The sequence below is a fragment of the Pristiophorus japonicus genome, chromosome 8 (assembly GCF_044704955.1).
Source record: "Pristiophorus japonicus isolate sPriJap1 chromosome 8, sPriJap1.hap1, whole genome shotgun sequence".
Lineage (NCBI taxonomy): Eukaryota > Metazoa > Chordata > Chondrichthyes > Pristiophoridae > Pristiophorus > Pristiophorus japonicus.
The window spans coordinates 183,556,193-183,628,281 of NC_091984.1; the positions used below are offsets into that span (position 1 = coordinate 183,556,193).

Consider the following 72,089-nt stretch of genomic DNA (forward strand, 5'->3'; position numbering starts at 1 on the left):
AGAGGACAGGGGATCGGACTGGGGAGGGGGGAGAGAGGACAGGGGATCGGACTGCGGCGGGGAGAGAGGACAGGGGATCGGACTTGGGGGGGGGGGGGAGAGAGGACAGGGGATGGGGGGAGAGAGGACAGGGGATCGGACTGGGGAGGGGGGAGAGAGGACAGGGGATTGGACTGCGGCGGGGAGAGAGGACAGGGGGTCGGACTGTGGGGGGGGGAGAGAGGACAGGGGATGGGGGGGAGAGAGGACAGGGGATCGGACGAGAAGCGGAGAGAGGACAGGGGATCGACGGGGGGGGGAAGAGAGGACAGGGAATCAGACGGGGGGGGAAGAGAGGACAGGGGATTGGGGGGGGAAAGAGAGGACAGGGGATCAGACGGGGGGGGGCGGAGAGAGGACAGGGGATCAGGGGGAGGAGAGGACAGGGTGAACCTGTGGAATTCTCTACCACAGAAAGTTGTTGAGGCCAATTCACTAAATATATTCAAAACGGAGTTAGATGAAGTCCTTACTACTCGGGGGATCAAGGGGTATGGTGAGAAAGCAGGAATGGGGTACTGAAGTTGCATGTTCAGCCATGAACTCATTGAATGGCGGTGCAGGCTCGAAGGGCCGAATGGCCTACACCTGCACCTATTTTCTATGTTTCTATGTTTCTATTTGCGACAGGCGCTAAATTAGCAAAATTTCAAAAGTTAGCACTCCAAACCAAATGTTTCCATCGGAGTCTCCTCAATGAGCTTCAGGTTATACAAGTTCTTTGTGCCAACACCTAGCACCTGGAATGTGCACTTAGCAGAACCAGGACGTTATCGAAACCTTCCATGATTAGCATGTGGAAAATAAATCAAAAGGAAATAAACTTCGCAAATTCACATATACTCAGTCCCTGTTTCGGACTAACTAGAATCACAGTGAGCTACATAATCCTCTTGAGAAGTGACTGAGTTACGCTAGTAACATCCGGAACATTCTTTAGAAAAAGGTTTGCTGATTTAATTAAAAACATTGTGCTAATTTACTCTTTGAACTGAAGAAAAAGACATCCTCTCACCAGCTTGCTCAGCATCTGTGCTATCGGAGTCTTCAACCCGTCAGTTACTGCAGTGGTCAGTGATACTGGCCAATCTGGTTATTCAGTGATGTTTTAAATGTTACACATCTACGCAAAAATCCCAGCTCAATGACGGCTTAATCCTCTATTCAGCATTTCACGGACGGTTGGCTATGAATTATTTTTCACTGGTTAGCTCATCTGTGCAGTAACACTGAAAGTTATCGTTTACAAATAGCCATACGACCGCCACTGGGGTAACACTGGAAGATTGCCTGTGAATCACTCACAGCTGGTTCTCTCCTTGCACCGCCACTACCAGAAAATATCAAAATGACAACACTCAAACGTGGCAGGACGTATTTAAGCACAATACAAAGGGTGGAAATACATCATCTGACATATTTCCTGTCATTTGCTCGTTGATGGCGTCCAGAGTTGCTATGGACCTTTAAATTTTATATGGATAGAAAGCCAATGTAACCAATCACAGATGGGCAATTTATTCGAATTTTAAAAATGAATGTAAAGCAGCAGCAGATCCCTGGCAAGTTAGGCTGTGATATATAGGCCTCCATGACCTGTTGCTCGTGGGGTGGATCTACCTGGAAAATTCAAATGACCCTCAGGGTTGATGGCACGTCCTTGTGGTGAACCAGTGTAATAGCTGAATGGAAGGTTTTGGTTAGTTCCTTTCATTGACTGAAGAATGCAATATAGGAACAGCAGTGGGCCATTCAGCCCCTCTAGCCTGTCCTGCCATTCAATGAGATCATGGCTGAACTGTGACCAAACGCCATATACCCGCCTTTGGCCCATATCGCTTAATGGCCTCCCCGGATCCGTACGAAGTTTCTACGGACCCGGGAAGACATCAGAAAAGACGGTTTTCCGCGCACAATGCGCATGCACTGAAAACCAGCTTTTCCGATCTGTCAGGAGCGAGGATATTTGCTTGGGCAAGATTGCGGTATTTACCCATATCTTGCCCAGCAAATATCCTCAAAATTCTTGTGCCTGAAAAAGCAGGCACAAAGCCTACTTTTAGAGGCATAAGTATTTAAAAATATACACAAATATAATTAAATTAAATAAACACATTTTATTGTTAAAAACTAAACTAAGTTTATTTTTAACCCGAATTACAAAATTATTTTAAAAATCAGCAAAATATTGTTTTTTTTCTAAGGCATTTATTAACTTTAATGTAAATTAATTTTAATTATGTGAGGTCTGGTTTTTTTTATTTTTTATTAGTGTGTTTGTTTCTTTTCCCAATTAATAGCAATGTGAACTCGTAAATACGGAGTTCTCATTGCTATTAATGGGAAAGCTGTGGAATACAGTACCTGATTGGCTGAGCAGTCACACGTGGCGGCATCTTCTGCGTGGGAACCCTCCGGACGGGAGCACGCTTCGCAGCATAGGAAGAGAAGGCTTCCCCACCGGAATCGCAGGCTCCTTCCAGACCACCAGGTAATTTCGTAGAAATGTTTCAGGTCGGAGGCAATTGCCCGCGGGAAGCCTCCGACCACAATTTCAGCCCCAACACCTTAGATTAACAAAAGCTATCAATCTCAGATTTAAAATGAACAAGTGATCTAGCATCAATTGCCATTTGCGGAAGAGAGTTCCAAACTTCTACCACCCTTTGTGTTTAAAAGTGTTTCCTAATTTCACTGCTGAAAGGTTTGGCTTTAATTATTATCTATGCCCCCTTGTTCTAGAATCCCCAACCAGCAGAAATAGTTTCTCTCTATCTACCCTGTCTGTTCCCCTTAGCATCTTGAAAACTTTGATCAGATCACCCCTTAACCTTCTAAATTCGAGGGAATACAACCCTAGTTTGTGTAATCTCTCCTCGTAACTTAACCCTTGAAGTCCCGGTATCAATTTGGTAAATCTATGCTGCACTCCCTCCAAGGCCAATATATCTTTCCTAAGATATGATGCCCAGAACTGCTCACAGTACCCCAGGTGTGGTCTAACCAAGGTTTTGTCTAGCTGCAGCATAACTTCTACCCATTTGTACTCTAGTCCTCTAGATATAAAGGCCAGCATTCCATTAGTCTTTTTGATTATTTTCTGTACCTGTTCATGACATTTTAATGATTTCTGTACCTAGACCCCGAAGTCTCTTTGGCCCTCCACTGTTTTTAGCTTTTCACCATTTAGAAAGTACCTTGTTCTATCCTTTTTAGGTCCAAAGTGGATGACCTCACATTTGCTTACATTGCCACAGTTTTGCCCATTGACTTAGGGGGCAAAATTCCCTATCACCCCAGTTGGGGTCGGTAACCTCTCCGTGGCCAGACTTTCTGCGGCTGATGCAGAAGTCCCACCCTGGAAGTGAAATTGGGGTTTCAACACGCCTCCCCTTCCATTAAAGGAGAGGGACACTTTGAGCTCTGCAGGCCCTTTGATGGCCTCCACAGGGACACCAGGGATGCGTGGTGCTGTGGCCACGGTCCGGCACTGAAGCGGAGTGCCGGGCTACACGATTGCGGCCTGGGCCCCGCGACATCGTTCAACAGCGGCCCAACTGGTGAGTTGGGGGAAAGAAATGGCAGCGCGTGACACAGCGCACCTCCCCTTTAACTTTCGCACCGACTGTGGCGGCCTCAGGGGCACTGGCCAATTTCCGCAATGGGATGAAAAGGGGTCGCTGCGCATGGTGATGATGGGCGCAGTGACCTGGAGCACTACAAGCAGTGCGTTGCTAATGCATCCGCGCCTCCACTAACTCCCGAACAATTTCGCAGATGCCGGTAGTTCCGCCATCCTCCCCCCCCGGGCAAAAACACTTTTACACTCTATTAGCGCCCCAAGAGGTACTAATGGGAGGTGCAAAACAGGGGAATTTCAGCACCTTAATCTCTCATTATCCCTTTTATCATTTTATGTTTACATCTACAATGCCACCTATCTGGATGCATCGGCAAATTTGGATATTTGACTTTCATGCCATCTTCAAAGTCGTAATATTGTGAATAGTTGAGGCCCCAACACAGATCCCTGTGGGACACTTGTGGAACACCCTACCAATTTGAGTACCTGCCCATTAACCCCACTCTCTGTCTTCTGCCATTCAGCCAATTTCCTAACCAGGTCAATAATGTGTCCTCAATTCCATGGCACTTTCCTGACAACAGACATTGGACTAACTGGTCTCTAATTTCCTGCTTTCCCTCTCTTACCATTCTTAAATAATGGAGTGACATAGGCAATTTTCCAATCTAAAGGAACAGTTCCTAAATTGAGGGAACTTTGGAAGATTATAGTTCAGTCATTTGCAATGTGCTCACCTACTTCCTTTAAAACCCTGGGATGCAAACCATCTGCTCCTGGGGATTTGTCACTCTATAGTGTCATTATTTTCTTCATTAGTGTTATTTTACTTGTGTTAATTTCACCGCTGTCAGTTTTCAAGGGGCCAAAATTGCTCCTGACTACACGCTCTTTCCTAATGTAACAATTCTTTGTGTTGATTTTGATATTCCTTGCAAGTTTCTTTTTATTCCCTTTTTGCAGCTCTTACTATCTGTTTTGTGACCCTTTGCTGATCTTTGTATCTTTCCCATTCACCAGGATCTGTGCTAGTTTTTGCATTTTTGTATGCCCTTTCCTTTAATTTTATGCTGTCCCTTACCTCTTTAGTTATCCGTGGCTGTTTTTTTTGACAAGTAGAGCTCTTGTCCCTCAAGGGTATAAACTGATTCTGTATCATCTTAAATTATTTTTTGAACACCTCCCACTGATCTTCTGTCGTTTTACCCATTAACAGATTTGCCCAGTTTACTGTGGACAGTCTCTACCTCATCCTGTTGAAGTCTGCATTACCCAAGTCTAGAATCTTAGTTGCTGCTTTGCATTTCTTCCTTTCAAATGCTATGTTAAACTTGATCATGTTATAATCGCTATTGGATAAATATTTATGCACAGTTAGGCTGTTAACCAAATCTGGCTCATTACTCATTACTAAATCTTATATAACTTTCCCCCTTGTTGTTTCTAGGACATAGTGTAGAAAACTATCCCAGACACACTCAAGAAATTTACTACTTTCCTGACAGGTGTTAATCTGCTTATCCCAATCTATATGAAAATTAAAATCCCACATTAAAACTGCTCTGCCTTTACTACACGCTTGTCTAATCTCTGCAGTTATACGATCTAGCACTTCAGAGCTGCTATCAGGGTGCCTCTACACAACTTCCACTACAGTCTTAAACCCTTTCCTATTTCTTAATTCCACTCATAAAGTCTCTACTGCAGCTTACCTCTCTTCATATCCTTTCTTATCTTTGAAGTGATTTCAACCTTAATTACTAAAGCTACTCCTCCCACTCTGCCATTTCCCCTATCTGTCCTGTAGATCTTCTAACCTGGTATATTTAGTTCCCAGTCCTGACCGTCATGCATTCATGTCTCAGTAATGGCTACTATGTCATACCCTCCAATTTGAATTTGCGCCTGCAGTTCATTCAATTTATTCTTTATACTCCGTGCATTTGTATAAAGAACGCTTAGTTGGACCACATATCCTAGCCTGTCCTTCAGCTCTAATATTTTACTCACTTGTTTCTTATTTCTCTCTCTTAGTTTAAGCGCTTTACATCTTTTAGTTTTCCCATTGCCTGTAGTGCCTAAAGCACAATCTCTGAATATTACTCTACTCACTTCCTTTTTGTTTGTTTTTGAACTACAATTTTTACTACACCTGAGCCCTCTTTCACCACTGCCTCCCCCCCCCCCCCATTTACTAGATTAAAGTCCTTGTGACCACCCTACTTATCCTTTCCACTAGGACCCTGGTCCCAGACCAGTTCAGGTGGAGTCTGTCCCCACAGTACAGTTCCTTCCTGTCCCAATATTGGTGCCAGTGCTCCATGAAATGGAACCCCTCTTTCCCACACCACTCCTTTAGCCACGTGTTCACTTCCCTAATCATCTTACCCTATGCCAATTTGCACGTGTCTCAGGTAATAATCCAGAGATTATAACCCTTGAGGTCCTGTTCTTTAATTTAGCTCCTAGTTCCTGGTACTCCCCAAACAGGACCTCTTGCCTACTCTTCCCTATGCTGTTGGTCCCAACATAGACCACAATGATTGGATCCTTCCCCTCCCTCTCCAATATCCTTTCAAACCGGTTTGAGATGTCCCTCACCCTGGCACCAAGTAGGCAACATACCATGTGGGACTCTCGATTTTTGCTTACAGCAACAACAACTTGTACTTATATAGCGCCTTTAAAAAAGGCACTTCACAGGAGTAGTATGAGACAAAAATTTGACACTGAGCCGCATAAGTAGAAATTAGCATAGGTAACCAAAAGCTTGGTCAAAGAGGCATGTTTTAAGGAGCGTCTTGAAGGAGGAAAGAGAGGTAGAGAGGCGGAGAGGTTTAGGCGGCGTTCCAGAGCTTGGGGCCGAGGCAACAGAAAGCACGGTCACCAATCGTTGAATGATATAATCATCATCATCATCATAGGCAGTCCGTCGGAATCGAGGAAGACTTGCTTCCACTCCCAAAGTGAGTTATTTGATGGCTGAACAGTCCGATACGAGAGCCACAGACCCTGTTAGAGGTGGGACAGACATTCGTCGGGGGAAGCGGTCGGTAGGGCTGGTTTACCGCGCGCTCCTTCCGCTGCCTGCACCTGGCTTCTTCATGCTCCTTGTGTCGAGACTCAAAGAGCTCAACGCCGTTCCGGATAGACTTTCTCCACCTCGGGAGGTATGCGGCCAGGGTCTCCCAGGTGTCAGTGGTGATGTCGCACTTTACATAATAAGAACATAAGAATTAGGAACAGGAGTAGGCCATCTAGCCCCTTGAGCCTGCTCCGCCATTCAACAAGATCATGGCTGATCTGGCCGTGGACTCAGCTCCACTTACCCGCCGCTCCCCGTAACCCTTAATTCCCTTATTGGTTAAAAATGTATCTATCTGTGACTTGAATACATTCAATGAGCTAGCCTCAACTGCTTCCTTGGGCAGAGAATTCCACAGATTCACAACCCTCTGGGAGAAAAAATTCCTTCTCAACTCGGTTTTAAATTGGCTCCCCTGTATTTTGAGGCTGTACCCCCTAGTTCTAGTCTCCCCTATCAGTGGAAACAACCTCTCTGCCTCTATCTTGTCTATCCCTTTCATTATTTTAAATGTTTCTATAAGATCACCCCTCATCCTTCTGAACTCCAACGAGTAAAGACCCAGTCTACTCAATGTATCATCATAAGGTAACCCCCTCATCTCCGGAATCAGCCGAGTGAATCGTCTCTGTACCCCCTCCAAAGCTAGTATATCCTTCCTTAAGTAAGGTGACCAAAACTGCACGCAGTACTCCAGGTGCGGCCTCACCAATACCCTATACAGTTGCAGAAGGACCTCCCTGCTTTTGTACTCCATCCCTCTCGCAATGAAGGCCAACATTCCATTCGCCTTCCTGATTACCTGCTGCACCTGCAAACTAACTTTTTGGGATTCATGCACAAGGACCCCCAGGTCCCTCTGCACCACAGCATGTTGTAATTTCTCCCCATTCAAATAATATTCCCTTTTACTGTTTTTTTTCCCAAGGTGGATGACCTCACACTTTCCGACATTGTATTCCATCTGCCAAACCTTAGCCCATTCGCTTAACCTATTTAAATCTCTTTGCAGCCTTTCTGTGTCCTCTACACAACCCGCTTTCCCACTAATCTTTGTGTCATCTGCAAATTTTGTTACACTACACTCTGTCCCCTCTTCCAGGTCTTCTATGTATATTGTAAACAGTTGTGGTCCCAGCACCGATCCCTGTGGCACACCACTAACCACTGATTTCCAACCCGAAAAGGACCCATTTATCCCGACTCTCTGCTTTCTGTTAGCCAGCTAATTCTCTATCCATGCTAATACATTTCCTCTGACTCCACGTACCTTTATATTCTGCAGTAACCTTTTGTGTGGCACCTTATCGAATGCCTTTTGAAAATCTAAATACACCACATCCATCGGTACACCTCTATCCACCATGCTCGTTATATCCTCAAAGAATTCCAGCAAATTAGTTAAACATGATTTCCCCTTCATGAATCCATGCTGTGTCTGCTTGATTGCACTATTCCTATCTAGATGTCCCGCTATTTCTTCCTTAATGATAGTTTCAAGCATTTTCCTCATTACAGATGTTAAACTAACCAGCCTATAGTTACCTGCCTTTTGTCTGCCCCCTTTTTTAAACAGAGGCGTTACATTAGCTGCTTTCCAATCCAATGGTACCTCCCCAGAGTCCAGAGAATTTTGGTAGATTATAACAAATGCATCTGCTATAACTTCCGCCATCTCTTTTAATACCCTGGGATGCATTTCATCAGGACCAGGGGACTTGTCTACCTTGAGTCCCATTAGCCTGTCCAGCACTACCCCCCTAGTGATAGTGATTGTCTCATGGTCCTCCCTTCCCACATTCCCATGACCAGCAATTTTTGGCATGGTTTTTGTGTCTTCCACTGTGAAGACCGAAGCAAAATAATTGTTTAAGGTCTCAGCCATTTCCACATTTTCCATTATTAAATCCCCCTTCTCATCTTCTAAGGGACCAACATTTACTTTAGTCACTCTTTTCTGTTTTATATATCTGTAAAAGCTTTTACTATCCGTTTTTATGTTTTGCGCAAGTTTACCTTCGTAATCTATCTTTCCTTTCTTTATTGCTTTCTTAGTCATTCTTTGCTGTCGTTTAAAATTTTCCCAATCTTCTATTTTCCCACTAACCTTGGCCACCTTATACGCATTGGTTTTTAATTTGATACTCTCCTTTATTTCCTTGGTTATCCACGGCTGGTTATCCCTTCTCTTACCGCCCTTCCTTTTCACTGGGATATATTTTTGTTGTGTACTATGAAAGAGCTCCTTAAAAGTCCTCCACTGTTCCTCAATTGTGCCACTGTTTAGTCTGTGTTTCCAGTCTACTTTAGCCAACTCTGCCCTCATCCCATTATAGTCCCCTTTGTTTAAGCATAGTACGCTCGTTTGAGACACTACTTCCCCTCCCTCAATCTGTATTACAAATTCAACCATACTGTGATCACTCATTCCGAGAGGATCTTTTACTAGGAGATCGTTTATTATTCCTGTCTCATTACACGTGACCAGATCTAAGATAGCTTGCTCCCTTGTAGGTTCTGTCACATACTGTTCTAAGAAACAATCCCTTATGCATTCTATGAATTCCTCCTCCAGGCTACCCCATGCGATTTGATTTGACCAATCGATATTGGTCCCACACAAGAGATTAATGTGCAAAGTTAAAGCACATGGGATTGGGGGTAGTGTGCTGACGTGGATTGAGAACTGGTTGGCAGACAGGAAACAAAGAGTAGGAGTAAATGGGTACTTTTCATAATTGGCAGGCAGTGACTAGTGGGGTACCGCAAGGTTCTGTGCTGGGGCCCCAGCTGTTTACATTGTACATTAATGATTTAGATGAAGGGATTCAATATAGTATCTCCAAATTTGCAGATGACATGAAGTTGGGTGGCAGTGTGAGCTGCGAGGAGGATGCTATGAGGCTGCAGAGTGACTTGGATAGGTTAGGTGAGTGGGTAAATGCATGGCAGATGAAGTATAATGTGGATAAATGTGAGGTTATCCACTTTGGTGGTAAAAACAGGGAAACAGACTATTATCTGAATGGTGACAGATTAGGAAAAAGGGAGGTGCAACGAGACCTGGGTGTCATGGTACATCAGTCATTGAAGGTTGGCATGCAGGTACAGCAAGCGGTTAAGAAAGCAAATGGCATGTTGGCCTTCATAGCGAGGGGATTTGAGTACAGGGGCAGGGAGGTGTTACTACAGTTGTACAGGGCCTTGGTGAGGCCACACCTGGAGTATTGTGTACAGTTTTGGTCTCCTAACTTGAGGAAGGACATTCTTGCTATTGAGGGAATGCAGCAAAGGTTCACCAGACTGATTCCCGGGATGGCGGGACTGACATATCAAGATAGACTGGATCAACTGGGCTTGTATTCACTGGAGTTCAGAAGAATGAGAGGGGATCACATAGAAACGTTTAAAATTCAGATGGGTTTAGACAGGTTCGATGGAGGAAGAATGTTCACAATGTTGGGGAAGTCCAGAACCAGGGGTCACAGTCTAAGGATAAGGGGTAAGCCATTTAGGACCGAGATGAGGAGAAACTTCTTCACCCAGAGAGTGGTGAACCTGTGGAATTCTCTACCACAGAAAGTTGTTGAGGCCAATTCATTAAATATATTCAAAAAGGAGTTAGATATAGTCCTTACTACTAGGGGGATCAAGGGGTATGGCGAGAAAGCAGGAATGGGGTACTGAAGTTGCATGTTCAGCCATGAACTCATTGAATGGCGGTGCAGGCTCGAAGGGCCGAATGGCCTACTCCTGCACCTATTTTCTATGTTTCTATGTTTCTATGATATGTAGGTTAAAATCCCCCATGATTACTGCCGTTCCTTTTTCACATGCCTCCATTATTCCCTTGATTATTGCCCGCCCCGCCGTGAAGTTATTATTTGGGGGCCTATAAACTACACCCACCAGTGACCTTTCCCCCTTACTATCTCTAATCTCTACCCACAATGATTCAACATTTTGTTCATTGGAGCCAATATCATCTCTCACAACTGCCCTGATATCATCCTTTATTAACAGAGCTACCCCACCTCCTTTCCCTTCTTGTCTATCTTTCTGAATCGTCAGATACCCCTGTATGTTTAATTCCCAGTCTTGGCCACCCTGCAACCATGTTTCTGTAATGGCCACCAAATCATATCCATTTGTTATGATTTGTGCCGTCAACTCATTTACTTTATTTCGAATGCTGCGCACATTTAGGTAGAGTGTTTTAATACTAGTTTTTAAACCATGATTTTTAGTTTTGACCCCTCCTGCAGCCCCTTTATATTCAGTGGCCCTTTTTGTTTTTTGCCTTGGGTTTCTCTGCCCTCCACTTTTACTCATCTCCTTTCTGTCTTTTGCTTTTGTCTCCTTTTTGTTTCCCTCTGTCTCCCTGCATTGGTTCCCATCCCCCTGCCATATTAGTTTAACTCCTCCCCAACAGCACAAGCAAACACTCCCCCTAGGACATTGGTTCTGGTCCTGCCCAGGTGCAGACCATCCGGTTTGTACTGGTCCCACCTTCCCCAGAACCGGTTCCAATGCCCCAGGAATTTGAATCCCTCCCTGCTGCACCACTGCTCAAGCCACGTATTCATCTGAGCTATCCTGCGATTCCTACTCTGACTCGCATGTGGCACTGGGAGCAATCCTGAGATTACTACTTTTGAGGTCCTACGTTTTAATTTGGCTCCTAGCTCCTTAAATTCGTCTCGTAGGACCTCATCCCATTTTTTACCTATATCGTTGGTACCAATGTGCACCACGATAACTGGCTGTTCACCCTCCCTTTTCAGAATGTCCTGCACCCGCTCCGAGACATCCTTGACCCTTGCACCAGGGAGGCAACATACCATCCTGGAGTCTCGGTTGCGGCCGCAGAAACGCCTATCTATTCCCCTTACATTCAAATCCCCTATCAATATCGCTCTCCCATTCTTTTTCCTGCCCTCCTGTGCAGCAGAGCCAGCCACGGTGCCATGAACTTGGCTGCTGCTGCCCTCCCCTGATGAGTCATCCCCCTCAACAGTACTCAAAATGATGTATCTGTTTTGCAGGGGGATGACCGCAGGAGAGCCCTGCACTACCTTCCTTGCACTGCTCTTCCTGCTGGTCTTCCATTCCCTAGCTGGCTGTGGACCCTTCACCTGCGGTAAGACCAACTCGCTACACGTGCTACTCACGTCATTCTCAGCATCGTGGATGCTCCAGAGTGAATCCGCCCTCAGCTCCAATTCCGCAACGCGGTCTGTCAGGAGCTGGAGGCGGATACACTTCCCGCACACGTAGTCGTCAGGGAAGTGTCCCTGAGTTCCCACATGGTACAGGAGGAGCATATCAAGTGACCGAGCTCTCCTGCCATGACTTAACCCTTAGATCCACTTAAACTGGCAACAACAATGTTAAAGTTTACTCACTGTTATAGAAGAGAAAAAAGAGAAACTACTCACCAATCACCAGCCAATCACTTACCCCCTTGGCTGTGACGTCACCTTTCTGTTTCTTTCTACTTCTTTTTTGCCTTCTCCCTGTAGCTGCACAAGCTGGGCCTCTTCTCGCACCTCCTCGATGCTGCTCCTGGTCTCACTGGCCTTTTGTAGAGCAGCGTCGGCGAGAAGTGCGTCGGAGAGGCGTGAGTTCCGGGGTCGGCGAGAGGCCTATAAAGGCCCAACGCGGCGGCAGTCGGGAGCAGCGCGGCGAGAGGTGCGTGGTGAGGCGTGAGTTCCGGGGTCGGCGTGAGGCCTATAAAGGCCCAACGCGGCGGCAGTCGGGAGCAGCGTCGGCGAGAGTTGCGTGGTTAGGCAGCTTTAAGGGTGTCCTTATAATGTTTCCGCTGTCCTCCTTTGGTTCGTTTACCATGAAGGAGCTCCGCATAACGCATTTGCTTAGGGAGTCTCGTATCTGGCATACGTACTATGTGGCCTGCCCAGCGAAGCTGATCGAGTGTGGTCAGTGCTTCAATACTGGGGATGTTAACCTGGTCGAGGACACTGATGTTGGTGCGCCTGTCCTCCCAGGAGATTTGCAGGATCTTGCGGAGACATCGTTGGTGATATATCTCCAGCGACTTGAGGTGCCTTCTGTAATTCGTCAATGTCTCAGACCCATACAGGAGGGCGGGTATTACTACAGCCCTGTAGACCATGAGTTTGGTGGTAGATTTGAGGGCCTGGTCTTCAAACACTCTTTTCCTCAGGCGGCCGAAGGCTGCGCTGGCGCACTGGAGGCGATGCTGAATCTCCGCATCAATGTCTGCCTTTGTTGATAAGAGGCTCCCGAGATATGGGAAATGGTCCACGTTGTCCAGGGCCACGCCGTGGATCTTGATGATTGGAGGGCAGTGCTGTGCGGCGCTGACAGGCTGATGAAGGACCTTTGTCTTACGGATGTTAAGCGTAAGGCCCATGCTTTCATATGCCTCAGTGAATACATTGACTATATCCTGGAGTTCAGCCTCTGAATGTGCACAGACGCAGGCGTCGTCCGCATACTGCAGCTCAATGACAGAGGTTGGGGTGATCTTGGACCTGGCCTGGAGGCGGCGTAGGTTAAACAGCTTTCCACTGGTTCTGTAGTTTAATTCCACTCCAGCGGGGAGCTTGTTGATTGTGAGGTGGAGCATGGCGGTGAGGAAGATTGAGAAGAGGATTGGAGCGATAATGCAGCCCTGTTTGACCCCGGTCCGGACATGGATTGGGTCTGTAATGGATCCGTTGGTAAGGATCATGACCTGCATGTCATCGTGAAGCAGGCGAAGGATGTTGACAAATTTTGGGGGGCATCCGAAACGGAGGAGGACGCTCCATAGGCCCTCATGGTTGACAGTGTCAAAGGCCTTTGTAAGATCGAAAAAGGCCATGTATAAGGGCTGGTGCTGCTCCCTGCATTATTCCTGCAACTGAAGCGCTGCAAAGATCATGTCTTTTGTGCTCCGTAGGGGACGAAATCAGCATTGTGATTCCAGGAGGAGCTCCTCGGCCACAGGGAGAAGACGATTGAGGAGAACTCGAGCGACAACTTTCCCAGTGGCTGATAGCAGGGAGATTCCCCTGTAGTTGCCGCAGTCGAACTTGTCCTCCTTTTTAAAAATGGTCACAATCACTGCATCTCTAAGATTTCCCGGCATGCTCTCCTCCCTCTAGATGAGAGAGATGAGGTCATGAATCCGCGCCAACATCGCCTCTCCGCCATATTTTAGCACCTCAGCAGGGATTCCATCCGCACCTGTAGCCTTGTTTTTCTTAAGCTGTTTTATGGCTTTGCCAACCTTGTGCAGCGTTGGAGTTTCACTGAGGTGGTGGCGTGTGGCATGCTGCAGGATGGAATCGAGAACACTCGAGTCAAAGGCAGAGTCTTGATTGAGGAGATCTTCAAAGTGCTCCTTCCATCGGGCCCTGACAGCCTCGGTGTCCTTGATGAATGTTTCCCCATTCTTGGCCAGGAGTGGGGTGTTTGGACCGTAGATGGCCTTGACTGCAGTGAAGAATCCTCGCATATCGTGGCTGTCGACCAGTTGTTGTATTCCTGTGCTTTCTCCATCCACCACCTGTTCTTTAGGGCCTGAGTTTTTTGTTGGACCTGAACCTTGAGCCGTCTGTAATGTTGTTTTGCAGCTCCCGAGTTGGGCTGTTGCTTGAGGCGCAGAAATGCTTTGCGCTTGTGATCTATTAGTTCTTCAATCTCTTGATCATTTTCATCAAACCAGTCCTGATGTTTTCTGGTTGAATGACCAAGTGTCTCTTCACAGCCACTGGGTATAGAGGCCTGGAGGGCAGACCAAACGCTATGGGGATTCAGCATTTCAGGGTCATCAAGGCACGCCAGATTGGCTGTGAGGCGCTGGCTGTATAGGGCTCTCTTAACTGGGTCTCTCAGTGCCCGGCATTAACTTTTTTTGCGGCACAGCTTCTGCTGTCCCTTCTGCTTTGGGGCAATGTTAATGTTGATGATGGATCGGATTAGGCGGCGGTCCATCCAGCAGTCGTCAGCTCCTGTCATAGCACGATCCCTGGCTCAGACAATGACATAGTCAAGCAGGTGCCAGTGTTTGGAGCGAGGGTGTTGCCACGATGCCTTGTATTTGTCCCTCTGGTGGAACAGGGTGTTGGTGATGAGGAGTTCATGTTCTAGACATTTTGTCAGGAGTAGGGTACCACTGGAGTTGGCTTTCCCTACCCCCTCTCTGCCAATCACGCCTCCCCAGTGGGCTGTGTCTTTGCCAACCCTGGCATTAAAATCACCCAGGAGGATCAATTTGTCGCCCGTGGGGACACGGGACAGGATGTGTCTCGAGGTTGGAATAAAAACGCTCTTTAGCCTCATCCGTTGCATCGAGTGTGGGGGCGTACGCACTGATGACTGTGGCACATTGGTTCCGAGATAGGGTGATACGGAGAGTCATGAGGCATTCGTTGACCCCACAGGGGGAGTCTTTGAGGCGGTCGACCAGCTCATTCTTGACGGCAAAGCCGACTCCATGAAAGTGGCGTTCTGCCTCTGGTTTCCCCTTCCAGAAGAAGGTGTAACCTCCGCCATGTTCCTTCAACTGGCCTTCCCCTGCTTGCCGGGTCTCGCTTAGGGCGGCGATGTCAATGTTAAAACGATATAATCAGGGATGCTTAAGAGGGCAGAATTAGAGGAGCGCAGATATCTAGGCAGATTGTGGGGCTGGTGGAGATTACAGAGATAGGGAGGGGGCGAGGCCATCGAGGGATTTGAAAATAAGGATGAGAATTTTGAAATTGAGGCATTGCTCAACCGGAAGCCAATGTAGGTCAGCGAGCACAGGAGTGATGGGTGAGAGGGACATGGTGCGAGTTAGGACATAGGCAGCTGAGTTTTGGATCGCCTCTAGTTTACGTAGGGTAGAATGTGGGAGGCCAGCCATGAGTGCGTTGGAACAGTCAAGTCTAGAGGTAACAAAGGCATGAATGAGGGTTTCAGCAGCAGATAAGCTGAGGCAATGGCGGAGACGGGCGATGTTACGGAGGTGGAAAAAGGTGGTCTTAGTTATGCTGTGGATATGTGGTTGATAGCTCATTTCACAGCCAAATATGACCCCAAGGTTGCGAACAGTCTGGTTCAGCCTCAGACAGAGGTTGGGGAGAGGGATGGAGTCGGTGGCTAGGGAACAGAGTTTATGGCGGGGACCGAAAACAATGGCTTCGGTCTTCCTAATATTCAATTGGAGAAAATTTCTGCTCAGTCGGACAAGCAGTCTTGACAATTTAGAGACCGTGGAGGGGTCGAGAGAAGTGGTAGTGAGTTGAGGTGGGTGTCATCAGCATACATGTAGATGCTACAAAGGATGCCATCTATCCCCCTAATTATAGAATCCCCTGCGCCTACCGGATTACACTTTCTCTCCTCCTCCTCCGCCCCCCCCCCCCTTCGGATGGGCAAAGCTCCTGGACCCCTCAGCAAGAGCTTGTAAAACCCACAGCAGAAAAATCTGAAGTCTGTAATGATTTGAAATGTTTTCAGTAACTTATGCTCCAAATCAACTTTCTGCGTACTTCTCATTTCTTCCACAAATGTGAAAACCTTGTTATTTTAATGTCATTTATTGATATTAACCTCAACACTTTTACCATCTTCACTGTCAGTTATTTACACAAAGCTCCATCAGTAACCGTGTGCAAATAGCTTACTAGCTCCATCTATAAACATTTTTAGTGAGAAAGTTAGGTGGAAGGTCAAGATCCAATGACAGGACAGCATCAAGATTGGAAAGAGTAGGAGAGAATATGAGGTAAAGCAAGTTTCCTTACTCAAGCAAGAGCTGAATGACCTGTTCCGTAAAGACAAAACAAGAAATGGTCACTTTGCAATAATCTGTGTGTCTTTGTCCAGCTACAAAAATATTGGTAGGGGAAAAAAACAGAAAATATAAATTTACTAGCTGGTAAAACCAACTAAGTCATGGAGCAAAATTCAACAAACTGTAATTGAAAATGCAGAAAACAATTCAATCATTTTTACCAGTAAGTTAAACTGTTATTTCTTTTACCATCTTCCGTTTCAACCCTCCATACTTCCAGCCCATCATCCAATCAGTGCTGGGAACGCTGCATAATTGTGTGAATGAGGAGGACTCAGAAAATAGTAAGGTGGAGAAGTATTTTTTGCTTTCTGTTAGATATCCCTGTGATGGGCACATGACTCCACACTGCTTAATATGGAGCATTGTTGGAGGTACCATCCTTCAAAAGAGATGTTGAACAGAGGTCCCACTGGCTCAGGTGGACATTAAAGATCCCATGACATTTCTCAATGAAGAACAATATTGTCAACTTTCGCTATTCCATCACAAGAGACACTCTCCACTTGCCTGGATGAGTGCAGTTCCAACAACACTCAAGAAGCTCAAGACCATCCAGGACAAAGCAGCCCGCTTGATTGGCATCCCATCCACCACCTTAAACATTAACTTTCTCCACCACCAGTGCACTGTGGCTGCAGTGTGTTGCATTGTAGCAATTCGCCAAGGCCTCTTCGACAGCACCTCCCAAACCCATGACTCTACTGCCTAGAAGGGCAAGGGCAGCAGGCGCATGGGAACACCATCATCTCCAAGTTCCCCTCCAAGTCACACACCATCCTGACTTGGAAATATATCACTGTTTCTTCATCGTTGCTGAAGATGAAGACCTGGATGGGATGTGGGCATCGCTGGCAAGGCCGGCATTTATTGCCCCTTCCTAATTGCCCTTGAGAAGGTGGTGGTGAGCCGCCTTCTTGAACCGCTGCTGTTCGTGAGGTGAAGGTGCTCCCACAGTGCTGTTAGGGAGGAGTGCCAGGACTTTGACTCAGCAACGATGAAGAAACAGTGATATATTTCCAAGTCAAGATGGTGTGTGACTTGGAGGGGAACTTGGAGATGATGGTGTTCCCATGCGCCTGCTGCCCTTGTCCTTCTAGGCAGTAGAGGTCATGGGTTTGGGAGATGCTGTCGAAGAGGCCTTGGCGAGTTGCTGCAATGCAACACACTGTAGCCACGGTTCACTGGTGGTGGAGAAAGTTAATGTTTAAGGTGGTGGATGGGGTGCCAATCAAGCGGGCTGCTTTGTCCTGGATGGTGTTGAGCTTCTTGAGTGTTGTTGGAGCTGCACTCATCCAGGCAAGTGGAGAGTATTCCCTCACACTCCTGACTTGTGCCTTGTAGATGGTGGAAAGGCTTTGGGGAGTCAGGAGGTGAGGCAGTTGCCACAAAATACCCAGCCTCTGATCTGTTCTTGTTGCAACAGTATTTATGTGGCTGGTTCCCGCTTCAATATGCTTCTGACAAATCTCCATTTACACCCTGCTTTCTTGACATGTTTTCAAGTGATCCTCAATGACTATCTCCAGCAAGAGAATCTAACCCCTCGACATACAACGGCACTACCATCGCCGAAATCCCCATCAACATCCTGGGGGTCACCATTGACCAGAAACCTAACTGGACCAGCCACATCAATACTGTTGCAACAAGAGCAGGTCAGAGGCTGGGTATTCTGCGGCAAGTGCCTCACCTCCTGACTCCCCAAAGCCTTTCCACCATCTACAAGGCACAAGTCAGGAGTGTGAGGGAATACTCTCCACTTGCCTGGATGAGTGCAGCTCCAACAACACTCAAGAAGCTCAACACCATCCAGGACAAAGCAGCCCGCTTGATTGGCATCCCATCCACCACCTTAAACATTAACTTTCTCCACCACCAGTGCACTGTGGCTGCAGTGTGTTGCATTGTAGCAACTCGCCAAGGCCTCTTCGACAGCACCTCCCAAACCCATGACCTCTACTGCCTAGAAGGACAAGGGCAGCAGGCGCATGGGAATACCATCATCTCCAAGTTCCCCTCCAAGTCACACACCATCCTGACTTGGAAATATATCATTGTTTCTTCATCGTTGCTGAGTCAAAGTCCTGGCACTCCCTCCCTAACAGCACTGTGGGAGCACCTTCACCTCACGAACAGCAGCGGTTCAAGAAGGCGGCTCACCACCACCTTCTCAAGGGCAATTATGAAAGGGGCAATAAATGCTGGCCTTGCCAGCGATGCCCACATCCCATGAATGATTAAAATGAAAGACTCCCCTGTCAAGAGGAGGCTCCACTGACACGTCTTCTGAGATGAGCAGAAGGGGCTGTTTCCTTAAAAACAGAACTTTACAGAACCGGGAGTAACCTACATTCATTGGGCGATGCCCAAGGTCCCAGACCGCATACCTCAAATTTGATTTTTTTTTTCCCAGTCTATGGCCAGGAATTCCCTCAGAAATGCTCCCACTCCTCCGCCATAACTTTGTCGTAACTGCAACAGACACCTTGTTTGTGCATGTAAGGGGGTTTCTGCTGCACCTCCCGCTGAAGTTATGGCTGTGGAGTGGGAATTCCCGGCCTGTGATTTTCATCCTTTGATTGATTTGTCTTTGTGGGATAATTGCAGTGTGACTCAAGAAGTGTGACACCAGACGGGTGAGGCATGCTCCCAGACCATTTTTAATATATTATAGGAGATACACTTGATCCATTTCAGTAATTACTGTTAACAGCATTATAGGCAAAGCTATTGACAATGGCCATTGAGAGTAGTCAACACAGGATTTAGAAGCAATAAATCATGGCATTAATTAGAAGAAATTCTGTGAAGAACTAACTACATTTATGATGAAGGCCATCCAATGGCTCTAATTCATTTGGAATTGAACAAGACATTTTTTTTAATTGCACATGTGAGACTTTAAAGAAAGCTGAGACTTATGGAATGAAAGCCATATTTGTTAGTATGATTTAAAACTGGCTTGTCACTAGAAAGCACAAGTTGATGGCAAATTAATGTTTTGGAGAGGACTTAAAGAAAATTGACAAGAATGATTCCAGATTTAGGTTTCGAAAGTTATCAAGAGAGACTCAGAAACATGAACTGGCTTTCATTGAAAAGAAGATTGAAGGGAACGTGATCCAGGTCTTTGGATTGCCGAGAGGCACAGATAATGTTAGGTATAATCACAATATTGGGCTAAAACTTTGAATACTGGACTAGGGTCTTGGATTTAAATTAGATTACAGATTATATTAACATGGCGAATATGGGGATCAAAGATGTTTAGAGCTCTTGAAATAAACTGCACGGGCACAATATGGAAGGAAAATATATTTCATACAAAATCAAGGTAACACATAACAGCACATGCAGTTCCTAGTTACAGAAGCGAGTCTGATCCAGGTTCTTATTCTGATCGTTGTATGCTGCTGTAGAGAAGCAAATGGCTGCCTTTCGATCACATTCGCAGATAAACATCTCACAGGGGTTATTTTTACCTGAAAGAAATAGGTGGGAAAATATCAAACCATCGAGCTGGAGGATGTATCGGTCAGGAGCTGAGACATGGAGGGGATTCTTCGTGCCAACCAATGATGGATGTTTGCCCACGGGAGAGAACACCTCCCTGAGGCACTCCTGTGCATTAGCTGCCGGGTGGCAGTGACAGAGAACTGACAGAATAATAAGCCTCTGACTTATTCCTTCTGCATGATCCAAGTGCCCCCCCCCCCCCCAACCACCCTCACCACCTGTCCATCCTGTCAAGGAGGTGCACTTGAGGGGGACCAAAACTAGACGCTATGAATATAAGATAGTCACTAATAAATCCAATAGGGAATTCAGGAGAAATGTTTTAAACCCAGCCATTCGCGCTGCTGTCCCAAGACTTTTCCGTTGAAGTTACAGCGAACAGCAGAAGAACCAGCCTACCCGCCGAACTTCACCCCCCTCAGTCTGTGTGGGGTCCTTCACGGCTGAGCCCCATACTAGGTTCACTCAACACCGATCCGTGTGCAATTCCCAACAGAGATCACTGGATATTAATGGGGAGTGGGAATGTCAGCTGGTTTCCGGGCCTGGGGCGTTGAGGCATCGGTTCCACTGCCAGCTCAGATTATCTCAGCCTGGGCAGGGGTCGGAGCTACAATGTGTGTCTCAGTAACACACAGGGTTCTGCGCCTGTACCCACTAAGGGCCGAAATTCGTTACCGCCTGCACTGAGGTGGTGACACCGCCTGGTTGCTAACTTTAGCGCCGAGTGATGTTTACCGCCTACAATTGGGATATTCAATTTTAGCGCCCCAAGAGGGGAGTGGAGCGCTAAGGGAAGCATTACACACCCCTCTTAGGGCGCTATCCCTGATTTCTGGGGCGCTATCGTGGGAGCGCTGCTGAAGTTCTGGCACTAGAAAACCGGCAACCCAGCGCCTAAAGGGGAGATCAGCTGCACCACCCGAAAAGCCAAGGCTGCTAAACACCAATGTCCAGCATATAGGAGAGATACATTAATGAGGAAAAAAAGCTAATTTAACTGCCCACTTGCTCCCCCTCGGACATATCGCCCTGGCAGCTTCTCCGTGATGCTTGCTTTCCCTGTCAGAAGTAACGGCAAGTGCTACGGCAGGCGAAAGCAGTCAAGCTCGTGACCGCGCCGCTACGGGGGCGTTGCACACTCGTGATGTCACCCAGTAGGCGGCGCTAGTGAGCGCAGTGCAAACTGTCAGCGCCACCAATAAACCTTCACTGAAGTTCGCGGCAGGCGCTGGCAACACGGTGCTCGGGCAGGGAGGGTGAGCACCCCTCTGGGGCACTAACAGATGGTTCTAACCAACCGAATTTCACCCCCTAAGACTTTGCAGGAGCTGTACCATGCAACTGGTGATGCAACACACATTCTACAATGTTGTACAATTCAATACAAAAAGGAATTAAAGAAGATTATCTTTTTTTTGAACAGTAACAGATTTAATTCAGTGACAAGACTAAATATAAATAACAGGGATGTTAAACTGGAATAAAAATATCTGGGCTTTTAAAACACTTCATTTAAAAAATGAAGACTCACTTGTGGCTCAGTGGGTAGCACACTTGCCTCTGAGTCAGAAGGTTTAGGTTTATAAGAACATAAAAGAAATAGGAGCAGGAGTAGGCCATTTGCTCCTCGAGCCTGCTCCGCCATTCAATATGATCATGGCTGATCTGATCATGGACTCAGCTCCACTTCCCTGCCCACTCCTACCCTTTACTCTCTTATCGCTCTAAATCTGTCTATCTCCGGCTTAAATATATTCAATGACCCAGCCTCCAGAGCTCTCTGGGGCAGAGAATTCCATAGATTTACAACCCTCAGAGAAGAAATTTCTCATCATCTCAGTTTTAAATGGGCGGCCCCTTATTCTGAGACTATGTCCCCTAGTTTTAGCTTCCCCTATGACTGGAAATATCCTCTCTGCATCTACCTTGTTGAGCCCCCTCATTACCTTATAAGTTTCAATAAGATCACCTCTCATTCTTCTGAACTCCAATGTGTATAGGCCCAACCTACTCAACCTATCTTCATAAGTTAACCTCCTCATCTCCGGAATCAACCTAGTGAACCTTCTCTGAACAGCCTCCAATGCAAGTACATCCTTCTTTAAATACGGAGATCAAAACTGTACGTAGTACTCCAGGTGTGGCCTCAACAATACCCTGTACAGTTTTAGCAGGACTTCCCTGCTTTTATACTCTATCCCCCTTGCAATAAAGACCAACATTCCATTTGCCTTCCTGATTACTTGCTGCACCTGCATACAAACTTTTTTGTTTCATACACAGGGACCCCCAGGTCCCTCTGTACTGCAGCACTTTGCAATTTTTCTCCATTTAAATTATAATTTGCTTTTCTATTATTTCTGCCAAAGTGGATAACCTCACGTTTTCCCACATTGTACTCCATCTGCCAAATTTTTGCCCACTCACTTAGCCTGTATATATCCCGTTGCAGGTTTTGTGTGTCCTCCTCACAATTTTCTTTCCCACCCATCTTTGTATCATCAACAAACTTGGCTACATTACACTCGGTCCCTTCATCCAAGTCATCAATATAGACTGTAAATAGTTGAGGACCCAGCACCGATCCCTGCGGCACCCCACTAGTCACTGTTTGCCAACCAGAAAATGACCCATTTATCCCGACTCTCTGTTTTCTGTTAGTTAGCCAATCCTCTATCTATGCCAATATATTACCCCCAACCCCGTGAACTTTTACCTTGTGCAGGAACCTCTTATGTGGCACTTTATCGAATGCCTTCTGGAAATGCAAATACACCACATCCACTGGTTCCCCGTTATCCACCCTGCTCATTACATCCTCAAAGAACTCCAGCAAATTTTTCAAACACGTTTTCCCTTTTATAAATTAGCAAATTGGCCAGGATGGCCTTGAGGAGGAGTTAATAGAGTGTATCCGGGATAGTTTCCTTGAACAGTATGTTGCGGAACCAACCAGGGAGCAGGCTATCTTAGATCTAGTACTGTGTAATGAGGCAGGATTAATAAATGATCTCATAGTGAAAGATCCTCTAGGAATGAGTGACCATAACATGGTTGAATTTCAAATTCAATTGGAGGGTGAGAAAGTTGGTTCTCAAACCAGGGTCCTAAGCTTAAATAAAGGAGACTACAAAGGTATGAGGGCAGAGTTGGCTAAAGTGGACTGGGAAAATAGATTAAAGAATGGGACAGTTGATGAGCAGTGACAGACATTTAAGGAGATATTTCATAACTCGCAACAAAAATATATCCCAATGAGATGGAAAGACTGTAAGAGAAGGGATAACCATCCATGGCTAACTAAGAAAATAAGGGAGGGTATTAATTTGAATACAAAGGCATACAATGAGGCCAAGACTAGTGGGAGACCAGAGGATTGGGAAATGTTTTTAAGCCAGCAGAAAACGACAAAAAAATGATAAAGAGGGAAGATAGATTATGAAAGAAAACTAGCACAAAATATAAAAACAGATTGTAAAAGTTTCTACAGGTACATAAAAAGGAAAAGAGTGGCAAAAGTAAATGTTGGTCCCCTGGAGGATGAGACTGGGGAATTAATGATGGAGAACAGGGAAATGGCAGCAACGTTGAAGAAATATTTTGTATCGGTCTTCATGGTAGTAGACATTAAAACATCCCAATAGTGGATAATCAAGGGTGTATAGGTAGCAAGGAACTTAATACAATCACTATCACGAATGAAGTAATACTAGGTAAAGTAATGGGACTAAAAGCGGACAAGTCCCCTGGACCTGATGGTTTACGTCCTAGGGTCTTAAGAGAAGTGGCTGCAGAGATAGTGGATGCATTGGTTGTAATCTATCAAAATTTCCTGGATTCTGGGGCGGTCCCAGCAGATTGGAAAACCGCAAATGTAATACCCCTATTTAAAAAAGGAGGCAGACAAAAAGCAGGAAACTATAGACCAATTAGCCTAACATCTGTTGTTGGGAAAATGCTGGAGTGCATTCATCATCATCATAGGTGGTCCCTCGAACGAGGACGAGAGTTGACAGATGTTTCAATGAAGGACCCGATGTTCCAGTCCTGAACTCCAATTGAGGGGCTAGAAGATGCCTGTGCGTGGATTTTTTTAACGTGTGGTGACCGTTGCACATCATCCACCATACGGGCTCCACAGAGGGTTGAACCAGGACGACTGGAGACCTGCTCTGCTGCACAGACCTAGTGCGCACACATATCGCAGTGTGGGCTGGCCCGTGCTGCCCCTGGGCCCTCGGCTCTTCTGGGTCCCGTACTCTCATTCGCTGCACCTTCGCCCACGGCATTCCAGGGCCCGGTGCTCCAGCTCTATTTATAGCCCCAACCTGCGGTGGTGTTCTCTCACAGGTCGGGGTGGCCACTACCCTTTGTGTGAAGATCTTGATTTCACTCCTAAATGACTTAGTTCTAATTTTTAGATTATGCCCTGTTGTTCTGCATTTTTCCATCAGAGGAAAATTCCTCTGTATTTTTTAAATGTTAATTCTCAGGATGTGGGAAACAGGATCAAACAGAATATACCTTCCTCAAACATAATATAGGCTCCCAGCCACACGCAGTCTCTAAAGCTATAGATATTCTGCACACATTTCAAAGTTGCAATCTCATTCCAGGTTTTAGAAAAAGAAATAGCTTGAGTTATGCTGCCATGATTTATATTACAGCCCTGAGGAGCAGGAGCACAGAACCCCATCCTCCACCAAACTAAAATGTTATACTTTCCCTGGTAATGAGCTATAAAGGCCTCCCAATAATAACGACACAGAATTACCTTCGAAAGAACAAGTCTGCAGATCCCCAGTGATTAGTTCTTCCTCCTCCTCCACCATAATAGGCCTATAGAGCTTAGCATACATTAAAAGGCAATATACTACTGTCTTTGTGATATATTTAATTATTTTAGCTGTATTCTACTCTCTTTTTCACTTTTTAATCTATGTCTTACTGGAACCCAGTAACAGCAGGTGTAACTGGGAGCTGACATCATCAAATTATAGCATGTAGAAAGCTGCAGATAGCAGGTGTGTCAGAAAACAAATCAGTTCCCTTCAAAATTAAGAAGTGGTTTGGGGGATTTCAGCAAGGTCCACTCTTGATTCTGAGCTGTGTCATTCTTCTTCCACACCAGGTTGACACAACTTAAGGTTTGGTGGAGATAAGGAATAATAAAGGGAAAAAGTCGCTGGTGGGCATAGTCTATATGACCCCTAACAGTAGCTACGCGGTTGGACGGAGTATAAATCAAGAAATAAGGGAGGCTTGTAATAAAGGAACAGCAATAATAATGGATGATTTTAACCTTCATATTGATTGGACAAAGCAAATTGGCCAAGGTAGCCTTGAGGAAGAGTTCATAGAGTGTATCCAGGATAGTTTCCTTGAACAGTACATTGCGGAACCAACGAGGGAGCAGACTATCTTAGATCTGGTACTAAGATTAATAAATGATCTCGTAGTTAAAGATCCTCTAGGAATGAGTGACCATAATATGGTTGCATTTCAAATTCAGTTGGAGGGTGAGAAAGTTGGTTCTCAAACCAGTGTCCTAAGCTTAAATAAAGGAGACTACTATTACTATTACTGGAGTGCATTATTAAGGAAGCAGTAGTGGGACATTTGGAGAAGCATGATTCAATCAAGCAGAGTCAGCATGGTTTTATGAAAGGGAAATCATGTTTGACAAATTTGCTGGAGTTCTTTGAGGATGTAATGAGCAGAGTGGATAAGGGGGAACCAGTGGATGTTGTGTATTTGCATTGGAGGCTGTTCAGAGAAGGTTCACTAGGTTGATTCCGGAGATGAGGGGGTTGACTTATGAGGATAGGTTGAGCCTATACTCTTTGGAGAGAAGAATGAGAGGTGATAATGAGAGGGCTAGACAAGGTGCATGCAGAGAGGATATTTCCAGTCATAGGGGAAACTAAAACTAGGGGACATAGTCTCAGAATAAGGGGCCGCATATTTAAAACTGAGATGAGGAGAAATTTCTTCTCTCAGAGGGTTGTAACTCTATGCAATTCTCTACCCCAGAGAGCTGTGGAGGCTGAGTCATTGAATATATTTAAGGCAGAGATAGACAGATTTTTGAGCGAGAAGGGTGTCATGTATCTCACACTACTGCACATAACTGTATCTTACCATGCTATACATGACTGTAACTAGAGATGAACTGTAACCACTAGCTTACCTTACCACCAGGGGTGCACTTGCAGGAGATACTGGATACCTGTCCCAGCAGGTATATAAGGACAGGTCTCAGGCAAGTGTGGCATTCGAGAGCTGTGTAATAAAGGTGCAGGTCCTGAGTGACCTTGACTTCAGTATGTGCCTCGTGTGAATCTGTGCTGCAGGGATGGGATGATGTTCACGCCATGTCGTCAGAGGAACGGACCTCCTCCTCAACATTCTAAGTTGATTTGAACATCTCTTTCTGCCAGGTGTGGGCACCTTCAAAGGGGCTAAAGTCAAAATCAACATCACATAGGATGCCAGACCAGTCCATCACAAGGCCAGAGCTGTGCCCTATGTGATGAGGGAAAAGATTGAACATGGACTGGACAGGCTTCTGCTGGAAGGCATTATATCACCCGTGGCATTTAGCGACTGGGCAAGTCCCATCGTCCCAGTCATGAAGCCTGATGGATCCATACGAATATGTGGGGACTACAAATCTACCATAAACAGAGTCGCCCTACAGGACCAATACCCACTGCCCAGAGCGGAGGACTTATTTGCCACATTGGCTGGAGGTAAACTTTTCTCAAAACCAAATCTCACATCTGCGTATATGACGCAAGAATTGACCGAGGAATCCAAGCTACTCACCACCATCAACACACATCAAGGCCTTTTCATGTACAATCGATACCCATTCGGCATCAGGTCGGCAGCTGCTATATTCCAGCGCAACATGGAGAGTCTGCTCAAGTCCATCCCGGGGACGGTTGTATTTCAAGACGACATCACGGGCAGGGACACCGACTCCCATCTCCGCAATTTGGAGGAAGTACTAAAGTGATTGGATCAGGTAGGCCCAAGAGTTAAGAAATCCAAGTGCCTGTTTCTCGCGCCCGAGGTTGAATTTTTGGGCAGAAGGATTGCCGCTGATGGAATCCACCCAACAGAGTCCAAAACCGAAGCAGTTCGCCTGGCACCCAGGCCCTGGAATGTCTCAGAACTGCGCGCCTTTCTCGGGCTGCTCAATTACTTTGGGAACTTTATGCAGAACTTAAGCACGCTGCTGGAGCCTCTCCGCGTGCTTCTCAGAAAGGGGTGCGATTGGTTTTGGGGGGACGCCCAGAAACGCGCCTTCAATAAGGCACGCAACCTTCTGTGTTTCAACAGTGTTTTGGCTTTCTTTTATCCAGGTAAAAAGCTAGTCCTTACATGTCATGCGTCAGCGTATGGGGTCGGGTGTATTTTACAACCTGTCAATAGTGCGGGTAAATTACAACCCATAGCTTATGCCTCCAGGTCACATTCACGGGCGGTGCGCGGGTACGGAATGGTGGAGAAGGAGGCGCTCGCGTGCGTGTACGATGTCAAAAAGATGCACCAATACCTTTTTCGGGCCAGGTTCGCGTTAGAAACCGACCACAAGCCCCTCACGTTCCTATTATCCGAGAGCAAGGCAATAAGCGCCAACGCCTCAGCGCGCATTCAACGGTGGGCACTCATGCTGGCCTCTTACGATTATACCATAAGGCACAGACCAGGCACAGACAACTGTGCCGACGCGCTTAGCAGGCTACCCCTGGCGACCAGGAAGGGTCTGACGAACAGGACTGTGAGATAGTCATGGCAATCAATGCCTTTGAGTCCACAGGTTCGCCCATGACGGCTAGCCAAATCAGAGCCTGGACGACCAGCGTTATCCCTAGTAAAAAGATGTATCTTAACTGGTGACTGGGCAGAGGCTCGCGATGCCTGCCCCGACGAGATCAAACCTTTCCATAGGCGCATGCATGAGCTGTCACTACGAGCAGACTGCCTGATGTGGGGCAGCCGAGTAGTTATGCCTCTGCGAGGCAGAGAGGCATTTGTCCGGGAGCTCCACCGCAAGCACCCGGAGATCGTTCTCATGAACGCCATAGCCAGATCCCACGTCTGGTGGCCTGGCATTGACGCGGACTTGGAGCTCTGCGTCCGGCGGTGCACCATTTGTGCTCAACTCAGTAATGCCCCCAGGGAGGCCCCCCTGTGCCCCTGGCCCTGGCCCACCAAACCGTGGTCACGGGTGCACGTAGACTATGCGGGCCCATTCATGGGCAAAATGTTCCTCGTAGTTGTAGATGCATTTTCAAAATGGATCGAATGCACCATTTTAAACTCGAGCACCACCTCCACCACTGTGGAGAGCCTTGGAACCATGTTCGCAACGCACAGCATTCCTGACATATTGGTCACTGATAATGGTCTGTGCTTCACCAGCGCAGAATTCCAAGATTTTATGAGTGACCACGGCATAAATCACGTTAGGACGACACCATTCAAGTCGGCCTCCAACGGCCAGGCAGAGCGAGCAGTGTAGATCATTAATCAAGGCATGCTCAAAATCCAAGGTCCCACGTTGCAGGGCCACCTGTCGCGACTGCTGCTGGCATACAGATCTCGTCCGCATCCATTGACTGGGGTTCCCCCCGCACAACTATTGATGAAACGGACCTTAAAGACAAGGCTCTCATTAATCCTCCCAGACATGCATGAAATCGTTGAGGCAAAGCGCCGTAAGCTAACCGAGTACCATGACCGAAATTCGAGTGGGAGGTGGAATGAGATAGGGGACAAAGTGTTTGTGCTAAACTATGGCAGGGGTCCCAAATGGCTTGCAGGGACAGTAACAGGCAAGGAAGGAAACAGGCTACTGGTAGTACAAATGGACAATGGACAAATGTGCCGGAGGCATGTAGACCAAGTCAAAAGTAGATTTACCAACAACACTGCTGAACCAGAAGCAGACTACAATGTGGAACTCACACCACATCTGGTGGACAGACAGAGGGAACAGCCTAAGGAAAGGGCAATCCCAACAGACAGCCCAGGCGAGACACCAACAATCATACTGAACGAAACAGACAGCCCAGGCGAGATACCAGCAATCACACCGAAAGAAAAACAGGCACCAAGGCAAACAACTGAACCACAACTAAGATGCTCCATGCGAGAGCGTAGACCACCTGAGAGACTGAACCTATAAAGACAATAAGACCTTGGGGGACGGTGATGTCATGTATCTCACGCTACTGCACATAACTGTATCTTACCATGCTATACATGACTGTAACTAGAGATGACCTGTAACCACTAGCTTACCTTACCACCAGGGGTGCACTTGCAGGAGACACTGGATACCTGTCCCAGACAGGTATGTAGGACAGGTCTCAGGCAAGTGTGGCATTCGAGAGCTGTGTAATAAAGGTGCAGATCCTGAGTGACCTTGACTTCAGTATGTGCCTCGTGTGAATTTGTGCTGCAGGGACAGGACTTTACAAAGGGAGTAAAGGGTTATGAGGAGCGGACAGGGAAGTGGAGCTGAGTCCAAGATTAGATCAGCCATGATCTTATTGAATGGTGGAGCAGGCTCGAGGGGCCAAATGGCCTACTCCTGCTCCTATTTCTTATGTTCTTAAAACCATGCTGACTCTGCTTGATTGAATCATGCTTTTCCAAATGTCCCGCTACTGCTTCCTTAATAATGGACTCCAGCATTTTCCCAACGACAGATGTTAGGCTAACTGTTCTATAGTTTCCTGCTTTTTGTCTGCCTCCTTTTTTAAATAGGGACTTCAGGTACTTGAGCACATAATGCTAGGCCGACACTCCAGTGCAGTACTGAGGGAGTGCTGCACTGTCGGAGGTCCCGTCTTAAGGATGAGACAATAAAGCGAGGCACCGGCTGCTCTCTCAGGTGGACAAAAATGATCCCATAGCTCTATTTTGAAGAAGAGCAAGGGAGTTCTCCCCAGTGCCCTGGCCAAAATTTATCCCTCAACCAACACCATAAACAGATGATCTGGCCATTATCACATTGTTGTTTGTAGAACCTTGCAAATTGGCTGTCGCGTTTCCTGCATTACATCAATGACTACACTCAAAACAAGTACTTCATTGGCTGTAAAGCGCATTTGGGACATCGTGAGTTGGTGAAAGGCGCTATATAAATGCAAGTTCTTTCATTTGAATCAATTCTCTGCAGATTGGAATTCACAAGACATTGAGGAGCCCCCGGCCTGTACTTACTGGAGCACGTGACAGTGGTCTCGGAACAGGAATAACTGTAGATCTCAGTGTACGGATTGTCAAAAATTGGCCAGCACGCCTTCAACTCCAAGGCTTCACCATAACAGTTGTCGTGGATCTGACAGCACCTGTTTAATCAAGTGTTACAAGTTAGACAGATGACACGTGTGTTTTAGTTTACATAATTGCTTCCCACTCCAACCACATCCCAAGAAGTGTAAGAGTCGTCAGGAGATTCGATTTGAGCTCAGGTGATTTGTTGCAGCTTTTTGTATTGACATTGTGCCTGCATCTTGAGGGCAGGAATGTCGTTGTGGGATCTGTCTCCTCGGAACCAGGGCCTCCTGGAATTTGTAGAGAGGGGGAGAATTGGAGAGGATTTTCCTGGAAGTTTCGAACCCCCCTCAATTAGCCTATGTTTATTTTCTCTGTTCATTTGCCTCTCCTTGCAGATTGCCTGATGTGGAGAGCATGCGTAGAGGTCATCTTATGCCAATGTACGACAGGCTTGATCGACCAGCTGGTCTTTTCCTGTCCTTGGTTTTTTGTGTGTTCTTATTAAGGTCACCGCCAGTCATCGGCTGCTCTTTATGACATGTCACACCAAAAATACATATTTCAAAACGCATGGAAAAATATATTGAGATATCGTAGGCTTGAAGAATGGACAGGGTTCTCATTACAGATTTAATCACGTAGCTCGGGTAGGGGGATAGGGAATAATGTTCTACATTGAACTAGTGTTTGCTTCAGGTCCAGTTTTGCCTGTAACGGGTGACAAGCTGTGGATCTGAGCGTACTTTGCCATTAACCTACTTGTCTAGATCATCCACCGGGGTCCCGGATCCCCCATATCCACAGTAACAGCCATAGTTATTGAAATCCAGCAACGGCTTGCTGTTTGGAATGCTGCACCGAATCATCCCACGGAACTGCCAGAGGGCCCTGGACTGAATATACCTGCTTTGAGCTCCCACTACAACAGGGGAAAGAGGAACACACAGAGGGAAGTGAGTTACAACATGGAACTATCGACAGCCAAAGCAAGGCACACTGCACAAAGGAACTCTCGTTACCTGCGAGCAACACCACAACAAGCAGCGACAACATCTTTATTTTCTGCATTCCGTCCTGCAGGTGCTGCTTGTCCAAATGTTCACTCGGTGCTTTTTATAAGTATGGTTAGCCTTGATAAATAATGACCACAAGTTCCTGGGTTACTCCACGGGACCAGATAACAAAGATTAGATAAAGACAAAATTTCCTGTTGATTATACTGTGAGCTCACCCATTATTGACTCAATTGGCTGAGCAGTGTGTGACTGAGCCAATACAGGCCAGGTTTTCCCAGTTTCAGTTCTTTGTCTCTGCTGGGATAGGACGTGAGCATGGTGGGGTGGGGGCTGACACTGTTGGCCCCAGCTTCACTGGGCTAGGCAGAAGCAAACAGGCTGCTCCAGACTGATTCTAGCTGTTCCTACTGGAACTCCATCAGTGCGGACAGGAATTGGCTTGATTGTGATACCCCCCAAAGTCAAATAGTCAAATCTCGGCCTGGGTTCGGCACCTGGAGGCACAGGAGTACACTGGCGCACATGGATCTGTACCCCAGCACCTATGGGAGTGCTGAGCACTCCGGGGCAGCTGCATGGTTACATATCACACAGAGTACAATTTAAGAAGAATCTTTAATTAAGGAGCAACAACCCATTCCCATGCGAAAATGTCAAAACTTCCCACTAGCTTTACATTTTGGCATTTCAAAGGGTCAACAAGACCAATCCCAGCTCCGACCATGGTGTGCTGCCAACACATTTTGTTACACATTAATTCAATTTGGATTTTTTTTCGACTCACCATCCATGAAAACACATGTTTATATTCACACAGCAACTCTAATTCATCATATTCTATAGATTGAGTGGGATTAAAGACTTCCGCTACATCTGAAGTATCGGCACCTTTCACAAGGCACAATCCTTTATTATTATCTTCTTTTTTAAAACATGATTTCCCCACATTCCCTCCTCTGCTGAAGGCACTGACTCTCTCACTGACTCACTGTCTCTTACACTGACTCACTGTCTCTTACACTGACTCACTGTCTCTTACACTGACTCTCTCACTGTCTCTCTCACTGACTCTCTTATTGACTGACTCACTGACTCTCTTATTGACTGACTCACTGACTCTCTTATTGACTGACTCACTCTCTCTCTTATTGACTGACTCACTCTCTCACTCTCTCACTGACTCACGCTCTCACTGACTCACGCTCTCACTGACTTAAGGAAGAAATAGCGGGACATCTAGATAGGAATAGTGCAATCAAGCAGACGCAATATGGATTCATGAAAGGGAAATCATGTTTAACTAATTTACTGGAATTCTTTGAGGATATAACGAGCATGGTAGATAGATGGATGTGGTGTATTTAGATTTCCAAAAGGCATTCGATAAGGTGCCACACAAAAGGTTACTGCAGAAGATAAAGGTACACGGAGTCAGAGGAAATGTATTAGCATGGATAGAGAATTGGCTGGCTAACAGAAAGCAGAGAGTCGGGATAAATGGGTCCTTTTCGGGTTGGAAATCGGTGGTTAGTGGTGTGCCACAGGGATCGGTGCTGGGACCACAACTGTTTACAATATATATAGAAGACCTGGAAGAGGGGACAGAGTGTAGTGCAACAAAATTTGCAGATGACACAAAGATTAGTGGGAAAGCGGGTTGTGTAGAGGATACAGAGAGGCTGCAAAGAGATTTAGATAGGTTAAGCGAATGGGCTAAGGTTTGGCAGATGGAATACAATGTCAGAAAGTGTGATTTCATCCACCTTGGAAAAAAAACAGTAAAAGGGAATATTATTTGAATGGGGAGAAATTACAATATGCTGCGGTGCAGGGGGACCTGGGGGTCCTTGTGCATGAATCCCAAAAAGTTAGTTTGCAGGTGCAGCAGGTAATCAGGAAGGCGAATGGAATGTTGGCCTTCATTGCGAGAGGGATGGAGTACAAAAGCAGGGAGGTCCTGCTGCAACTGTATAGGGTATTGGTGAGGCCGCACCTGGAGTACTGCGTGCAGTTTTGGTCATCTTATTTAAGGAAGGATATACTAGCTTTGGAGGGGGTACAGAGACGATTCACTAGGCTGATTCCGGAGATGAGGGGGTTACCTTATGATGATAGATTGAGTAGACTGGGTCTTTACTCGTTGGAGTTCAGAAGGATGAGGGTGATCTTATAGAAACATTTAAGATAATGAAAGGGATAGACAAGATAGAGGCAGAGAGGTTGTTTCCACTGGTCGGGGAGACTAGAACTAGGGGGCACAGCCTCAAAATACGGGGGAGCCAATTTAAAACCGAGTTGAGAGGGAATTTCTTCTCCCAGAGGGTTGTGAATCTGTGGAATTCTCTGCCGAAGGAAATAGTTGAGGCTAGCTCATTGAATGTATTCAAATCATAGATAGATAGATTTTTAACCAATAAAGGAATTAAGGGTTACGGGGAGCGGGCGGGTAAGTGGAGCTGAGTCCACGGCCAGATCAGCCATGATCTTGTTGAATGGCGGAGCAGGCTCGAGGGGCTAGATGGCCTACTCCTGTTCCTAATTCTTATGTTCTTATGTTCTCTCTCACTGACGCTCTCATCCACTCTCTCACTCACTGACTCTCTCACTCACTGGCTCTCTCACTCGCTGACTCTCTCACTCGCTGACTCTCTCACTCGCTGACTCTCTCACTCGCTGACTCTCTCACTCGCTGACTCTCTCACTCACTGACTCACTGACTCTCGCGACTCTCTCACTGACTCTCTCACTGACTCTCTCACTGACTCTCTCACTGACTCTCTCACTGACTCTCTCACTGACTCAGTGACTCTCTCTACTCACTCTCTCACTGACTCACTGACTCTCTCACTGACTCTCTCACTGACTCACTCTCTCACTGACTCGCGCACTGACTCTCACACTCTCTCACTGACTCTCTCACTGACTCTCTCACTGACTGTCTCACTGACTTAAGGAAGAAATAGCGGGACATCTAGATAGGAATAGTGCCATCAAGCAGACGCAATATGGATTCATGAAGGGGAAATCATGTTTAACTAATTTACTGGAACTCTTTGAGGATATAACAAGCATGGTAGATAGATGGATGTGGTGTATTTAGATTTCCAAAAGGCATTCGATAAGGTGCCACACAAAAGGTTACTGCAGAAGATAAAGGTACGCGGAGTCAGAGGAAATGTATTAGCATGGATAGAGAATTGGCTGGCTAACAGAAAGCAGAGAGTCGGGATAAATGGGTCCTTTTCGTGTTGGAAATCGGTGATTAGTGGTGTGCCACAGTGATCGGTGCTGGGACCACAACTGTTTCCAATATACATAGAAGACCTGGAAGAGGGGACAGAGTGTAGTGTAACAAAATTTGCACATGATCTTGTTGAATGGCGGAGCAGGCTCGAGGGGCTAGATGGCCTACTCCTGTTCCTAATTCTTATGTTCTTATGTTCTCTCTCACTGACGCTCTCACACGCTCTCATCCACACTCTCACTGACTCAGTGACTCTCGCTACTCACTCACTCACTCTCACACTGACTCACTCACTCTCTCACTCACACTCACACTCTCTCACTCACACTCTCTCACTCACACTCTCTCACTCACACTCTCTCACTCACACTCTCTCACTCACCGACTCTCTCACTCACACACTCTCACTCACTCACTCTCACTCACCCACTCTCTCACTCACCGACTCTCTCACTCACACACTCTCACTCACTCACTCTCTCACTCACCGACTCTCTCACTCACCGACTCTCTCACTCACCGACCCTCTCACTCACCGACCCTCTCACTCACCGACTCTCTCACTCACCGACTCTCTCACTCACCGACTCTCTCACTGATTCTCTCACTCACTGACTCAGTGACTCTCACTACTCACTCACTCTCACACTGACTCACTCACTCACTGACTCTCTCACTCACTCTCTCACCGACTCTCCCACTGACTGACTCACTCACTGACTCTCTTTCAGACTCTCTCACTGAGTCAGTGACTCTCGCTACTCACTCACTCACTTACTCTCTCAATGACTCACTCACCGACTCTCTCACCGACTCTCTCACCGACTCTCTCACCGACTCTCTCACCGACTCTCTCACCGACTCTCTCACCGACTCTCTCACCGACTCTCTCACCGACTCTCTCACCGACTCTCTCACCGACTCTCTCACCGACTCTCTCACCGACTCTCTCACCGACTCTCTCACCGACTCTCTCACCGACTCTCTCACCGACACTCTCACCGACACTCTCTCTCACCGACTCTCTCTCTCACCGACTCTCTCACTCACCGACTCTCTCACTCACCGACTCTCTCACTCACCGACTCTCTCACTCACCGACTCTCTCACTGACTCACTGACTCTCTCACTGACTCACTGACTCTCTCACTGACTCAGTGACTCTCGCTACTCACTCAGTGACTTCTCACTGACTCTCTCACTGACTCTCTCACTGACTCTCTCACTGACTCAGTGACTCTCTCTACTCACTCTCTCACTGACTCTCTCACTGACTCTCTCACTGACTCTCTCACTGACTCTCTCACTGACTCTCTCACTGACTCTCTCACTGACTCTCTCACTGACGCTCTCACTGACTCACTCTCTCACTGACTCGCGCACTGACTCTCGCACTCTCACTGACTCTCACTGACTCTCTCACTGATGGTCTCACTGACTTAAGGAAGAAATAGCGGGACATCTAGATAGGAATAGTGCCATCAAGCAGACGCAATATGGATTCATGAAGGGGAAATCATGTTTAACTAATTTACTGGAACTCTTTGAGGATATAACGAACATGGTAGATAGATGGATGTGGTGTATTTAGATTTCCAAAAGGCATTCGATAAGGTGCCACACAAAAGGTTACTGCAGAAGATAAAGGTACGCGGAGTCAGAGGAAATGTATTAGCATGGATAGAGAATTGGCTGGCTAACAGAAAGCAGAGAGTCGGGATAAATGGGTCCTTTTCGTGTTGGAAATCGGTGATTAGTGGTGTGCCACAGGGATCGGTGCTGGGACCACAACTGTTTCCAATATACATAGAAGACCTGGAAGAGGGGACAGAGTGTAGTGTAACAAAATTTGCACATGATCTTGTTGAATGGCGGAGCAGGCTCGAGGGGCTAGATGGCCTACTCCTGTTCCTAATTCTTATGTTCTTATGTTCTTATGTTCTCTCTCACTGACGCTCTCACACGCTCTCTCACCGACTCTCCCACTGACTGACTCACTCACTGACTCTCTTTCAGACTCTCTCACTGAGTCAGTGACTCTCGCTACTCACTCACTCACTTACTCTCTCACTGACTCACAGACTCTCACTGACTCACTCACTGACTCTCTCACCGACACTCTCACTGACTGACTCTCTCACTCACTGACTCTCTCACTCACTGACTCTCACTGACTCTCTCACTGACTCAGTGACTCTCACTACTCACTCACTCTCACACTGACTCACTCACTCACTGACTCTCTCACTGACTGACTCACTCACTGACTCTCTTTAAGACTCTCTCACTGAGTCAGTGACTCTCGCTACTCACTCAGTCACTTACTCTCTCACTGACTCACAGACTCTCACTGACTCACTCACTGACTCTCTCACCGACACTCTCACTGACTGACTCTCTCACTCACTGACTCTCTCACTGACTCAGTGACTCTCACTACTCACTCACTCTCACACTGACTCACTCTCACACTGACTCACTCACTCACTGACTCTCTCACTCACTCTCTCACCGACTCTCCCACTGACTGACTCACTCACTGACTCTCTTTCAGACTCTCTCACTGAGTCAGTGACTCTCGCTACTCACTCACTCACTTACTCTCACACTGACTCACAGACTCTCACTGACTCACTCACTGACTCTCTCACCGACACTCTCACTGACTGACTCTCTCACTCACTGACTCTCACTGACTGACTCTCTCACTCACTGACTCTCACACTCTCTCACTGACACTCTCACTGACTCCCTCACTGACTCCCTCACTCTTTCACTGACTCTCACCGAATCACTCACTGACTGACTCTCACACACTGACTCTCTTACTGACTCTCTCACTGACTCAGTGACTCTCGCAACACACTCACTCACTCTCACACTGACTCAATGACTCACTCACTGACTCACTCACTGACTCTCTCACCGACTCTCTCACCGACTCTCTCACTCACTGACTCTCTCACTCACTGACTCTCTCACTGACTCAGTGACTCTCGCTACTCACTCACTCACTTACTCTCACACTGACTCACTCACTCATTCTCTCACCGACTCTCTCACTGACTGACTCTCTCACTCACTGACTCTCTTCCTGACTCTCTCACGAGTCAGTGACTCTCACTTACTCTCTCACCGACTCTCTCACTGACCGACTCTCTCACTCACTGACTCTCTCACTCACTGACTCTCTCCCTCACTGACTCTCTCACTCACTGACTCTCTCACTCACTGACTCTCTCACTCACTGACTCTCTTACTGACTCTCTCACTGACTGTGACTCTCGCTACTCACTCTCTCACTGACTCTCTCACTGATTCTCTCACTCACTTGCGCACTGACTCTCGCACTCTCTCACCGACTCTCTCACCGACTCTCTCACCGACTCTCTCACCGACTCTCTCACTCACTGACTCTCTTACTGACTCTCTTACTGACTCACCGACTCTCTCACCGACTCTCTCACCGACTCTCTTACTGACTCTCTTACTGACTCTCTTACTGACTCACGCACTGACTCACGGACTGACTCTCTCACTGACTCTCTCACACTGACTCTCTCACTGACTTGTGCACTGACTCTCACACTCTCCCACTGATTCTCTCACTGGCTCTATCACTCACTGACTCTCTTCCTGACTCTCTCACTGACTCAGTGACTCTCGCTACTCACTCTCTCACTGACTCTCTCACTCACTCGCGCACTGACTCTCGCACTCTCTCACTGACACTCTCACTGACTCTCTCACTCACTCTCTCACTGACTCACTCACTGACTTTCTCACTGACACTCACTGACCCACTCACTCACTGACTCTCTCACTCACTGACTCTCTCACTCACTGACTCTCTCCCCGACTCTCTCACTGACTGACTCTCTCACTGACTCTCTCACTGACTCTCTCACTGACTCTCTCACTGACTCTCTCACTGACTCTCTCACTGACTCTCTCACTGACTCTCTCACTGACTCTCTCACTGACTCTCTCACTGACTCTCTCACTGACTCTCTCACTGACTCTCTCACTGACTCGCGCACTGACTCGCGCACTGACACTCTCACCGACTCTCTCACTCACTCTCTCACTGACTCACTCACTGACTCACTCACTGACTTTCTCACTGACCCACTCACTCACTCACCGACTCACTCTCTCACCGACTCTCTCAATGACTGACTCTCTCTCTGACTGACTCTCGCACTCACTGACTCTCTTACTGACTCTCTCCCCGACTCTCTCACTCACTGACTCTCTCACTCACTGACTCTCTCACTCACTGACTCTCTCACTCACTGACTCTCTCACTGACTTTCTCACTGACTCTCTCACTGACCCACTCACTCACTCACCGACTCACTCTCTCACCGACTCTCTCAATGACTGACTCTCTCTCTGACTGACTCTCGCACTCACTGACTCTCTTACTGACTCTCTCCCCGACTCTCTCACTCACTGACTCTCTCACTCACTGACTCTCACACTCTCTCACTGACACTCTCACTGACTCCCTCACTGACTCCCTCACTCTTTCACTGACTCTCACCGAATCACTCACTGACTGACTCTCACACACTGACTCTCTTACTGACTCTCTCACTGACTCAGTGACTCTCGCAACACACTCACTCACTCTCACACTGACTCAATGACTCACTCACTGACTCACTCACTGACTCTCTCACCGACTCTCTCACCGACTCTCTCACTCACTGACTCTCTCACTCACTGACTCTCTCACTGACTCAGTGACTCTCGCTACTCACTCACTCACTTACTCTCACACTGACTCACTCACTCATTCTCTCACCGACTCTCTCACTGACTGACTCTCTCACTCACTGACTCTCTTCCTGACTCTCTCACGAGTCAGTGACTCTCACTTACTCTCTCACCGACTCTCTCACTGACCGACTCTCTCACTCACTGACTCTCTCACTCACTGACTCTCTCCCTCACTGACTCTCTCACTCACTGACTCTCTCACTCACTGACTCTCTCACTCACTGACTCTCTTACTGACTCTCTCACTGACTCTGTGACTCTCGCTACTCACTCTCTCACTGACTCTCTCACTCACTTGCGCACTGACTCTCGCACTCTCTCACCGACTCTCTCACCGACTCTCTCACCGACTCTCTCACCGACTCTCTCACTCACTGACTCTCTTACTGACTCTCTTACTGACTCACCGACTCTCTCACCGACTCTCTCACCGACTCTCTCACTCACTGACTCTCTTACTGACTCTCTTACTGACTCTCTTACTGACTCACGCACGACTCACGCACTGACTCACGGACTGACTCTCTCACTGACTCTCTCACACTGACACTCTCACTGACTCTCTCACACTGACTCTCTCACTGACTTGTGCACTGACTCTCACACTCTCCCACTGATTCTCTCACTGGCTCTATCACTCACTGACTCTCTTCCTGACTCTCTCACTGACTCAGTGACTCTCGCTACTCACTCTCTCACTGACTCACTCACTGACTCTCACACCGACTCTCTCACTCACTCGCGCACTGACTCTCGCACTCTCTCACTGACACTCTCACTGACTCTCTCACTCACTCTCTCACTGACTCGCGCACTGACTCGCGCACTGACTCGCGCACTGACACTCTCACTGACTTTCTCACTGACACTCACTGACCCACTCACTCACTGACTCTCTCACTCACTGACTCTCTCACTCACTGACTCTCTCCCCGACTCTCTCACTGACTGACTCTCTCACTGACTCTCTCACTGACTCTCTCACTGACTCTCTCACTGACTCTCTCACTGACTCTCTCACTGACTCTCTCACTGACTCTCTCACTGACTCGCGCACTGACTCGCGCACTGACACTCTCACCGACTCTCTCACTCACTCTCTCACTGACTCACTCACTGACTCACTCACTGACTTTCTCACTGACTCACCGACTCACTCTCTCACCGACTCTCTCAATGACTGACTCTCTCTCTGACTGACTCTCGCACTCACTGACTCTCTTACTGACTATCTCACTGACTATCTCACTGACTATCTCACTGACTATCTCACTGACTATCTCACTGACTCTCTCACTGACTGACTCTCTCACTGACTGACTCTCTCACTGACTGACTCTCTCACTGACTGACTCTCTCACTGACTGACTCTCTCACTGACTGACTCTCTCACTGACTGACTCTCTCACTGACTGACTCTCTCACTGACTGACTCTCTCACTGACTGACTCTCTCACTGACTGACTCTCTCACTGACTGACTCTCTCACTGACTGACTCTCTCACTGACTGACTCTCTCACTCACTGACTCTCTCACTCACTGACTCTCTCACTCACTGACTCTCTCACTCACTGACTCTCTCACTCACTGACTCTCTCACTCACTGACTCTCTCACTCACTGACTCTCTCACTCACTGACTCTCTCACTCACTGACTCTCTCACTCACTGACTCTCTCACTCACTGACTCTCTCACTCACTGACTCTCTCACTCACTGACTCTCTCACTCACTTTCTTACTGACTCTCTCACTGACAATCTCACCGACTCTCTCACTGACTCTCTCACTGACTCTCGCTACTCACTCTCTCACTGACTCTCTCACTGACTCTCTCACTGACTCTCTCACTGACTCTCTCACTGACTCTCTCACTGACTCTCACTGACTCTCTCACTGACACTCTCACCGACTCTCACACTGAATCCCTCACTGACTCACTCACTGACTCACTCACTGATTCTCGCACTGACTCTCGCACTGACTTGCGCACTCTCTCACTGACTCTTACCGACTCTCTCACTGACTTGCGCACTGACTCTCGCACTGACTCACTCACTCGCGTGCTCACTCACTCGCTCACTGACTCTCGCACTCGCTCACTGACTCTCGCACTCGCTCACTGACTCTCGCACTGACTCCCTCACTGACTCTCTCACTGACTCTCGCACTGACTCTCGCACTGACTCCCTCACTGACTCGCTCACTGACTCTCGCACTCGCTCACTGACTCTCGCACTCGCTCACTGACTCTCGCACTCACTCTCGCACTCTCTCACTCACTTGCGCACTGACTCTCGCACTCTCCCACTGACTCTCTCACCGAATCTCTGACTGACTGACTCTCTCATTCACTGACTCTCTTACTGACTCTGTGACTCTCGCTACTCACTCTCTCACTGACTCTCACTGACTCTCGCACTCTCTCACTGACTCGCTCACTGACTCGCTCACTGACTCTCGCACTCTCTCACTGACTCTCTCACTGACTCCCTCATTAACTGCCTCACTGACTCTCTCACTGTCTCTCCCACTGACTCTCTCACTCACTTGCGCACTGACTCTCACACTCTCCCACTGACTCTCTCACCGAAACTCTGAATGACTGACTCTCTCACTCACTGACTCTCTTACTGACTGTGACTCTCGCTACTCACTCTCACACTGACTCTCACACTGACTCTCACACTGACTCTCGCACTCTCCTACTGACTCCCTCACTGACTCGCTCACTGACTCTCTCACCGACTCACTCACTCACTGACTCTCTCACTGACTCATTCACTCACTCACTCTGACTCACTCTCTCACCGACTCTCTCACGCACTGACTCACGCACTGACTCGCTCACTGACTCCCTCACTCTCGCACTGACTCTCGCACTGACTCTCGCACTGACTCGCTCACTCACTCACTCTGACTCACTCTCTCACCGACTCTCTCACGCACTGACTCACGCACTGACTCGCTCACTGACTCCCTCACTCTCGCACTGACTCTCGCACTGACTCTCGCACTGACTCTCGCACTGACTCCCTCACTGACTCCCTCACTGACTCCCTCACTGACTCTCTCACTGACTCTCTCACTGACTCTCTCACTGACTCTCTCACTGACTCTCTCACCGACTCTCTCACCGACTCTCTCACCGACTATCTGACTGACTGACTCTCTCACTCACTGACTCAGTGACTCTCGCTACTCTCTCACTGACTGATTCTCGCACTCACTGACTCTCGCACTCACTGACTCTCTTACTGACTCTCTCCCCGACTCTCTCCCCGACTCACTCACTGACTCTCTCACTGACTGACTCACTGACTATCTCACTGACTGACTCTCACTCACTGACTCTCTCACTCACTTTCTTACTGACTCTCTCACTGTCTCACTGTCTCTCTCACTCACTCGCACACTGACTCTCGCACTCTCTCACTGACACTCTCACCGACTCTCTCACTCACTCTCTCACTGACTCTCTCACTGACTCACTCACTGACTCACTCACTGACTCACTCACTGACTCACTCACTAACTCACTCACTGACTGACTCCCTCACTCACTGACTCTCTTACTGACTCTCTCACTGACTCAGTGACTCTCGCTACTCACTCTCTCACTGACTCTCTCACTGACTCTCTCACTGACTCACTCACTGACTCTCTCACTGACTCTCTCACTGACTCTCTCACTGACTCTCTCACTGACTCTCTCACTGACTCTCTCACTGACTCTCGCACTCTCTCACTGACTCTCTCACTGACTCTCTCACTCACTTGCGCACTGACTCGCGCACTCTCTCACTGACTCTCTCACTGACTCAGTGACTCTCTCACTGACTCACTCACTGAATCCCTCACTGACTCACGCACTGACTCTCTCACTGACTCACTCACTGACTCTTACTGACTCTCTCACTGACTCTCTCACTCACTCGCGCACTGACTCTCTCACTCACTCGCTCACTGACTCTCGCACTCTTTCACTGACTCACTCACTGACTCTCTCACCGACTCTCTGACTGACTGACTCTCTCACTGACTCTGTGACTCTCGCTACTCACTCTCTCACTGACTCTCACACTGACTCTCACACTCACTTGCGCACTGATTCTCGCACTCTCCTACTGACTCCCTCACCGACTCTCTCACCGACTCACTCACTCACCGACTCTCTCACTGACTCATTCACTCACTCACTCTCTCACCGACTCTCTCACTGACTGACTCTCTCACTAACTCATTCACTCACTCACTCTGACTCACTCTCTCACCGACTCTCTCACTCACTGACTCTCTTACTGACTCTGTGACTCTCGCTACTCACTCTCACACTGACTCTCACACTGAATCTCTCACTGACTCTCTCACTGACTCTCTCACTGACTCTCTCACTGACTCTCTCACTCACTTGCGCACTGACTCTCGCACTCTCCTACTGACTCCCTCACTGACTCGCTCACTGACTCACTCACTCACTGACTCTCTCACTGACTCTCTCACTGACTCATTCACTCACTCACTCTCTCACCGACTGACTCTCTCACTCACTGACTCACGCACTGACTCCCTCACTGACTCTCGCACTGACTCTCGCACTGACTCTCGCATTGACTCTCGCACTCTTTCACTGACTCTCTCACTGACTCGGTCACTGACTCTCTCACTGACTATCTCACTGACTATCTCACTGACTATCTCACTGACTATCTCACTGACTCTCTCACTCACTTGTGCACTGACTCTCGCACTCTCCCACTGACTCTCTCACCGACTCCCTGACTGACTGACTCTCTCACTCACTGACTCTCTTCCTGACTCTCTCACTGACTCAGTGACTCTCGCTACTCACTCACTCACTGACTCTCTCACTGACTCACTCACTGACTCACTCACCGACTCACTCACTGACTCTCTCACTCACTCTCTCTCTGTCTCTCGCACTGACTCTCGCACTGACTCACTGACACTCTCACCGACTCAATCTCTCACCAACTCTCTCACTGACTGACTCTCTCTCTGACTGACTCTCGCACTCACTGACTCTCGCACTCACTGACTCTCGCACTCACTGACTCTCTCCCCGACTCTCTCACTGACTGACTCACTCACTGACTCACTGACTATCTCACTGACTGACTCTCTCACTCACTTTCTTACTGACTCTCGCACTGACTCCCTCACTGACTCTCTCACTCACTCGCTCACTGACTCTCGCACTCGCTCACTGACTCTCGCACTCTCACTGACTCGCTCACTGACTCTCGCACTCTCTCACTCACTTGCGCACTGACTCTCGCACTCTCCCACTGACTCTCTCACCGAATCTCTGACTGACTGACTCTCTCACTCACTGACTCTCTTACTGACTCTGTGACTCTCGCTACTCACTCTCTCACTGACTCTCACTGACTCTCGCACTCTTTCACTGACTCACTCACTGACTCTCGCACTTACTCTCGCACTCTCTCACTGACTCGCTCACTGACTCTCGCACTCTCTCACTGACTCTCTCACTGACTCCCTCATTAACTGCCTCACTGACTCTCTCACTGTCTCTCCCACTGACTCTCTCACTCACTTGCGCACTGACTCTCACACTCTCCCACTGACTCTCTCACCGAAACTCTGAATGACTGACTCTCTCACTCACTGACTCTCTTACTGACTGTGACTCTCGCTACTCACTCTCACACTGACTCTCACACTGACTCTCGCACTGACTCTCGCACTGACTCTCGCACTCTCCTACTGACTCCCTCACTGACTCGCTCACTGACTCTCTCACCGACTCTCTCACCGACTCACTCACTCACTGACTCTCTCACTGACTCATTCACTCACTCACTCTGACTCACTCTCTCACCGACTCTCTCACACACTGACTCACGCACTGACTCGCTCACTGACTCCCTCACTCACTCACTGACTCTCGCACTGACTCTCGCACTGACTCGCTCACTGACTCATTCACTCACTCACTCTGACTCACTCTCTCACCGACTCTCACGCACTGACTCGCGCACTGACTCGCTCACTGACTCCCTCACTGACTCCCTCACTGACTCACTGACTCACTCACTGACTCTCTCACTGACTCTCTCACTGACTCTCTCACCGACTCTCTCACCGACTCTCTCACCGACTATCTGACTGACTGACTCTCTCACTCACTGACTCAGTGACTCTCGCTACTCTCTCACTGACTGATTCTCGCACTCACTGACTCTCGCACTCACTGACTCTCTTACTGACTCTCTCCCCGACTCTCTCCCCGACTCACTCACTGACTATCTCACTGACTGACTCTCTCACTCACTGACTCTCTCACTCACTTTCTTACTGACTCACTCACTGACTCACTGTCTCTCTCACTCACTCGCACACTGACTCTCGCACTCTCTCGCTGACACTCTCACCGACTCTCTCACTCACTCTCTCACTGACTCTCTCACTGACTCACTCACTGACTCACTCACTGACTCACTCACTGACACTCTCACTGACTCTCCCACTGACTCTCCCACTGACTCTCCCACTGACTCTCCCACTGACTCCCCCACTCACTTGCGCACTCTCTCACTGACTCTCTCACTGACTCTTACTGACTCTCTCACTGACTCTCTCACTGACTCACTCACTGACTCACTCACTGACTCACTCACTGACTGACTCCCTCACTCACTGACTCTCTTACTGACTCTCTCACTGACTCTTACTGACTCTCTCACTGACTCTCTTACTGACTCTCTCACCGACTCTCGCACTGACTCTCTCACTGACTCTTACTGACTCTCTCACTGACTCTCTCACTCACTCGCGCACTGACTCTCTCACTCACTCGCTCACTGACTCTCGCACTCTTTCACTGACTCACTCACTGACTCTCTCATTGACTCTCCCACTGACTCTCCCACTCACTTGCGCACCGACTCTCTGACTGACTGACTCTCTCACTGACTCTGTGACTCTCGCTACTCACTCTCTCACTGACTCTCACACTGACTCTCACACTGACTCTCACACTCACTTGCGCACTGATTCTCGCACTCTCCTACTGACTCCCTCACCGACTCTCTCACCGACCGACTCTCTCACTGACTCATTCACTCACTCACTCTCTCACCGACTCTCTCACTGACTGACTCTCTCACTAACTCATTCACTCACTCACTCTGACTCACTCTCTCACCGACTCTCTCACTCACTGACTCTCTTACTGACTCTGTGACTCTCGCTACTCACTCTCACACTGAATCTCTCACTGACTCTCTCACTGACTCTCTCACTGACTCACTCTCTCACCGACTGACTCTCTCATTCACTGACTCACGCACTGACTCCCTCACCGACTCTCGCACTGACTCTCGCACTGACTCTCGCACTCTTTCACTGACTCTCTCACTGACTCGGTCACTGACTATCTCACTGACTATCTCACTGACTCTCTCACTCACTTGTGCACTGACTCTCGCACTCTCCCACTGACTCTCTCACCGACTCCCTGACTGACTGACTCTCTCACTCACTGACTCTCTTCCTGACTCTCTCACTGACTCAGTGACTCTCGCTACTCACTCACTCACTGACTCTCTCACTGACTCACTCACTGACTCTCATACCGACTCACTCACTGACTCTCTCACCGACTCTCTCACTCACTCTCTCTCTGTCTCTCGCACTGACTCTCGCACTGACTCACTGACACTCTCACCGACTCAATCTCTCACCAACTCTCTCACTGACTGACTCTCTCTCTGACTGACTCTCGCACTCACTGACTCTCGCACTCACTGACTCTCGCACTTACTGACTCTCTCCCCGAGTCTCTCACTGACTGACTCAGTCACTGACTCACTGACTATCTCACTGACTGACTCTCTCACTCACTTTCTTACTGACTCTCTCACTGACTCTCTCACTGTCTCTCTCACTCACTCGCACACTGACTCTCGCACTCTCTCACTGACACTCTCACCGACTCTCTCACTCACTCTCTCACTGACTCAGTGACTCTCGCTACTCACTCTCTCACCGACTCTCTCACTGACACTCTCACTGACTCTCACACTGACTCACTCACTGACTCGCTGACTGAATCCCTCACTGACTCTCTCACTGACTCGCGCACTGACTCCCTCACTGACTCCCTCACTGACTCTCTCACTCACTTGCGCACTGACTCTCGCACTCTCCCACTGACTCTCTCACCGACTGACTCTCTCTCACTGACTCTGTGACTCTCGCTACTCACTCTCACACTGACTCTCACACTGACTCGCGATCTGACTCTCGCACTGACTCGCGCACTGACTCGCTCACTCACTCTCCCACTGACTCGCTCACTGACTCTCCCACTGACTATCGCACTCTTTCACTGACTCACTCACTGACTCACTGACTCTCTCACTTGCGCACTGACTCTCGCACTCTCCCACTGACTCTCTCACCGACTCTCTGACTGACTGACTCTCTCACTGACTCTCTCACCGACTCTCTGACTGACTGACTCTCTCACTCACTGACTCTCTTACTGACTCTCTCACTCACTTGCGCACTGACTCTCGCACTCTCCCACTGACTCTCTCACCGACTCTCTGACTCTCTCACTGACTCTCCCACCGACTCTCTCACCGACTCTCTCACCGACTGACTCTCTCACTGACTGACTCTCTCACTGACTCTCGCACTGACTCTCGCACTGACTCTCGCACTCTCAAACTGACTCCCTTACTGACTCGCTCACTGACTCTCTCACCGACTCACTCAATCACTGACTCTCTCACTGACTCATTCACTCTCTCACTGACTGACTCTCTCACTCACTGACTCACGCACTGACTCTCTCACTGACTCCCTCACTAACTGCCTCACTGACTCTCCCACTCACTCTCTCACTCACTTGCGCACTGACTCTCGCACTCTCCCACTGACTCTCTCACCGACTCCCTGACTGACTGACTCTCTCACTCACTGACTCTCTTCCTGACTCTCTCACTGACTCAGTGACTCTCGCTACTCACTCTCTCACTGACTCACTCACTGACTCAGTGACTCTCGCTACTCACTCTCTCACCGACTCTCTCACTGACTCTCTCACTGACTCTCTCACTGACTCGCGCACTGACTCCCTCACTAACTGCCTCACTGACTCTCGCACTCTCCCACTGACTCTCTCACCGACTCTCTCACCGACTCTCTCACCGACTGACTCTCTCACTGACTCTCTCACTGACTCTCGCACTGACTCTCTCACTGACTCTCGCACTGACTCTCGCACTGACTCTCGCACCGACTCTCTCACTGTCTCTCTCACTGACTCTCTCACTGACTCGCGCACTGACTCCCTCACTAACTGCCTCACTGACTCTCGCACTCTCCCACTGACTCTCTCACCGACTCTCTCACTGACTGACTCTCGCACTCACTCACTCTCTTACTGACTCTCTCCCCGACTCTCTCACTGACTGACTCTCTTACTCGCGCACTGACTCTCGCACTCTCCCATTGACTCTCTCACCGACTCTCTGACTGACTGACTCTCTCACTCACTGACTCTCTCACTGACTCAGTGACTCTCGCTACTCACTCTCTCACCGACTCTCTCACTGTCTCTCTCACTGACTCTCTCACTCACTCGCGCACTGACTCCCTCACTAACTGCCTCACTGACTCTCGCACTCTCCCACTGACTCTCTCACCGACTCTCTCACTGACTGACTCTTGCACTCACTCACTCTCTTACTGACTCTCTCCCCGACTCTCTCACTGACTGACTCTCTCACTCGCGCACTGACTCTCGCACTCTCCCATTGACTCTCTCACCGACTCTCTGACTGACTGACTCTCTCACTCACTGACTCAGTGACTCTCGCTACTCACTCCCTCACTGACTCACTCACCGACTCACTCACTGACTCTCTCACTGACTCAGTGACTCTCGCTACTCACTCTCTCACTGACTCACTCACCGACTCTCTCACCGACTCACTCACTCACTGACTCTCTCACTCACTGACTCTCTCACTCACTGACTCTCTCACTCACTGACTCTCTCACTCACTGACTCTCTCACTCACTGACTCTCTCACTCACTGACTCTCTCACTCACTGACTCTCTCACTCACTGACTCTCTCACTCACTGACTCTCTCACTCACTGACTCTCTCACTCACTGACTCTCTCACTCACTGACTCTCTCACTCACTGACTCTCTCACTCACTGACTCTCTCACTCACTGACTCTCTCACTCACTGACTCTCTCCCCGACTCTCTCACTGACTGACTCTCTCACTCACTCGCACACTGACTCCGCACTCTCTCACTGACACTCTCACCGACTCTCTCACTCACTCTCTCACTGACTGACTCCCTCACTCTCTTACTGACTGTGACTCTCGCTACTCACTCTCTCACTGACACTCTCACTGACACTCTCACCGACTCTCACACTGACTCACTCACTCGCGCACTGACTCTCTCACGCACTCGCTCACTGATTCTCTCTGACTCTCGCACTGACTCTCTCACTCACTCGCGCACTGACTCGCTCACTCACTCTCTCACTGACTCGCGCACTGACTCGCTCACTGACTCTCTCACTGACTCTCGCACTCTTTCACTGACTCGCTCACTGACTCTCGCACTCTCACTGACTCTCGCACTCTCTCACTGACTCTCTCACTCACTCTCTCACTGACTTTCTCACTGACTGACTCCCTCACTCACTGACTCTCTTACTGACTCTCTCACTGACTGTGACTCTCGCTACTCACTCTCTCACTCACTCGCGCACTGACTCTCACTCACTCGCTCACTGATTCTCTCTGACTCTCGCACTGACTGTGACTCTCGCTCACTCACTCTCTCACTGACTCGCGCACTGACTCGCTCACTGACTCTCTCACTGACTCTCGCACTCTCACTCACTCGCGCACTGACTCGCGCACTGACTCTCTCACTGACTCTCGCACTCTTTCACTGACTCGCTCACTGACTCTCGCACTATCTCACTGACTCTCTCACTCACTCGCTCACTGATTCTCTCTGACTCGCGCACTGACTCTCTCACTGACTCTCGCACTCTTTCACTGACTCGCTCACTGACTCTCGCACTCTCTCACTGACTCTCTCACTGACTCCCTCACTAACTGCCTCCTCTCTCACTGACTCCCCCACTGATTCTCTCACTCACTTGCGCACTGACTCTCGCACTCTCCCACTGACTCTCTCACCGAATCTCTGACTGACTGACTCTCTCACTCACTGACTCTCTTACTGACTCTGTGACTCTCGCTACTCACTCTCACACTGACACTCACACTGACTCTCTCACTCACTTGCGCACTGACTCTCGCACTCTCCTACTGACTCCCTCACTGACTCGCTCACTGACTCTCGCACTATCTCACTGACTCTCTCACTCACTCGCTCACTGATTCTCTCTGACTCTCGCACTGACTCTCTCACTCACTCGCGCACTGACTCGCTCACTGACTCTCTCACTGACTCTCGCACTCTTTCACTGACTCTCTCACTGACTCTCGCACTATCTCACTGACTCTCTCACTGACTCGCTCACTGACTCTCGCACTATCTCACTGACTCTCGCACTATCTCACTGACTCTCTCACTGACTCGCTCACTGACTCTCTCACTGACTCGCTCACTGACTCTCTCACTGACTCCCTCACTAACTGCCTCCTCTCTCACTGACACCCCCACTGATTCTCTCACTCACTTGCGCACTGACTCTCGCACTCTCCCACTGACTCTCTCACCGAATCTCTGACTGACTGACTCTCTCACTCACTGACTCTCTTACTGACTCTGTGACTCTCGCTACTCACTCTCACACTGACACTCACACTGACTCTCTCACTCACTTGCGCACTGACTCTCGCACTCTCCTACTGACTCCCTCACTGACTCGCTCACCGACTCTCTCACCGACTCACATCACTCACTGACTCTCTCACTGACTCATTCACTCACTCACTCTGACTCACTCTCTCACCGACTCTCTCACTGACTGACTCTCTCACTGACTGACTTTCGCACTGACTCCCTCACTGACTCTCTCACTGACTCTCGCACTCTTTCACTGACTCGCTCACTGACTCTCTCACTGACTCTCTCACTGACTCTCTCACTGACTCTCTCACTGACTCTCTCACTGACTCTCTCACTGACTGACTATCTCACTGACTCTCTGTGACTCTCTCACTCACTTGTGCACTGACTCTCGCACTCTCCCACTCCGACTCCCTGACTGACTGACTCTCTCACTCACTGACTCTCTCACTGACTCAGTGAATCTCGCTACTCACTCTCTCACCGACTCACTCACCGACTCACTCACCGACTCTCTCACCGACTCTCTCACCGACTCTCTCACCGACTCTCTCACCGACTCTCTCACCGACTCTCTCACTCACTGACTCTCTCTCTGTCTCTCTCACTCACTCGCGCACTGACTCTCGCACTGACTCTCTCACCAACTCTCTCACTGACTGACTCTCTCTCTGACTGACTCTCTCTCTGACTCTCACTGACTGACTCACTCACTGACTCTCTCACTATCTCACTGACTGACTCTCTCACTCACTTTCTTACTGACTCTCTCACTCACTCGCACACTGACTCTCGCACTCTCTCACTGACACTCTCACCGACTCTCTCACTCACTCTCTCACTGACTCACTCACTGACTGACTCCCTCACTCACTGACTCTCTCACTGACTCAGTGACTCTCGCTACTCACTCTCTCACTGACTCTCTCACCGACTCTCACACTGACTCACTCACTGACTCGCTGACTGAATCCCTCACTGACTCTCTCACTCACTCGCGCACTGACTCGCTCACTGACTCCCTCGCTAACTGCCTCGCTCACTGACTCCTCTCTCACTGACTCTCCCACTGATTCTCTCACTCACTTGCGCACTGACTCTCGCACTCTCCCACTGACTCTCTCACCGACTCTCTGACTGACTGACTCTCTCTCACTGACTCTCTTACTGACTCTCGCTACTCACTCTCACACTGACTCGCGCACTGACTCTCGCACTGACTCGCTCACTCACTCTCCCACTGACTCGCTCACTGACTATCGCACTCTCTCACTGACTCTCTCACTGATTCTCTCACTCACTTGCGCACTGACTCTCGCACTCTCCCACTGACTCTCTCACCGACTCTCTGACTGACTGACTCTCTCACTCACTGACTCTCTTACTGACTCTCTCACTCACTTGCGCACTGACTCTCGCACTCTCCCACTGACTCTCTCACCGACTCTCTGACTGACTGACTCTCTCACCGACTCTCTCACCGACTGACTCTCTCACTGACTCTCTCACTGACTCTCGCACTCTCCAACTGACTCCCTCACTGACTCGCTCACCGACTCACTCACTCACTGACTCATTCACTCACTCACTCTGACTCACTCTCTCACCGACTCTCTCACTGACTGACTCTCTCACTCACTGACTCTCTCACTGACTCATTCACTCACTCACTCTGACTCACTCTCTCACCGACTCTCTCACACACTGACTCACGCACTGACTCGCTCACTGACTCCCTCACTCACTCACTGACTCTCGCACTGACTCTCGCACTGACTCTCGCACTGACTCGCTCACTGACTCATTCACTCACTCACTCTGACTCACTCTCTCACCGACTCTCACGCACTGACTCGCGCACTGACTCGCTCACTGACTCCCTCACTGACTCCCTCACTGACTCCCTCACTGACTCCCTCACTGACTCCCTCACTGACTCACTGACTCACTCACTGACTCTCTCACTGACTCTCTCACTGACTCTCTCACTGACTCTCTCACCGACTCTCTCACCGACTCTCTCACCGACTATCTGACTGACTGACTCTCTCACTCACTGACTCAGTGACTCTCGCTACTCTCTCACTGACTGATTCTCGCACTCACTGACTCTCGCACTCACTGACTCTCTTACTGACTCTCTCCCCGACTCTCTCCCCGACTCACTCACTGACTATCTCACTGACTGACTCTCTCACTCACTGACTCTCTCACTCACTTTCTTACTGACTCACTCACTGACTCACTGTCTCTCTCACTCACTCGCACACTGACTCTCGCACTCTCTCGCTGACACTCTCACCGACTCTCTCACTCACTCTCTCACTGACTCTCTCACTGACTCACTCACTGACTCACTCACTGACTCACTCACTGACTGACTCCCTCACTCACTGACTCTCTTACTGACTCTCTCACTGACTCAGTGACTCTCGCTACTCACTCTCTCACTGACTCTCTCACTGACTCTCTCACTGACTCTCTCACTGACTCTCTCACTGACACTCTCACTGACACTCTCACTGACTCTCCCACTGACTCTCCCACTGACTCTCCCACTGACTCTCCCACTGACTCTCCCACTCACTTGCGCACTCTCTCACTGACTCTCTCACTGACTCTTACTGACTCTCTCACTGACTCTCTCACTGACTCACTCACTGACTCACTCACTGACTCACTCACTGACTGACTCCCTCACTCACTGACTCTCTTACTGACTCTCTCACTGACTCTTACTGACTCTCTCACTGACTCTCTTACTGACTCTCTCACCGACTCTCGCACTGACTCTCTCACTGACTCTCTCACTGACTCTCTCACTCACTCGCGCACTGACTCTCTCACTCACTCGCTCACTGACTCTCGCACTCTTTCACTGACTCACTCACTGACTCTCTCATTGACTCTCCCACTGACTCTCCCACTCACTTGCGCACCGACTCTCTGACTGACTGACTCTCTCACTGACTCTGTGACTCTCGCTACTCACTCTCTCACTGACTCTCACACTGACTCTCACACTGACTCTCACACTCACTTGCGCACTGATTCTCGCACTCTCCTACTGACTCCCTCACCGACTCTCTCACCGACCGACTCTCTCACTGACTCATTCACTCACTCACTCTCTCACCGACTCTCTCACTGACTGACTCTCTCACTAACTCATTCACTCACTCACTCTGACTCACTCTCTCACCGACTCTCTCACTCACTGACTCTCTTACTGACTCTGTGACTCTCGCTACTCACTCTCACACTGAATCTCTCACTGACTCTCTCACTGACTCTCTCACTGACTCACTCTCTCACCGACTGACTCTCTCATTCACTGACTCACGCACTGACTCCCTCACCGACTCTCGCACTGACTCTCGCACTGACTCTCGCACTGACTCTCGCACTGACTCTCGCACTCTTTCACTGACTCTCTCACTGACTCGGTCACTGACTATCTCACTGACTATCTCACTGACTCTCTCACTCACTTGTGCACTGACTCTCGCACTCTCCCACTGACTCTCTCACCGACTCCCTGACTGACTGACTCTCTCACTCACTGACTCTCTTCCTGACTCTCTCACTGACTCAGTGACTCTCGCTACTCACTCACTCACTGACTCTCTCACTGACTCACTCACTGACTCTCATACCGACTCACTCACTGACTCTCTCACCGACTCTCTCACTCACTCTCTCTCTGTCTCTCGCACTGACTCTCGCACTGACTCACTGACACTCTCACCGACTCAATCTCTCACCAACTCTCTCACTGACTGACTCTCTCTCTGACTGACTCTCGCACTCACTGACTCTCGCACTCACTGACTCTCGCACTTACTGACTCTCTCCCCGAGTCTCTCACTGACTGACTCAGTCACTGACTCACTGACTATCTCACTGACTGACTCTCTCACTCACTTTCTTACTGACTCTCTCACTGACTCTCTCACTGTCTCTCTCACTCACTCGCACACTGACTCTCGCACTCTCTCACTGACACTCTCACCGACTCTCTCACTCACTCTCTCACTGACTCAGTGACTCTCGCTACTCACTCTCTCACCGACTCTCTCACTGACACTCTCACTGACTCTCACACTGACTCACTCACTGACTCGCTGACTGAATCCCTCACTGACTCTCTCACTGACTCGCGCACTGACTCCCTCACTGACTCCCTCACTGACTCTCTCACTCACTTGCGCACTGACTCTCGCACTCTCCCACTGACTCTCTCACCGACTGACTCTCTCTCACTGACTCTGTGACTCTCGCTACTCACTCTCACACTGACTCTCACACTGACTCGCGATCTGACTCTCGCACTGACTCGCGCACTGACTCGCTCACTCACTCTCCCACTGACTCGCTCACTGACTCTCCCACTGACTATCGCACTCTTTCACTGACTCACTCACTGACTCACTGACTCTCTCACTTGCGCACTGACTCTCGCACTCTCCCACTGACTCTCTCACCGACTCTCTGACTGACTGACTCTCTCACTGACTCTCTCACCGACTCTCTGACTGACTGACTCTCTCACTCACTGACTCTCTCACTCACTTGCGCACTGACTCTCGCACTCTCCCACTGACTCTCTCACCGACTCTCTGACTCTCTCACTGACTCTCCCACCGACTCTCTCACCGACTCTCTCACCGACTGACTCTCTCACTGACTCTCTCACTGACTCTCGCACTGACTCTCGCACTGACTCTCGCACTGACTCTCGCACTGACTCTCGCACTGACTCTCGCACTGACTCTCGCACTGACTCTCGCACTGACTCTCGCACTGACTCTCGCACTGACTCTCGCACTGACTCTCGCACTGACTCTCGCACTGACTCTCGCACTGACTCTCGCACTGACTCTCGCACTGACTCTCGCACTGACTCTCGCACTGACTCTCGCACTGACTCTCGCACTCTCAAACTGACTCCCTTACTGACTCGCTCACTGACTCTCTCACCGACTCACTCAATCACTGACTCTCTCACTGACTCATTCACTCTCTCACTGACTGACTCTCTCACTCACTGACTCACGCACTGACTCTCTCACTGACTCCCTCACTAACTGCCTCACTGACTCTCCCACTCACTCTCTCACTCACTTGCGCACTGACTCTCGCACTCTCCCACTGACTCTCTCACCGACTCCCTGACTGACTGACTCTCTCACTCACTGACTCTCTTCCTGACTCTCTCACTGACTCAGTGACTCTCGCTACTCACTCTCTCACTGACTCACTCACTGACTCAGTGACTCTCGCTACTCACTCTCTCACCGACTCTCTCACTGACTCTCTCACTGACTCTCTCACTGACTCTCTCACTGACTCGCGCACTGACTCCCTCACTAACTGCCTCACTGACTCTCGCACTCTCCCACTGACTCTCTCACCGACTCTCTCACTGACTGACTCTCGCACTCACTCACTCTCTTACTGACTCTCTCCCCGACTCTCTCACTGACTGACTCTCTTACTCGCGCACTGACTCTCGCACTCTCCCATTGACTCTCTCACCGACTCTCTGACTGACTGACTCTCTCACTCACTGACTCTCTCACTGACTCAGTGACTCTCGCTACTCACTCTCTCACCGACTCTCTCACTGTCTCTCTCACTGACTCTCTCACTCACTCGCGCACTGACTCCCTCACTAACTGCCTCACTGACTCTCGCACTCTCCCACTGACTCTCTCACCGACTCTCTCACTGACTGACTCTTGCACTCACTCACTCTCTTACTGACTCTCTCCCCGACTCTCTCACTGACTGACTCTCTCACTCGCGCACTGACTCTCGCACTCTCCCATTGACTCTCTCACCGACTCTCTGACTGACTGACTCTCTCACTCACTGACTCAGTGACTCTCGCTACTCACTCCCTCACTGACTCACTCACCGACTCACTCACTGACTCTCTCACTGACTCAGTGACTCTCGCTACTCACTCTCTCACTGACTCACTCACCGACTCTCTCACCGACTCACTCACTCACTGACTCTCTCACTCACTGACTCTCTCACTCACTGACTCTCTCACTCACTGACTCTCTCACTCACTGACTCTCTCACTCACTGACTCTCTCACTCACTGACTCTCTCACTCACTGACTCTCTCACTCACTGACTCTCTCACTCACTGACTCTCTCACTCACTGACTCTCTCACTCACTGACTCTCTCACTCACTGACTCTCTCACTCACTGACTCTCTCACTCACTGACTCTCTCACTCACTGACTCTCTCACTCACTGACTCTCTCACTCACTGACTCTCTCACTCACTGACTCTCTCACTCACTGACTCTCTCACTCACTGACTCTCTCACTCACTGACTCTCTCACTCACTGACTCTCTCACTCACTGACTCTCTCACTCACTGACTCTCTCACTCACTGACTCTCTCACTCACTGACTCTCTCACTCACTGACTCTCTCACTCACTGACTCTCTCACTCACTGACTCTCTCACTCACTGACTCTCTCACTCACTGACTCTCTCACTCACTGACTCTCTCACTCACTGACTCTCTCACTCACTGACTCTCTCACTCACTGACTCTCTCACTCACTGACTCTCTCCCCGACTCTCTCACTGACTGACTCTCTCACTCACTCGCACACTGACTCCGCACTCTCTCACTGACACTCTCACCGACTCTCTCACTCACTCTCTCACTGACTGACTCCCTCACTCTCTTACTGACTGTGACTCTCGCTACTCACTCTCTCACTGACACTCTCACTGACACTCTCACCGACTCTCACACTGACTCACTCACTCGCGCACTGACTCTCTCACGCACTCGCTCACTGATTCTCTCTGACTCTCGCACTGACTCTCTCACTCACTCGCGCACTGACTCGCTCACTCACTCTCTCACTGACTCGCGCACTGACTCGCTCACTGACTCTCTCACTGACTCTCGCACTCTTTCACTGACTCGCTCACTGACTCTCGCACTCTCACTGACTCTCGCACTCTCTCACTGACTCTCTCACTCACTCTCTCACTGACTTTCTCACTGACTGACTCCCTCACTCACTGACTCTCTTACTGACTCTCTCACTGACTGTGACTCTCGCTACTCACTCTCTCACTCACTCGCGCACTGACTCTCACTCACTCGCTCACTGATTCTCTCTGACTCTCGCACTGACTGTGACTCTCGCTCACTCACTCTCTCACTGACTCGCGCACTGACTCGCTCACTGACTCTCTCACTGACTCTCGCACTCTCACTCACTCGCGCACTGACTCGCGCACTGACTCTCTCACTGACTCTCGCACTCTTTCACTGACTCGCTCACTGACTCTCGCACTATCTCACTGACTCTCTCACTCACTCGCTCACTGATTCTCTCTGACTCGCGCACTGACTCTCTCACTGACTCTCGCACTCTTTCACTGACTCGCTCACTGACTCTCGCACTCTCTCACTGACTCTCTCACTGACTCCCTCACTAACTGCCTCCTCTCTCACTGACTCCCCCACTGATTCTCTCACTCACTTGCGCACTGACTCTCGCACTCTCCCACTGACTCTCTCACCGAATCTCTGACTGACTGACTCTCTCACTCACTGACTCTCTTACTGACTCTGTGACTCTCGCTACTCACTCTCACACTGACACTCACACTGACTCTCTCACTCACTTGCGCACTGACTCTCGCACTCTCCTACTGACTCCCTCACTGACTCGCTCACTGACTCTCGCACTATCTCACTGACTCTCTCACTCACTCGCTCACTGATTCTCTCTGACTCTCGCACTGACTCTCTCACTCACTCGCGCACTGACTCGCTCACTGACTCTCTCACTGACTCTCGCACTCTTTCACTGACTCTCTCACTGACTCTCGCACTATCTCACTGACTCTCTCACTGACTCGCTCACTGACTCTCGCACTATCTCACTGACTCTCGCACTATCTCACTGACTCTCTCACTGACTCGCTCACTGACTCTCTCACTGACTCGCTCACTGACTCTCTCACTGACTCCCTCACTAACTGCCTCCTCTCTCACTGACACCCCCACTGATTCTCTCACTCACTTGCGCACTGACTCTCGCACTCTCCCACTGACTCTCTCACCGAATCTCTGACTGACTGACTCTCTCACTCACTGACTCTCTTACTGACTCTGTGACTCTCGCTACTCACTCTCACACTGACACTCACACTGACTCTCTCACTCACTTGCGCACTGACTCTCGCACTCTCCTACTGACTCCCTCACTGACTCGCTCACCGACTCTCTCACCGACTCACATCACTCACTGACTCTCTCACTGACTCATTCACTCACTCACTCTGACTCACTCTCTCACCGACTCTCTCACTGACTGACTCTCTCACTGACTGACTTTCGCACTGACTCCCTCACTGACTCTCTCACTGACTCTCGCACTCTTTCACTGACTCGCTCACTGACTCTCTCACTGACTCTCTCACTGACTCTCTCACTGACTCTCTCACTGACTCTCTCACTGACTCTCTCACTGACTGACTATCTCACTGACTCTCTGTGACTCTCTCACTCACTTGTGCACTGACTCTCGCACTCTCCCACTCCGACTCCCTGACTGACTGACTCTCTCACTCACTGACTCTCTCACTGACTCAGTGACTCTCGCTACTCACTCTCTCACCGACTCACTCACCGACTCACTCACCGACTCTCTCACCGACTCTCTCACCGACTCTCTCACCGACTCTCTCACCGACTCTCTCACCGACTCTCTCACCGACTCTCTCACTCACTGACTCTCTCTCTGTCTCTCTCACTCACTCGCGCACTGACTCTCGCACTGACTCTCTCACCAACTCTCTCACTGACTGACTCTCTCTCTGACTGACTCTCTCTCTGACTCTCTCCCCGACTCTCACTGACTGACTCACTCACTGACTCTCTCACTATCTCACTGACTGACTCTCTCACTCACTTTCTTACTGACTCTCTCACTCACTCGCACACTGACTCTCGCACTCTCTCACTGACACTCTCACCGACTCTCTCACTCACTCTCTCACTGACTCACTCACTGACTGACTCCCTCACTCACTGACTCTCTCACTGACTCAGTGACTCTCGCTACTCACTCTCTCACTGACTCTCTCACCGACTCTCACACTGACTCACTCACTGACTCGCTGACTGAATCCCTCACTGACTCTCTCACTCACTCGCGCACTGACTCGCTCACTGACTCCCTCGCTAACTGCCTCGCTCACTGACTCCTCTCTCACTGACTCTCCCACTGATTCTCTCACTCACTTGCGCACTGACTCTCGCACTCTCCCACTGACTCTCTCACCGACTCTCTGACTGACTGACTCTCTCTCACTGACTCTCTTACTGACTCTCGCTACTCACTCTCACACTGACTCGCGCACTGACTCTCGCACTGACTCGCTCACTCACTCTCCCACTGACTCGCTCACTGACTATCGCACTCTCTCACTGACTCTCTCACTGATTCTCTCACTCACTTGCGCACTGACTCTCGCACTCTCCCACTGACTCTCTCACCGACTCTCTGACTGACTGACTCTCTCACTCACTGACTCTCTTACTGACTCTCTCACTCACTTGCGCACTGACTCTCGCACTCTCCCACTGACTCTCTCACCGACTCTCTGACTGACTGACTCTCTCACCGACTCTCTCACCGACTGACTCTCTCACTGACTCTCTCACTGACTCTCGCACTCTCCAACTGACTCCCTCACTGACTCGCTCACCGACTCACTCACTCACTGACTCATTCACTCACTCACTCTGACTCACTCTCTCACCGACTCTCTCACTGACTGACTCTCTCACTCACTGACTCACGCACTGACTCGCTCACTCTTTCACTGACTCACTCACTGACTCCCTCACTGACTCCCTCACTGACTCTCCCACTCACTCTCTCACTCACTTGCGCACTGACTCTCGCACTCTCCCACTGACTCTCACCGACTCACTGACTGACTCTCTCACTCACTGACTCTCTTACTGACTCTCTCACTGACTAAGTGACTCTCGCTACTCACTCTCTCACTGACGCACTCACTGACTCAGTGACTCTCGCTACTCACTCTCTCACTGACTCTCTCACTCACTGTCTCTCTCACTGTCTCTCTCACTGACTCTCTCACTGACTCTCTCACTGACTCTCTCACTGACTCTCTCACTGACTCTCTCACTGACTCTCTCACTGACTCTCTCACTGACTCGCTCACTGACTCGCTCACTGACTCGCTCACTCACTGTCTCTCTCACTGACTCTCTCACTGACTCACTCACTGACTCTCTCACTCACTGACTCTCTTGCTGACTCTCTCACTGACTCTCACACTCACTTGCGCACTGACTCTCGCACTCTCCTACTGACTCCCTCACTGACTCTCTCACTGACTCTCTCACCGACTCACTCACTCACTGATTCACTCACTCACTCTCTCACCGACTCTCTCACTGACTGACTCTCGCACTGACTCGCGCACTCACTCTCTCACTCACTCTCTCACTCACTCACTGACTCGCTCACTGACTCTCACTCACTTGCGCACTGACTCTCCCACTGACTCTCTCACTCACTCGCGCACTGACTCTCGCACTCTCCCATTGACTCTCTCACCGACTCTCTGACTGACTGACTCTCTCACTCACTGACTCTCTCACTGACTCAGTGACTCTCGCTACTCACTCTCTCATCGACTCTCTCACTGATTCTCTCACTCACTCGCGCACTGACTCCCTCACTAACTGCCTCACTGACTCTCGCACTCTCCCACTGACTCTCTCACCGACTCTCTCACTGACTGACTCTCGCACTCACTCACTCTCTTACTGACTCTCTCCCCGACTCTCTCACTGACTGACTCTCTCACTCGCGCACTGACTCTCGCACTCTCCCATTGACTCTCTCACCGACTCTCTGACTGACTGACTCTCTCACTCACTGACTCTCTCACTGACTCAGTGACTCTCGCTACTCACTCCCTCACTGACTCACTCACCGACTCACTCACTCACCGACTCACTCACTCACTGACTCTCTCACTCACTGACTCTCTCACTCACTGACTCTCTCACTCACTGACTCTCTCACTCACTGACTCTCTCACTCACTGACTCTCTCACTCACTGACTCTCTCACTCACTGACTCTCTCACTCACTGACTCTCTCACTCACTGACTCTCTCACTCACTGACTCTCTCACTCACTGACTCTCTCACTCACTGACTCTCTCACTCACTGACTCTCTCACTCACTGACTCTCTCACTCACTGACTCTCTCACTCACTGACTCTCTCACTCACTGACTCTCTCACTCACTGACTCTCTCACTCACTGACTCTCTCACTCACTGACTCTCTCACTCACTGACTCTCTCACTCACTGACTCTCTCACTCACTGACTCTCTCACTCACTGACTCTCTCACTCACTGACTCTCTCACTCACTGACTCTCTCACTCACTGACTCTCTCACTCACTGACTCTCTCACTCACTGACTCTCTCACTCACTGACTCTCTCACTCACTGACTCTCTCACTCACTGACTCTCTCACTCACTGACTCTCTCACTCACTGACTCTCTCACTCACTGACTCTCTCACTCACTGACTCTCTCACTCACTGACTCTCTCACTCACTGACTCTCTCACTCACTGACTCTCTCACTCACTGACTCTCTCACTCACTGACTCTCTCACTCACTGACTCTCTCACTCACTGACTCTCTCACTCACTGACTCTCTCACTCACTGACTCTCTCACTCACTGACTCTCTCACTCACTGACTCTCTCACTCACTGACTCTCTCACTCACTGACTCTCTCACTCACTGACTCTCTCACTCACTGACTCTCTCACTCACTGACTCTCTCACTCACTGACTCTCTCACTCACTGACTCTCTCACTCACTGACTCTCTCACTCACTGACTCTCTCACTCACTGACTCTCTCACTCACTGACTCTCTCACTCACTGACTCTCTCACTCACTGACGCTCTCACTCACTGACGCTCTCACTCACTGACGCTCTCACTCACTGACGCTCTCACTCACTGACTCTCTCACTCACTGACTCTCTCACTCACTGACTCTCTCACTCACTGACTCTCTCACTCACTGACTCTCTCACTCACTGACTCTCTCACTCACTGACTCTCTCACTCACTGACTCTCTCACTCACTGACTCTCCCCCCGACTCTCTCACTGACTGACTCTCTCACTCACTCGCACACTGACTCTCGCACTCTCTCACTGACACTCTCACCGACTCTCTCACTCACTCTCTCACTGACTTTCTCACTGACTGACTCCCTCACTCTCTTACTGACTGTGACTCTCGCTACTCACTCTCTCACTGACACTCTCACTGACACTCTCACCGACACTCTCACCGACTCTCACACTGACTGACTCACTCGCGCAGTGACTCGCTCACTGACTCTCTCACGCACTCGCTCACTGATTCTCTCTGACTCTCGCACTGACTCTCTCACTCACTCGCGCACTGACTCGCTCACTGACTCTCTCACTGACTCTCGCACTCTTTCACTGACTCTCTCACTGACTCTCGCACTATCTCACTGACTCTCGCACTATCTCACTGACTCTCTCACTGACTCGCTCACTGACTCTCGTACTCTCTCACTGACTCGCTCACTGACTCTCTCACTGACTCCCTCACTAACTGCCTCCTCTCTCACTGACACCCCCACTGATTCTCTCACTCACTTGCGCACTGACTCTCGCACTCTCCCACTGACTCTCTCACCGAATCTCTGACTGACTGACTCTCTCACTCACTGACTCTCTTACTGACTCTGTGACTCTCGCTACTCACTCTCACACTGACACTCACACTGACTCTCTCACTCACTTGCGCACTGACTCTCGCACTCTCCTACTGACTCCCTCACTGACTCGCTCACCGACTCTCTCACCGACTCACATCACTCACTGACTCTCTCACTGACTCATTCACTCACTCACTCTGACTCACTCTCTCACCGACTCTCTCACCGACTCTCTCACTGACTGACTCTCTCACTGACTGACTTTCGCACTGACTCACGCACTGACTCCCTCACTGACTCTCGCACTCTTTCACTGACTCGCTCACTGACTCTCTCACTGACTCTCTCACTGACTCTCTCACTGACTCTCTCACTGACTGACTATCTCACTTACTCTCTGTGACTCTCCCACTCACTTGTGCACTGACTCTCGCACTCTCCCACTGACTCTCTCACCGACTCCCTGACTGACTCTCTCACTGACTCAGTGACTCTCGCTACTCACTCTCTCACCGACTCACTCACTGACTCTCTCACTGACTCACTCACCGACTCTCTCACCGACTCTCTCACCGACTCTCTCACCGACTCTCTCACCGACTCTCTCACCGACTCTCTCACCGACTCTCTCACCGACTCTCTCACCGACTCTCTCACCGACTCTCTCACCGACTCTCTCACCGACTCTCTCACCGACTCTCTCACTCACTCGCGCACTGACTCTCGCACTGACTCTCTCACTGACTGACTCTCTCTCTGACTGACTCTCTCTCTGACTCTCTCCCCGACTCTCTCACTGACTGACTCACTCACTGACTCTCTCACTATCTCACTGACTGACTCTCTCACTCACTTTCTTACTGACTCTCTCACTCACTCGCACACTGACTCTCGCACTCTCTCACTGACACTCTCACCGACTCTCTCACTGACTCACTCACTGACTGACTCTCTCACTCACTGACTCTCTTACTGACTCTCTCACTGACTCTCTCACTGACTCTCTCACTGACTCAGTGACTCTCGCTACTCACTCTCTCACTGACTCTCTCACCGACTCTCACACTGACTCACTCACTGACTCGCTGACTGAATCCCTCACTGACTCAATCACTGACTCTCTCACTCACTCGCGCACTGACTCGCTCACTGACTCCCTCGCTAACTGCCTCGCTCACTGACTCCTCTCTCACTGACTCTCCCACTGATTCTCTCACTCACTTGCGCACTGACTCTCGCACTCTCCCACTGACTCTCTCACCGACTCTCTGACTCTCTCTCACTGACTCTCTTACTGACTCTCTCACTGACTCTCTCACTGACTCTCTCACTGACTCTGTGACTCTCGCTACTCACTCTCACACTGACTCGCGCACTGACTCGCTCACTGACTATCGCACTCTCTCACTGACTCTCTCACTGACTCCTCTCTCACTGTCTCTCCCACTGATTCTCTCACTCACTTGCGCACTGACTCTCGCACTCTCCCACTGACTCTCTCACCGACTCTCTGACTGACTGACTCTCTCACTCACTGACTCTCTCACTGACTCAGTGACTCTCGCTACTCACTCTCTCACCGACTCTCTCACTGACTCTCTCACTCACTCGCGCACTGACTCCCTCACTAACTGCCTCACTGACTCTCGCACTCTCCCACTGACTCTCTCACCGACTCTCTCACTGACTGACTCTCGCACTCACTCACTCTCTTACTGACTCTCTCCCCGACTCTCTCACTGACTGACTCTCTCACTCGCGCACTGACTCTCGCACTCTCCCATTGACTCTCTCACCGACTCTCTGACTGACTGACTCTCTCACTCACTGACTCTCTCACTGACTCAGTGACTCTCGCTACTCACTCCCTCACTGACTCACTCACCGACTCTCTCACTCACCGACTCTCTCACTCACTGACTCTCTCACTCACTGACTCTCTCACTCACTGACTCTCTCACTCACTGACTCTCTCACTCACTGACTCTCTCACTCACTGACTCTCTCACTCACTGACTCTCTCACTCACTGACTCTCTCACACACTGACTCTCTCACTCACTGACTCTCTCACTCACTGACTCTCTCACTCACTGACTCTCTCACTCACTGACTCTCTCACTCACTGACTCTCTCACTCACTGACTCTCTCACTCACTGACTCTCTCACTCACTGACTCTCTCACTCACTGACTCTCTCACTCACTGACTCTCTCACTCACTGACTCTCTCACTCACTGACTCTCTCACTCACTGACTCTCTCACTCACTGACTCTCTCACTCACTGACTCTCTCACTCACTGACTCTCTCACTCACTGACTCTCTCACTCACTGACTCTCTCACTCACTGACTCTCTCACTCACTGACTCTCTCACTCACTGACTCTCTCACTCACTGACTCTCTCACTCACTGACTCTCTCACTCACTGACTCTCTCACTCACTGACTCTCTCACTCACTGACTCTCTCACTCACTGACTCTCTCACTCACTGACTCTCTCACTCACTGACTCTCTCACTCACTGACTCTCTCACTCACTGACTCTCTCACTCACTGACTCTCTCACTCACTGACTCTCTCACTCACTGACTCTCTCACTCACTGACTCTCTCACTCACTGACTCTCTCACTCACTGACTCTCTCACTCACTGACTCTCTCACTCACTGACTCTCTCACTCACTGACTCTCTCACTCACTGACTCTCTCACTCACTGACTCTCTCACTCACTGACTCTCTCACTCACTGACGCTCTCACTCACTGACGCTCTCACTCACTGACGCTCTCACTCACTGACGCTCTCACTCACTGACGCTCTCACTCACTGACGCTCTCACTCACTGACTCTCTCACTCACTGACTCTCTCACTCACTGACTCTCTCACTCACTGACTCTCTCACTCACTGACTCTCTCACTCACTGACTCTCCCCCCGACTCTCTCACTGACTGACTCTCTCACTCACTCGCACACTGACTCTCGCACTCTCTCACTGACACTCTCACCGACTCTCTCACTCACTCTCTCACTGACTTTCTCACTGACTGACTCCCTCACTCTCTTACTGACTGTGACTCTCGCTACTCACTCTCTCACTGACACTCTCACTGACACTCTCACCGACACTCTCACCGACTCTCACACTGACTGACTCACTCGCGCAGTGACTCGCTCACTGACTCTCTCACGCACTCGCTCACTGATTCTCTCTGACTCTCGCACTGACTCTCTCACTCACTCGCGCACTGACTTGCTCACTCACTCTCTCACTGACTCGCGCACTGACTCGCGCACTGACTCTCTCACTGACTCTCTCACTGACTCTCGCACTCTTTCACTGACTCGCTCACTGACTCTCGCACTCTCACTGACTCTCGCACTCTCTCACTGACTCTCTCACTGACTTTCTCACTAACTGACTCCCTCACTCACTGACACTCTTACTGACTCTCTCACTGACTGTGACTCTCGCTACTCACTCTCTCACTGACTCTCTCACTGACTGACTCCCTCACTCACTGACTCTTTTACTGACTCTCTCACTGACTGTGACTCTCGCTACTCACTCTCTCACTGACTCTCGCACTCACTCGCGCACTGACTCTCGCACTCTCTCACTGACTCACTCACTCGCGCACTGACTCGCTCACTGACTCTCTCACTGACTCTCGCACTCTTTCACTGACTCGCTCACTGACTCTCGCACTATCTCACTGACTCTCTCACTCACTCGCTCACTGATTCTCTCTGACTCTCGCACTGACTCTCTCACTCACTCGCGCACTGACTCGCTCACTGACTCTCTCACTGACTCTCGCACTCTTTCACTGACTCTCTCACTGACTCTCGCACTATCTCACTGACTCTCTCACTGACTCGCTCACTGACTCTCGCACTATCTCACTGACTCTCGCACTATCTCACTGACTCTCTCACTGACTCGCTCACTGACTCTCTCACTGACTCGCTCACTGACTCTCTCACTGACTCCCTCACTAACTGCCTCCTCTCTCACTGACACCCCCACTGATTCTCTCACTCACTTGCGCACTGACTCTCGCACTCTCCCACTGACTCTCTCACCGAATCTCTGACTGACTGACTCTCTCACTCACTGACTCTCTTACTGACTCTGTGACTCTCGCTACTCACTCTCACACTGACACTCACACTGACTCTCTCACTCACTTGCGCACTGACTCTCGCACTCTCCTACTGACTCCCTCACTGACTCGCTCACCGACTCTCTCACCGACTCACATCACTCACTGACTCTCTCACTGACTCATTCACTCACTCACTCTGACTCACTCTCTCACCGACTCTCTCACCGACTCTCTCACTGACTGACTCTCTCACTGACTGACTTTCGCACTGACTCACGCACTGACTCCCTCACTGACTCTCGCACTCTTTCACTGACTCGCTCACTGACTCTCTCACTGACTGACTATCTCACTTACTCTCTGTGACTCTCCCACTCACTTGTGCACTGACTCTCGCACTCTCCCACTGACTCTCTCACCGACTCCCTGACTGACTCTCTCACTGACTCAGTGACTCTCGCTACTCACTCTCTCACCGACTCACTCACCGACTCTCTCACCGACTCTCTCACCGACTCTCTCACCGACTCTCTCACCGACTCTCTCACCGACTCTCTCACCGACTCTCTCACCGACTCTCTCACTCACTCGCGCACTGACTCTCGCACTGACTCTCTCACTGACTGACTCTCTCTCTGACTGACTCTCTCTCTGACTCTCTCCCCGACTCTCTCACTGACTGACTCACTCACTGACTCTCTCACTATCTCACTGACTGACTCTCTCACTCACTTTCTTACTGACTCTCTCACTCACTCGCACACTGACTCTCGCACTCTCTCACTGACACTCTCACCGACTCTCTCACTGACTCACTCACTGACTGACTCTCTCACTCACTGACTCTCTTACTGACTCTCTCACTGACTCTCTCACTGACTCAGTGACTCTCGCTACTCACTCTCTCACTGACTCTCTCACCGACTCTCACACTGACTCACTCACTGACTCGCTGACTGAATCCCTCACTGACTCAATCACTGACTCTCTCACTCACTCGCGCACTGACTCGCTCACTGACTCCCTCGCTAACTGCCTCGCTCACTGACTCCTCTCTCACTGACTCTCCCACTGATTCTCTCACTCACTTGCGCACTGACTCTCGCACTCTCCCACTGACTCTCTCACCGACTCTCTGACTCTCTCTCACTGACTCTCTTACTGACTCTCTCACTGACTCTCTCACTGACTCTCTCACTGACTCTGTGACTCTCGCTACTCACTCTCACACTGACTCGCGCACTGACTCTCTCACTGACTCCTCTCTCACTGTCTCTCCCACTGATTCTCTCACTCACTTGCGCACTGACTCTCGCACTCTCCCACTGACTCTCTCACCGACTCACTGACTGACTCTCTCACTCACTGACTCTCTTACTGACTCTCTCACTGACTAAGTGACTCTCGCTACTCACTCTCTCACTGACGCACTCACTGACTCAGTGACTCTCGCTACTCACTCTCTCACTGACTCTCTCACTCACTGTCTCTCTCACTGACTCGCTCACTGACTCTCTCACTGACTCACTTGCGCACTGACTCTCGCACTCTCCTACTGACTCCCTCACTGACTCTCTCACTGACTCTCTCACCGACTCACTCACTCACTGATTCACTCACTCACTCTGACTCACTCTCTCACCGACTCTCTCACTGACTCGCGCACTCACTCTCTCACTCACTCTCTCACTCACTCTCTCACTCACTCACTGACTCGCTCACTGACTCTCACTCACTTGCGCACTGACTCTCCCACTGACTCTCTCACTCACTCGCGCACTGACTCTCGCACTCTCCCATTGACTCTCTCACCGACTCTCTGACTGACTGACTCTCTACACTCACTGACTCTCTCACTGACTCAGTGACTCTCGCTACTCACTCTCTCACCGACTCTCTCACTGACTCTCTCACTCACTCGCGCACTGACTCCCTCACTAACTGCCTCACTGACTCTCGCACTCTCCCACTGACTCTCTCACCGACTCTCTCACTGACTGACTCTCGCACTCACTCACTCTCTTACTGACTCTCTCCCCGACTCTCTCACTGACTGACTCTCTCACTCGCGCACTGACTCTCGCACTCTCCCATTGACTCTCACCGACTCTCTGACTGACTGACTCTCTCACTCACTGACTCTCTCACTGACTCAGTGACTCTCGCTACTCACTCCCTCACTGACTCACTCACCGACTCTCTCACCGACTCTCTCACTCACTGACTCTCTCACTCACTGACTCTCTCACTCACTGACTCTCTCACTCACTGACTCTCTCACTCACTGACTCTCTCACTCACTGACTCTATCACTCACTGACTCTCTCACTCACTGACTCTCTCACTCACTGACTCTCTCACTCACTGACTCTCTCACTCACTGACTCTCTCACTCACTGACTCTCTCACTCACTGACTCTCTCACTCACTGACTCTCTCACTCACTGACTCTCTCACTCACTGACTCTCACTCACTGACTCTCTCACTCACTGACTCTCTCACTCACTGACTCTCTCACTCACTGACTCTCTCACTCACTGACTCTCTCACTCACTGACTCTCTCACTCACTGACTCTCTCACTCACTGACTCTCTCACTCACTGACTCTCTCACTCACTGACTCTCTCACTCACTGACTCTCTCACTCACTGACTCTCTCACTCACTGACTCTCTCACTCACTGACTCTCTCACTCACTGACTCTCTCACTCACTGACTCTCTCACTCACTGACTCTCTCACTCACTGACTCTCTCACTCACTGACTCTCTCACTCACTGACGCTCTCACTCACTGACGCTCTCACTCACTGACTCTCTCACTCACTGACTCTCTCACTCACTGACTCTCTCACTCACTGACTCTCTCACTCACTGACTCTCTCACTCACTGACTCTCTCACTCACTGACTCTCTCACTCACTGACTCTCCCCCCGACTCTCTCACTGACTGACTCTCTCACTCACTCGCACACTGACTCTCGCACTCTCTCACTGACACTCTCACCGACTCTCTCACTCACTCTCTCACTACCTTTCTCACTGACTGACTCCCTCACTCTCTTACTGACTGTGACTCTCGCTACTCACTCTCTCACTGACACTCTCACTGACACTCTCACCGACTCTCACACTGACTGACTCACTCGCGCAGTGACTCGCTCACTGACTCTCTCACGCACTCGCTCACTGATTCTCTCTGACTCTCGCACTGACTCTCTCACTCACTCGCGCACTGACTTGCTCACTCACTCTCTCACGCACTGACTCTCTCACTGACTCTCGCACTCTTTCACTGACTCGCTCACTGACTCTCGCACTCTCACTGACTCTCGCACTCTCTCACTGACTCTCTCACTCACTCTCTCACTAACTGACTCCCTCACTCACTGACTCTCTTACTGACTCTCTCACTGACTGTGACTCTCGCTACTCACTCTCTCACTGACTCTCTCACTGACTGACTCCCTCACTCACTGACTCTTTTACTGACTCTCTCACTGACTGTGACTCTCGCTACTCACTCTCTCACTGACTCTCGCACTCACTCGCGCACTGACTCTCGCACTCTCTCACTGACTCGCTCACTGGCTCTCTCACTGACTCTCGCACTCTTTCACTGACTCGCTCACTGACTCTCGCACTCTCACTGACTCGCGCACTGACTCGCTCACTGACTCTCTCACTGACTCTCGCACTCTTTCACTGACTCGCTCACTGACTCTCGCACTATCTCACTGACTCTCTCACTCACTCGCTCACTGATTCTCTCTGACTCTCGCACTGACTCTCTCACTCACTCGCGCACTGACTCGCTCACTGACTCTCGCACTATCTCACTGACTCTCGCACTCTCTCACTGACTCTCTCACTGACTCGCTCACTGACTCTCGTACTCTCTCACTGACTCTCTCAC

At 49.6% G+C, this 72,089-nt stretch overlaps 1 protein-coding gene across 1 annotated transcript; it reads right to left on the reverse strand.

Annotated features, from left to right (window-relative positions):
* Nucleotides 1-19,878: 19,878 nt before the first annotated feature.
* Nucleotides 19,879-31,389, reverse strand: LOC139269236 (phospholipase A2-like). The gene is made up of 4 exons (XM_070888325.1): nt 31,356-31,389; nt 31,096-31,249; nt 30,280-30,407; nt 19,879-20,000 (listed from the first exon to the last, which is right to left on the reverse strand). Exons 1-4 carry the CDS (start codon nt 31,387-31,389, stop codon nt 19,879-19,881), a joined length of 438 nt encoding a protein of 145 aa, XP_070744426.1.
* Nucleotides 31,390-72,089: the final 40,700 nt, after the last annotated feature.

Excerpts from the sequence above, each read along its gene's own strand:
- LOC139269236 (XM_070888325.1), bottom strand. The coding sequence starts at position 31,389 with ATGTTGTCGCTGCTTGTTGTGGTGTTGCTCGCAG. Across the intron at positions 31,250-31,355 it reads TGTTGTGGTGTTGCTCGCAG|CTCAAAGCAGGTATATTCAG; the intron begins GTAACGAGAGTT and ends TTGTAGTGGGAG. Across the intron at positions 30,408-31,095 it reads CCGGTGGATGATCTAGACAA|GTGCTGTCAGATCCACGACA; the intron begins GTAGGTTAATGG and ends TTGATTAAACAG.